Source organism: Dendrobates tinctorius, unplaced genomic scaffold (assembly GCF_039654945.1).
Source record: "Dendrobates tinctorius isolate UK_male_01 unplaced genomic scaffold, ASM3965494v1 ptg000342l, whole genome shotgun sequence".
Classification (NCBI taxonomy): Eukaryota; Metazoa; Chordata; class Amphibia; order Anura; family Dendrobatidae; genus Dendrobates; species Dendrobates tinctorius.
The window spans coordinates 4225607-4297695 of record NW_027362008.1 but is presented as its reverse complement, the minus strand read 5'-3'; the positions used below and the strand labels follow the sequence as shown (position 1 = coordinate 4297695).

Sequence of the window (72089 nt, the reverse complement as noted above, 5' to 3'; positions counted from 1 at the left end):
AAAGAGTGGTCGTAAATGGCTGCACATCCAGTTGGAAGAATGTCTCAAGTGGGGTACCACAGGGCTCTGTCCTGGGCCCTGTATTGTTCAACATCTTTATCAACGATTTAGATGAAGGAATTGAGGGTAAACTGATTAAATTTGCTGATGACACAAAGCTAGGAGGGATAGCTAATACTAGAGAAGAGAGAGAGAGGATTCAAAAAGATTTAAATAAACTGGAGAAGTGGGCAGCAACTAACAGAATGGTTTTTAACAGGGAGAAATGCAAAGTACTACATCTGGGCAATAAAAATGGAAAAAGCATATATAGAATGGGAGGAATAGGGCTAAGTGACAGCACATGTGAAAAAGACTTGGGTATACTAATAGATCACAGACTGAATATGAGTCAACAGTGTGATGCAGCAGCAAAAAAGGCAAATGCAATTCTAGGATGTATTAACAGAAGCATACAGTCTAGATCACGTGAAGTCATTATTTCCCTCTACTCCTCTTTGGTCAGACCTCATCTGGAATATTGTGTCCAGTTTTGGGCACCACATTTTAAAAAAGACATCAACAAACTGGAGCAAGTTCAGAAAAGAGCGACCAGAATGGTGACCGGTCTGCAAACCCTGTCTTATGAAGAAAGGTTGCAGGATTTGGGAATGTTTAGTTTGCAAAAGAGAAGACTGAGAGGAGACTTAATAGCTGTCTACAAATATCTAAAGGGCTGTCACATTGTAGAAGGATCAACTTTATTCTCATTTGCACAAGGAAAGACTAGAAGCAATGGGATGAAACTGAATGGGAGGAGACACAGATTAGATATTAGAAAAAACTTTTTGACAGTTAGAGTGATCAATGAGTGGAACAGGCTGCCACGAGAAGTGGTGAGTTCTCCTTCAATGGAAGTCTTCAAACAGAGGCTGGACAGACATCTGACTGGGATGATTTAGCGAATCCTGCTTTGAGCAGGGGGTTGGACCAGATGGCCCAGGAGGTCCCTTCCAACTCTACAATTCTATGATTCTATGATTCTATGATTCTATGATCAGGTTAGTTTGACAGAGCGATCCTTCATAAATCCATGTTGATATGGAGTTAAACATTTATTAACATTGAGATATTTCATAATGGTATCCCTTAAAAACCCTTCAAAAATTTTACCCACAACAGATGTTAAGCTTACTGGCCTATAGTAGATGTCACTGAGAGGAGGGCAGGGGTTTTATCTGGGAAGCCCAGGGGGTTGTTAATTAGTGGGATATTGTCATTGGCCAAGACTTACTGTCTCCATTTACATATGAATGCTGGGTGATTACATATGAATGGGGCCGGTGGGTGCAGCTCCATCAATGTAGGTGGGAAACACCTGAAAATGTGCATCAGATCCTATCTTAATCATAAAGGTATCATATGTGAAAGAAGTCTCTGAGAAAAGTTTACCAAGTTGGCATGCTAGCTTTATAGTTGGCTTTGGCTACATTTGTATAGGAATGGTGAATGAGAACCATAGAGTCCTCTGTGTATTGCTGGGCTGGGAAAACACTAAGGGATGGAAATTTCCTGTGGTGCCCTGTGATACCATCCACCATTGTGCTGATAATTAGGTAAACTAAAGAATGATAAGTTATTTAATATATTATTTCATGAGAGTTTCTTCTTCAGCTGCAGAGGTTCCTGCTCAGCAGAGATGTTGGTCCCAGCATCTTGCTCAGGCTAATGCTATGCGTCTGGTTGCTGCTGCTGCCCAAGGTTGAGCTATAGCATCCAGCATTAGTCAGCGGTGAGCAGATGCTCCTGGGACTAAGTCCTGCTTTTATCCATCTGAGCATGCCCATGAGACGACTGCTCATTGGTGGTCGGAGGTCACATGCTCAGGTCCTCAAACAGCTCGGATTGGGACATCAGCAAGGTCCTGGAAGGCTGCACGGATCGCACGGTCATGCTAGTATAGACGATGTGAAGGGAGTGTTGTATGCATGTATGAATGTCTCTGGTGAATGAATCATTATGAAACTCCTACCCTTGGTATACTATATCTACAGCATTTCCCTGATCCACCCAATCAGTGATTCTGTCATTGAAGGAAATTAAGTTAGTCTGACATGACTTATTAGTTACAAACCCATGCTGACTCTGTTTAATCACGTCAATCTTATCCAGGTACACACATACATGTTGTTTAATAATTTGTTCAAAGATCTTTCCTGGTATAGAAGTCAGACTCACTGCCCTATAGTTGCTTGGGTCCACCTTCCAACATTTGATCTTCTCCAGTCTTCTGAGACTCTTCCTGTTCTCCAAGAATTTTCAAAGCTTATGGAGATGGGTTTAAAAATTTCTTCTGCTATCTCCTTCAGTACTCTCAGGTGTAATTCATCTGGACCTGGAGACTTGAATTCATTTAGGTTAGCAAAGTGTTTCCTCACTATCTTTCTGTTGATAGATATCCTGGATTCTTCTATTCCCTTAATAGGACAGTGAAGAACAGTTTATGTTACATTTCCTTTCTGAGAGAAAACAGATGCAAAATAGGAAATTAAATGTTCAGCCTTCTCAACATCCTGTCTTACTATTTCATCATTTTCATCTTGTAAAAATCCTATAGCATTCTAAATTTCTAAATTTACATTGATATTTTTTTAAAACACCATTCACTGTTAGATAATTTTGAAGTTATCTTTTTTCTGTGAGTCATTATGACCATGACATTTCCTTTTCTATATAGCTTTAAAAGTTTTGTTACTTTTATGAAAAAATCTGACTTAAAAATGTTTTGGGAGTGTCCCATATTCGTATACCCATAACTTATATATTTTTCTGTTTTACTCAAGACAGACACCTTTCATTAGTAAGATACAAGTCTGTTTTATTCATTTATTGAGGTATTTACAATAGTTCACAGCCTGCTTTGTAGACATTATTGATTAAAAAAATAAATATAATATTGCAGTTTTTATGTCATAGATTCAACATATCAGGTTGCTTCGGTCTCTGAAGATTCCTCGGCTTTCCACGGCAAGTGCATATATTTTAGAATGTCAATGGCCGAGCCTCTCTTAGAGGCATTTATTTCCAGCAGCTCCCAGAACATTACTCTGACCTCCACTGAAATGTTCTTCCACTTTTTTGGAGCTTATGACAGATCCCTTCCAACCTGCCACCAGGCAAACTCTATATAATCTCGATCACTGCGTTTTGCTCCATGCCTAGGAAAGAGTCCAGAAAGAGCATAATAAATGACTACACCAAAAGCCCAGACATCAAGACTAGGATGTAGCAACAACTGATCTCTTGGTCTAAGGCAGCAGAGCTCTAGAGCAGTGTAGGGTTTATACCAGGGCACAAAAGGAACAAATGTGCCCTGGAGCCTGGTGAGTCCAAAGTCTGCCAGCTTTATCCAGCGACATTCTGCATCCATCAAAAGAATATTATTCGGCTTGATATCCCGATGCACCATTCCTCTGTTGTGCATAAAGTCCAGAGCACTGGCGATCTGAGGAACACAACACTTCAACATGTCCTCCTGCATGCCGACCTAATAAAAAGACAACACAGAAGATCACACAGCTGAAGAGCAGAAAGGAAAACATATCTGAGGAAAACATATCTGATAAAAAGGGACAGAAGACTTGTAGATATCTTCTACTAGTAGATATAATTCCTCCAGACATCAGTTCTACTCTGCTTTTAATCAGATATCTTCTATAATGTGAGATTTCCACTAAAAATGGACTATCACTCACATAGAGGATGTTACCAGCTCACACATACTCATACAACCTAAACCTGCCTAATTATGGGGGTCCCATACTGCTACATACAGAAATATGAGTTTATTAACTCTGGGGAAATAGGGTAATGTTAGATATCAGATCTACAATAAAGACCACTAATCTTTTTTTCATAAACAGTATGAATAATGCTTAGAATATGTAAAAGTGGAGAACAGCTTAAGATCTTACTTTAGGTACAAGGATGGACTGGAGATTTCCGGCCGGTGCCACATCCTGAACAAACACAAAATCCCTACTGGTATGGAAGAAGATGTTGTGAGTAAATATGATGTTCTGATGGATGCTGAGGGTTTGTGAAATGCAATATTCCAGGAAGAAGTTGTCTTCTGGAGTCTTCTTCTTTGCCATCATTTTAATTGCCACGGTCTGTCCTGTTGAATAAACATTATAATTGTTAATATTCATCATCATCATCATATTCCATAACACTTTCACAATTATACAAAAAACCTGATCAATCACTTTACACAGGAGCATTCATAAGACTAGAAGATAGAGGTGCAGAATACTAATCATGCGTTGTAGATAGGATACAACTAGGGTGATACTTAATGATTGTTAACAAGTACAGTTTGTCAGGGTATAAGAAGATTTCACTTTCATGTTTCACATTCATCTAAAACCACCCTGATGGCTCAGTCATCTTCATAGTCATCATCCATCATTGTCATCTCACCTGAATGCCTGTGTTTTCTCATGTGTACATTTCCAAAAGATTCAGTCCCAAGTTCTAGCAAAAGTTCAAAGTGGTCAGTCACTTCCATCATCTTCAGGTTCTTGGAAGTTTCTGATATCAGATGAAGAAGGTGTTTTGCCGTGTTCTTGTTTGCTTCCTTGATGTTGGTGGACATTCTGAATAAAATGAAATGAGATATGGCATTGAATAAAGCATGAAACATCTTCGAGACCCATAATAACATACTGTAATCACCACATGTAACTGCGACTAGAAATGCACAATTGTATAATAGTGTGCAGTCACTGTAATAATGTTCCAGCATTGCATAATTCCCCAGGGATCTGCAGTAATACCATCTACTATATCCTGTGCTATGCTTATCACTTAAATACCTTTGTAGATGGAGATTGAAGATTTCTAATGCTACTGAAAGAGATGATAGTCAATGCTGTACTCCATCTATACACCAACAAGTCTACAGCTTGATGCTCCTCAGAGGCAAGTTCTGACCACTAATAATACCTTGAGTGGAGTAGATGTAACTGAAAGAAGGTCACAGGTTATATCTGGGAAGAGCACGGGGTTGAAAATTAGTGGGATATTGTCATTGGCCAAGACTTACTGTCTCCATTTACATATGAACTGACCTTTATAAGTCTCTGGAGGGAGAATGCTTGGTGATTACATATGAATGGGGCCTGTGGGTGCGGCTCAGGCAATGTCTGTGGGAAACACCTGAAAATGTGCATCAGATCCTATCTTAATCATAAAGATATCATATGTGAGAGAAGTCTCTGTGAAAAGTTTACCATGTTGGCATGCTAGCTTTATAGTTGACTTTGGCTACATTTGTATATGAATGGTGAATGAGAACCATAGAGTCCTCTTTGTATGCTGGGCTGTGACTAACAAAGGGATGGAAATTTCCTGTGGTGCCATGTGATACTATCCACCATTGTGCTGATAATTAGGTAAACTAAAAAATGAAATGTTATTCAATGTATTATTCCATGAGAGTTTCATGAAGTCAGGAGACAAAATTTCTAAATTATGCAATGATCATGGGATTGAATCTGTTAGGGCCACGGCTATGATTACCTGATTAACAGCTGCTGAGTGCAGTGCTTGGTTCAAAGTGCTCAACTGTATTATTTATTAATATTCTAAGGTGTTCCATGCATCATACATCTTGTACACTCACTGGCCACTTTATTAGGTACACCTGTCCAACTGTGTGTTAAGACTTAATTTCTAATCAGCCAATCACATGGCGGCAACTCAGTGCATTTAGGCATGTAGACATGGTCAAGACAACCTCCTGCAGTTCAAACCGAGCATCAGTATGGGGAAGAAAGGTGATTTGAGTGCCTTTGAACGTGGCATGATTGTTGGTGCCAGAAGGGCTGGTCTGAGTATTTCAGAAACTGCTGATCTACTGGGATTTTCATGCACAACCATCTCTAGGGTTTACAGAGAATGGTCCGAAAAAGAAAAAAAATCCAGTGAGCGGCAGTTCTGTGGGCGGAAATGCCTTGTTGATGCCAGAGGTCAGAGAAGAATGGGCATACTGGTTCGAGCTGATAGAAAGGCAACAGTGACTCAAATTGCCACCCGTTACAACCAAGGTAGGCAGAAGAGCATCTCTGAACGCACAGTGCGTCGAACTTTGAGGCAGATGGGCTACAGCAGCAGAAGACCACACTGGGTACCACTCCTCTCAGCTAAGAACAGGAAACTGAGGCTACAATTTGCACAAGCTCATCGAAATTGGACAGTAGAAGATTGGAAAAACGTTGCCTGGTCTGATGAGTCTCGATTTCTGCTGCGACATTCGGATGGTAGGGTCAGAATTTGGCGTAAACAACATGAAATCATGGATCCATCCAGCCTTGTATCAACGGTTCAGGCTGGTGGTGGTGGTGTCATGGTGTGGGGAATTTTTTCTTGGCACTCTTTGGGCCCCTTGGTACCAATTGAGCATCGTTGCAATGCCACAGCCTACCTGAGTATTGTTGCTGACCATGTCCATCCCTTTATGACCACAATGTACCCAACATCTGATGGCTACTTTCAGCAGGATAATGCGCCATGTCATAAAGCTCGAATCATCTCAGATTGGTTTCTTGACCATGACAATGAGTTCACTGTACTCAAATGGCCTCCTCAGTCACCAGATCTCAATCCAATAGAGCATCTTTGGGATGTGGTGGAACGGGAGATTCGCATCAGGGATGTGCAGCCGACAAATCTGCGCCAACTGTGTGATGCCATCATGTCAATATGGTCCAAAATCTCTGAGGAATGCTTCCAGCACCTTGTTGAATCTCTGCCACGAAGAATTGAGGCAGTTCTGAAGGCAAAAGGGGGTCCAACCCGTTACTAGCATGGTGTACCTAATAAAGTGGCCAGTGAGTGTATATACATGTGTAATTCATGTAAATGGGGGCTATAACAGCCTTCATTTACATGTTATTAGACATCTAGTAGCAGTGGCTTTCTATATTTTAAACAATATTAAAGATGTACAAAATTGCACTGAGATATTGGGTTGATCCTTATATGGCGCGAATGCCACCCCATGGCCATCCCATCCAAGTGTACAACATATTGAAAAATGTAATACATGTGTTAGCTTTTTATAGCTAATTGATGTTCTTTTTTTATGATCTTCAGTAATTTACAATTTTTACATCTACTGGAAATGAATTTGCCATGTTACCTTCACAGCAGTATAGCATCTCCATAGCTGGTAACCCCTTCTATTCTTTTTTATTTACATTTCATTATTGAAGCATCCAGTGACTTTAGACTTAAACTGGTGAATGAGCAAATATTAGATAAAGACATTTCTTTAAAAAGTGTGAGTATGTCAGCAGAAGACATAATCAAGAAGTTTCTATAAAGTATAATTGCATCAACATCTCACTGTTTGGTCAAATGAAATGAAGATATGGAGGTAAGTAGATTGTTTTAATTAAATTGGGTAAAGAACATTTACCTGTAGTCACAAGAGATCTAATATAACTGTATTCATATCATGTAACAATGTAAATTCAGCTAAATAAATTTCATTTGTATCACTGTTACCCTCTCCCACCCATGTACTGACGAGAGATGAGCTGATCTGTTTTTTAGCCACAAAACAGATTTGTTCTAAAATATTATTGGAATTTTAATTGACTCAAATGATTTTATTTTTCATTTAATTTCTTTCACCAAGTTAATGGCACCGCTATGGGTACAGGTCATGTACCAGTTTCTGCAAATGTATTTTTATTGTAATAGGAGAATTTCCTTATTTGATCAGCTGATTTTGCACACCAATCTCATTTTATTTTTGGGAAGGTTTATAAATTTAGTTTTATGAGATAGTGAAAAAAGTTTTTTACATTATTTCATTTTTATCATTACATACTGGAGCCAGTTTTGACCTTTACTATGGAACATTGTTATACTTGTTGTGTTACATTAGCCATATAAAAGAATCCAGCTCACTACTTTAAGTGATCATGAGACTCGGAGCACGGGGAACAAACCACAATTGCCAAAAATAATTTACATCTCAATCATATAGTGGATGGTGATAAATTTTCCTAGATGACAAAGAAAAGACATTTACATTCAAAACAGGATGAATAACGCATGGAAAAACACACATAACCAAATGTAAAATACAACGATGCACGTAAATTGGCAGGGAACAAGCTGCAATTGCAAAGAAAGATTTTCATCTTGGTCATATAGTGTAAAGCTTGACAATTTTACTTGTTAATTTGGTGATGAGCTGGTGCGGAGTCTTGTATATTTATACAGTAAATAATCCATTTAAAAATCGTGTCTATTGGTAAGGCAGATACATAGATGATGTCATTATCATCTGGAATTCTGATGTATCTGCCATACGGGATTTAAATTTTTATCTTAATTGCAATCCCTTGAATTTAAAATTTGTGGTCCGGCATGAAATTTCATGCATTGATTTTCTTGATTTTCGTTTACAAGGAATTTCAGGTAAACCTGTAGTAACACAAACATTTAGAAAGAACACAGCAGGCAATGCTATACTCCATGGAAAAAGCCATCATCCTAAATATAAAATTAAAAGTATACCTGTTAGGGAGATGACGAGAGCTAAATGCAATTGTAGCACAAATACAGATTATAAACAGGAAGTTTCTAACATTAAGCAGTGATTGACCCAAAGGGGTTATACCCAATGGAGTTTAAGCAAAGCTGAAAACATTGTGGCTCAAAAACCACGAATTAAACCTCAGTGTAACACACATGAACATTCAGTCACTCCTGTAACATTGGTCTCGCAGTGTAGTAACCAATTTGCCTCTATTAAAAGAATTATTCAAAATAATTTATCTGTATTAAAAGAGGATCCAGATATAGATAGTATTATAGGGAAAGGATTTAGAATCGTCTCTAGGAGAGCACCATCTTTAGGTCAGAGCCTTTCACTAAGTTTTTTGAATATGTCTCAAATTCAATCCACAAATTGGCAGAAAACCAAGGGTTTTATAAGTGTGGAGCTAAGTCCTGTAAATACACTAAAGAGAGCTCTAGCTTTGGAGATTCTAGTGAAAGCAAGAATTTTGCTATTAAAGCCTTTATGAATTGCAGCACTAAAACCGTGGTATATATTATGGAGTGCACCTTCTGCCATCTAAAACATGTTGGAAGCACAAAACACATGCTGAAGAAAAGAATTAGGGAACACATCTATGACAAAGAGAATATTAACAAGGAGAGGAACACAACTCAGGTGTCAAAACATTTTATTGAATGTCATAAAGGTGACCTGAAATCACTTGTGGTGTATGCAATTGAAAAAATACACACACCCATCAGAGGGGGTGATACGGAGGTTACATTACAAAATAGGGAAGCCTGGTGGATTTTCAAATTTAACACCAGAGAACATCTTGGCGTAAATAGAAGAAAAGATATTATGTTATTTTATTAAATATTACTCTCTGAATATTAAGTTGTTTCCAACAATACAAATATTTACAATAGGATGGGTAAAAAATTTAGCAAAAAATAAAGAAGAAAATCTTGTTGCAGGTATTACAATTATTCATATAATCTACACCGCTAGAAGAAAATGTTTTCATATTGATCCTTTTCTGTTGCATTTTGTGATTATTACTCATATGAGTATATGAGATCCTTTTGTAATTGTTGGGAACATCTATCTAAATAATGTTATCAATAACTTGAATATACACCCTGTTGAAACTGCATAATTTCTCTGGATTATCCATATCATAATCAAAGGGTCTTTGTCATCACTGTGTTATAGTGAAAATATGCAACAGATTAATCACATGTGCTTGTATCCCTGTTTCACAGGCATGCTGAGAATGTATAATTTTCACTTGAATTTATGTGAAGTTCTCTGCACTGACATTTATATATCAATATCTCCTTCATTCTAGATAAATACTGCCTTTGCCATTATAGATCTCATCGCCAATTTTATGGACTGATAGAAACACATAAGTTGTCAAGCGATCCACTATATGACCAAGATGAAAATCTTTCTTTGCACTTGCGGCTTCTTCCCTGCCAACTTACGGGCATCGTTATATTGTTATATTTTACATATGGTTATGTGTGTTTTTCCATGCGTTATTCATCCTGTTTTGAATGTAAATGTTTTTTCTTTGTCATCTAGGAATATTTAACACCATCTACTATATGATTAAGATATAAAGTATTTTTCGCAATTGCGGTTTGTTCCCCGCTAGTTTATGTGGATTGTTATGCTGGAGCATATTGCTATCTGTGTTTGTTATGCGATATCGATCCGGTTTTGAATGAAATTGTTTTCTTTTTTGCTGTCACCTAGGTAATTTTACCCTCCTCCCCTGGAATTGTGTTAGTGCGGTATTAGCCTATGTAGATTTTTAGATCTGTGTCTCTTACTATTACTCTATGGCCCTCAGTGTATGATAGAGAGAAATGTTTTTTCTCTTCTTTCCATGATTGTTATTGAGAATAATATAATAGAAAAAACGTCTGTGTAAAAGCGGCTTTTCTTTCCTCTAGTCTGACTGGATGGCTGTAATTTTTCATTCTGACTATTGATGTATCATATGATTTTCACTCTGTTCCAGAGGGAAATTGTGTTTTACTCTTTGGTTGTTTTGTAAAAACTCAATATCAATTTTTACAATTATGGTTCTTTCATTTGCTCCCTTATATAAATGTATATTTCTCTACTTCTGTACTGTGGCTGCTAAGAAGAATTTACAATATACTGCGTTTGTTCTGCGCAATTAAAATACATTCTCGCCTTTATGCCATGTGGAATTCACATTCTTGATCTTAACCATGTATGTCTTCACTTGTAATTCACTTGTGATATTTAGATATGTTAATTGTCTTTCACCGGTCTGATCTTCAGACTTCAGCATATAAGTGCTTTGTTGAACAAATTTGTATGAATAAAGAATTATTTGTATTTTCTCTTCATCGTTGAGCTGGATCATCTCTTTTTTGTTACATTAGCCATACCTTTCTTTTTTGGGCAATATAGATGGAAAAGGGATTTTTCAATTATAAGTTATAGTTGTTAATTGTGACACTTTTTAAGTGTAACTTATTAGCATGATTTTATAAGCACTTTGTTGCAAGAGAAATAAAGAAAACAGTAATTTTAACATTTATTTGTATTTTAAAGTTTGTGTTATCTGATGTGCTGAAATAATAACACAGTAACTGCAGTCAGTAGGTCAGTACTAATATGGTGCTGGTAAATTTGTATAATCTTAATTGTTTTTTATGTTTCGTACAATTTACACTTAAAAAAAACCACATTTTTATACTGTTTTACAATTTTCTGTTAGTGGCGTGGTATGAAGATTTATTTTTGCCTGAAAATCTGCAGTTTTTGTTGGTAACAGTTTGTTGTACATGCAACTTTTTGATCACTTTTACATTATTTAGGAGGTAAAATGAAAGAAAAAGACATAAATTCTGAATTTGTTTTAATATTTTTGTAAACCCCAGTCACTGTTGGGTATAACTGTCATGTTACCTTTATTCGGTGGACGATATCATGACCAAATTCTGATAACCTTCACTTATTTATTTTTCGGTTTATTGTAGGTGACGCTGATTGAGGCTTTGTTTTTGGTTATATATGCCTTTCTAGTTATTATTTATCTCATTATTTTGTTGGGAAGCAGAAACAAACATCTATGAATTGGAAATAGTTTTGTTATTTTTATGGAGTTCGTCCAGCAGTATAATTGACATGATTACTTTATTCTGTGTGCTGATATGATTATGTTCATACCTAAGAAAATCACAATATGTTTTTTATAGCTGTCATATTGTGAGTCAATGCTTTGCATTTTTCTGACACAGATCTGTATGAGGACATGTTTTTGGGTAACAATCTAGTTGTTTTGGTATAGCATCGGGATATATGACTTTTTCAATTCAATTTTTTAGCGACGTAAGGAACAAGAATAGCAAGCTTAGCAGTTTCTCACTTTTCCCTTCATACGGCATTCATCGTGCACAAGAAAAGATAAGGTTGTTTTATAGCATGGGTCAGACCAGCAAAATTCAAAATCACTTAACCGTGTGGATTTTCCCAATTAATTTGATTTTCAGAGAAGTTGTTCTCCATGAATTGAGTATCGCTGATTATGTACTCGGATCTCTCCAGATGCAAAAACATAATGAATGTAAGATGCTGCAAAACAAACAAGCATATATTTGGAGACACCTTGTTTGTATCAACTGGAGATGAATGAATATAATTGAGTGCAATTCAGGAAACCATAATGATAATATCAGCATACTGATCAATTAGTCATTAACTGTCCCTTTTATTTTCCTGCTGTCTCAGATAACTATGACCACTTGTTCTACCCATAACTCATCTCTGCAGATTGTAACATACAGACATCTTTGACTTATCACTTTTCCGGCACTTCGCTCATATTCCTCACCTTTATACAAACCATATAATTCTACCGTCACAGAATGAGAACTGCTCCTGCCAATTTTCAGCAATTAGTCAACTTGCCACTCCAGGATCTTGATTGGTTTGTTATTGGTTACCTGGATGACAATGTCGCCTTCATTATCGATTGGGGCAGGTGCTGAGGTGGATCCAGGGAGCTGGTTTGCTATAAAGCCAGTAAAAGGTCAGATAGGCATGATGGAGGTGCAGTACCTCGGTCATGGAGCTTCCTACTATTGCAGTGCTCACTGCTCTACTGCAGCATTAGTATATACATTCTTCCACTTGCAATCTGCTATACTGATGAAGGTCACTTGACAGAAACGTCTTCACTTTTTGGATTCCCTACATGTTGTTAAAGAAGTGGTTAGTTTCTGTTCTCTAAAATTGTGTAAAATTCAAGAAAATAGTATGATGGCCTATGATCCAGTTGTCATCTGTCTAGGTGGTCACATTCCTATGGCTAATAGTCCGTTCCTACAATTCCCAGAAACTCTGAAGGACATGCATTCTCTTCCCTTTTTAGGTGAAATGTTCTAACATCTTTTTAGCCAAATTTCTTTTGAATATGAACTCATGACTATTAACTTAGAGCACATTGACATTTGGAAAGCACCCCCGTATTCCTGTCATTTTTTCATTTAATTTTATCATGTGTCCGAGGATGTGGTTGACAAGTCATTGTATAACCTATCATTTTATGCCAACAATTGTGTAACCTCCCTTTTTATTTTGCCAATTCTTATACACTGGGTGCAGAATTATTAGGCAAATGAGTATTTTGATCACAACATCTTTTTTATACATGTTGTCCTACTCCAAGCTGTATAGGCTTGAAAGCCAACTGCTAATTATGGAAATCAGGTGATTTGCATCTCTGTAATGAGGAGGGGTGTGGTCTAATGACATCAACAACTTATATAAGGTGTGCTTAATTATTAGGCAACTTCCTTTCCTTTGGCAAAATGGGTCCGAAGAAAGATTTGATGGACTCTGAAAAGTCAAAAATTGTGAGATGTCTTGCAGAGGGATGCAGCAGTCTTGAAATTGCCAAACTTTTGAAGCAAGATAACCAAACAATCAAGCGCTTCATGGCAAATACCCAACAGGGTCGCAAGAAGCGTGTTGATAAAAAAGGCGCAAAATAACTGCCCATGAATTGAGGAAAATCAACCGTGAAGCTGCCAAGATGCCATTTGCCACCAGTTTTGCCATATTTCAGAGCTGCAACGTTACTGGAGTATCAAAAAGCTCAAGGTGTGCCATACCCAGAGACACGGCCAAGGTAAGGAAGGCTGAAAAACAACAACCTTTCAACAAGAAACATAAGATAAAATGTCAAGACTGGGCCAAGAAATATCTGAAGACTGATTTTTCTAAGGTTTTAAGGACTGATGAAATGAGAGTGATTCTTGATGGGCCTGATGGATGGGCCCAAGGCTGGATCAGTAAAGGGCAGAGAGCTCTACTCCAACTCTGACGCCAGCAAGGTGGAGGTGGGGTACTGTTATGGGCTGGTATCATCAAAGATGAACTTGTGGGACCTTTTCGGGTTGAGGATTGAGTGAAGCTCAACTCCCAAACCTACTGCCAGTTTCTGGAAGACACCTTCTTCAAGCAGTGGTACAGGAAGAAGTCGGTATCGCTCAAGAAAAACATGATTTTTATGCAGGACAATGCTCCATCACATGCATCCAAATACTCCACAGCATGGCTGGCCAGAAAAGGTCTAAAAGAAGAAAAAATAATGACGTGGCCCCCTTGTTCACCTGATCTGAACCCCATAGAGAACCTGTGGTCCCTCATAAAATGTGAGATCTACAGGGAGTGAAAACATTACACTCTCTGAACAGTGTCTGGGAGGCTGTGGTGGCTGCTGCACGCAATGTTGATCGTAAACAGATCAAGCAACTGACAGAATCTTTGGATGGAAGGAAGGTGAGTGTAATTGTAAAGAAAGGTGGCTGTATTGGTCACTGATTTTTTTGTTGTTTTTGAATGTCAGAAATGTTTATTTCTAAATTTTGTGTTGCTCTATTGGTTTACCTGGTGAAAACAAACAAGTGAGATGGGTGTATATTTGTTTTTTATTAAGTTGCCTAATAATTCTGCACTGTAATAGTTACCTGCACAATCAGATATCCTCCTAAGATAGCAGAATCAAAAAAAAACCCACTCCAACTTCCAAAATATATTAAGCTTTGATTTCTATGAGTCTTTTGGGTTGATTGAGAACATAGTTGCTGTTCAATAATAAAAAGAATCCTCTCAAATACAACTTGCCTAATAATTCTGCACACGGTGTATAATCTTCATTTCTTTTTGATGTTGTTCTATAAAAGATCACACTGTCAATAAACTTTAGAGACTATTTGGAAAGAAAATGAGCAGTCTGTCTCTCTCATTATGCTTCATTGCATGGGTACCCATAAGATAAAAACTACATGAGGAGAAATAGAAATCTCTTCTCCGACAATGTTAAATAAATTCCAATATAAAAGTCTCTGATTTTACTATGAGTCCCAAGTTTTTTCCCCACAAAGGCACAGTGAAGTCAGAGGTCTGGTGATGCTGGAAGTCCTGGCCACCCACAAGAATGATAGTGAGACTTTACATTGAGACATTTTATACCAGAATCTGTTATGAATTGGGAACTCAGGCAGTAAAATATTTTTGAGCATAAAGGGCAATCATATTCAGTCACTCAAGAGTTTTGTTTTCAAACTATTAGAATTTGTGCTGACTCATAATGATTTTATTTTTTACTGCATGATTTCCAAAAAGTAAAAGACACATCTCTTCTTACTATAAGAATATTGTCTTTAAATTGTAAGAATAATTTGATATGTAACAGAAATGGATTGTTCAAATTAAGTATCTTTCTCCAAAAAATATATTTACAAGTCACGGCAACTGGTGAATCCATTGCTGTATCAGCTGCCTGGTTATACCAGGGTCCTGCAAATTGAAAGGAATTGTGTGCAAAGCAAAAGCACAAGGATTGTCACCAGCTGCAATAATTCTTGTCAATCAAAATCATCCTGTATTTGTAAAAAATCTTGTGTCCTGTATAACCAAGGGAGTTTTCTCAACCAATGGGCATAATATCCAGTGCAAATAGCAAGATGGAGGCTCAGCATATTTATCGAATTTGGGAATAAAGTACCAGTATTATTTTTTTAGTGACAAAAAGACTGGCACTTCCAAGCTAATGTGAACAGGAGCCAACTAGCTGCAGTTACCTTCATTTTCAATAAACAAAATGTTGCACTCTGTAGTGCTAAAGCATGTCAATGTGAAATATGTAGAATGTGAATAGCAATACGTCTTCTGGATAGTAGGAAACAATGAGACGCTTAGCACATAATTTTGCCTATTCATGCATGCCCACAACCAATGACAAGTTGGTCTGAAAACTGATGGGTCCTAGCGTATCTAATGTGAATACCTCTCCAAGACTGAAGTCTGAATTTCTGGGCATGAAGTGTGTTCTTTGTGAACGCTAACTCCACTGCTCTGCCATTACTCACTAGCAGCAGGTTATCATCTCTGCACAGTGGACCCGTGTTGTGATCACCCTTTATTAATTATTTTATTTAGTTTCACAACTTTCTGTCAGTGTAGCTTTCTGAAAGCTAATTTTTTGCATTACAATGTGTGGTTTTGGTAACAATTTATTATGTTGACAACTTTTTGATCCCTTTTACAGCATTCTGGGGTCAAAATTAACCAAAAGACTTCAAATTCTGAATTTACATTGTTAATTTTTTAAACACCATTCACTGTGAGTTAATTTTGATGTTGTCTTTATTCTGTGAGTCATTATGACCATGACAATTCCTTTTCTATATCGCTTTTTATGTTTTGTTACTTTTATGAAAAAACTGACTTGAAAATGTTTTGGGAGTGTCCCATGTTCGTAGACCCGTAACTTCTATATTTTTCTGTTTTACTCGAGACAAACTTTAGTAAGATACAAGTCTGTTTTATTCATTTATTGAGCTATTTACAATAGTTCACAGTCTGCTTTGTAGACATTATTGATTAAAAAAATAAATATCATATTGCAGTTTGTCATAGATTCAACATATCAGGTTGCTTCGGTCTCTGAACATTCCTCGGCTTTCCATGGCAAGTGCATAAATTTTAGAATGTCAATGGCCGAGCCTCTCTTAGAGGCATTTATTTGAAGCAGTTCCCAGAACATTGCTCTGGCCTCCACTGAAATTTTCTTCCACTTTTTTGGAGCTTTTGACAGATCCCTTCCAACCTGCCACCAGGCAAACTCTTTATAATCTCGATCACCGCGTTTTGCCCCATGCCAAGGAAAGAGTCCAGAAAGAGCATAATAAATGACTACACCAAAAGCCCAGACATCAAGACTAGGATGTAGCAACAACTGTTCTCCTGGTCTAAGGCAGCAGAGCTCTGGAGCAGTGTAGGGTTTATACCAGGGCACAAAAGGAACAAATGTGCCCTGGAGCCTGGTGAGTCCAAAGTCTGCCAGCTTTATCCAGTGACATTGTGCATCCATCAGAAGAATATTATTCGGCTTGATATCCCGATGAACCATTCCTCTGTTGTGCATAAAGTCCAGAGCACTGGCGATCTGAGGAACACAGCACTTCAACATGTCCTCCTGCATGCCGACCTAAGAAAAAGACAACACAGAAGATCACACAGCTGAACAGCAGAAAGGAAAACATATCTGATATAAAAGAACAGAAGACTTATAGATATCTTCTACTAGTAGATATAATTCCTGCAGACATCAGTTCTACTCTGCTCTTAATCAGATAGATCCTCTATAATGTGAGATTTCCACTAAAAATTAAATATCAGTCACATAGAGGATGTTACCAGCTCACACATACTCATACAACCTAAACCTGCCTAATTATGGGGGTCCCATACTGCTACATACATAAATATGAGTTTATTAACTCTGGGGAAATAGGGTAATGTTAGATATCAGATCTACAATAAAGACCACTAATTTTTTTTCTTTAGCAGCATGAATAATGCTTAGAATATATAAAAGTGGAGAACAGCTTAAGATCTTACTTTAGGTACAAGGATGGACTGGAGATTTCCGGCCGGTGCCACTTCCTGAACAAATACAAAATCCCTACTGGTATGGAAGAAGATGTTGTGAGTAAATATGATGTTCCGATGGATGCTGAGGGTTTGTGAAATGCAATATTCCAGAAAGAAGTTGTCTTCTGGAGTCTTCTTCTTTGCCATCATTTTAATTGCCACGGTCTGTCCTGTTGAATAAACATTATAATTGTTAATATTCATCATCATCCTCATCGTCATCATCATCATATTCCATAACACTTTTAAAACCATATAAACAACCTGATCAATCACTTTACACAGGAGCATTCATAAGACTAGAGGGTAGTGGTGCAGAATACTAATGACGCGTTGTAGATAGGATACAACTAGGGTCATACTTAATGATTGTTAACAAGTACAGTTTGTCAGGGAACAAGCAGATTTCACTTTCATCTTTCACATTCATCTAAAACCACCCTGATGGCTCAGTCATCTTCATAGTCATCATCCATCATCATCATCTCACCTGAATGCTTGTGTTTTCCCATGTGTACATTCCCAAAAGATCCAGTCCCAAGTTCTAGCAAAAGTTCAAAGTGGTCAGTCACTTCCATCATCTTCAGGTTCTTGGATGTTTCTGATATCAGATGAAGAAGGTGTTTTGCCGTGTTCTTGCTTGCTTCCTTGATGTTCGTGGCCATTCTGAATAAAATGAAATAAGATATGGCATTGAATAAAGCATGAAACATCTTCGAGACCCATAATAACATACTGTAATCACCACATGTAACTGCGACTAGAAATGCACAATTGTATAATAGTGTGCAGTCACTGTAATAATGTTCCAGCATTGCATAATTCCCCAGGGATCTGCAGTAATACCATCTACTATATGCTGTGCTATACTCATCAAATATTCACCTTTGTAGATGGAGATTGAAGAGGTCTACTGCTACTGAAAGAGATGATAGTCGGTGCTGAACTCCTCCTGTACACCAACAAGTCTACAGCTTGATGCTCCTCAGAGGCAAGTTCTGACCACAAATAATACCTGGAGTGAAGTAGATGTCACTGAGAGGAGGAAACAGTTTATATCTGGGAAGAGCAGGGGGTTGTTAATTAGTGGGATATTGTCATTGGCCAAGACTTACTGTCTCCATTTACATATAAACTGACATTTATAAATCTCTTGAGGGAGAATGCTGGTTTGGGACAACACAAAGGGGTGGAAATTTCTTGTGGGGCCCTGTGATACTATTCACCATTGTGCTGATAATTAGGTAAACTAAAGAGAGAAATGTTATTCATTGTATTATTTCATGATAGTTTCATGAAGTCAAGAGACAACATTTCTAAATTATGCAGTGACCATGGTATTGAAATTGTTAGGGCCACGGCTATGATTAGCTGATTAACAGCTGCTGAGTGCAGTGTTTGCTTCAAATTGCTCAATTTTATTATTTATTAATATAGTAAGGTGTTCCATGCTTCATACATCTTGTATATACATGTGTAATTCATGTAAATAACAGTCTTCATTTACTTGCTATTAGACATGTAGTAGCAGTGGCTTTCTATATTTTAAACAATGTTGAACTGAGATATTGGGTTGATCCTTATTTGGCGTGAATGCCACCCCCATGACTATCCCATCCAAGTGTACAACATATTGAAGAATGTAATACATGTGTTAGCTTTTTATAGCTGATTGATGTTTATTTTTTTATGATCTTCAGTAATTTATTGTTTTTACATCTACTGTAAATGCATTTGCCATGTTACCTTCACAGCAGCATAGCATCTTCATAGCTGGTAACCCCTTCTTTTTTTTTTGTTTACATTTAATTATAGAAGCATCCAGTGACTTTAGATTAAGACGGGTGAACGAGCCAATATTGAATAAAAACATTTCTTTAAAAAGTGTGAGTATGTCAGCAGAAGACATAATCAAGAGGTTTCTGTAAAGGATAATTGCATCAACATCTCACTATTTGGTCAAGTGAAATGAAGATTTGGATGTAAGTAGATTTTTTTATTAAATTGGGTAAAGAACATTTACCTGTAGTCACAAGACATCTAACATAACTGTATTCATATCATGTAACAATGTAAATGCATCTAAATAAATTTCTATTGTTTCACTGCTAACCACTACCACCCATGTACTGATGAGAGATGAGCAGATCTGTTTTTAGTCACAAAACAGGTTTGTTTTAAAATATTATTGGATGTTTAGTTGACTCAAATGATTTTATTTTTAATTTCATCCCTTCCACCAAGTAAATGGCACCGCTATGGGTACAGGTCATGTACCAGTTTCTGCAAATTTATTTTTAGTGTAATGGGAGAATTTCCTTATTTGATGAGCTGATTTTGTACGCCAATCTCATTTTATTTTTGGAAAGGTTTATAAATTTAGCTTTATGAGATAGTGAAAAAAGTTTTCACATTATTTCATTTTTATTGTTACATACTGGAGCCAGTTTTGACCTTCACTATAGAACATTTTTATACTTGTTGCGTTACATTAGACATATAAAACAATCCATCTCACAGCGTTAATAGATCATGAAGCTCTGAGCACAGAACTGCCATGTCTTGGCATAAAAAAATCCAAAAAAGAGATGACCTAGCTTAACGATGAAGTGAAAAAACAAATTCTTTGTTCACTCAGATTTGAAAAGACGATAAAATATCAGCATGGAGAGATTCCAGTACATAATCAGCGATACTCAATTCATGGAGAATAACTTCTCTGAAAATCAAATTAATTGGGAAAATCCAAACAGTTAAGCGATTTTGAATTTTGCTCATCTGACCCATGTTATAAAACAATCTTATCATTTATTGTGCATGATCAATGCCGTATGAGGGGAAAAGTGAGAAACTGCTAAACTTGCTATTCTTGTTCATCTTACCTCACTAAAAAACTGAATTAAAAAATCATGTATCCCGATGCTATACCAAAATAACTAGTTTGTTACCCAAAAACATGTCCTCATACAGATCTGCAGTCAGAAAAATACAAAGCATTGACTCACAATGTGACAGCTATAAAAAATGTATTGTGATTTTCTTAGATATGAACATAATCATATCAGCACACAGAATAAAGTGATCATGTCAATTATACTGCTGGACGAACTCCATAAAAATAACAACTATTTCCAATTCATAGCTGTTTGTTTCTGCTTCCCAGCAAAACAATGAGATAAATAATAACTAGAAAGGCATATATAACCAAAAACAAAGCTTCAATCAGCGTCACCTACAATAAACCGAAAAATAAATAAGTGAAGTTTATGAGAATATGGTGATGATATCGTCCACCAAATAAAGATACCATGACAGTTATACCCAACAGTGACTGGGGTTTAAAAAAATATTAAAACAAATTCAGAATTTACGTGTTTTTCTTTCATTTTGCCTCCTAAATAATGTAAAAGTGATCAAAAAGTTGCATGTACAACAAACTGTTAACAACAAAAGCTACAGATTTTCAGGCAAAAATAAATCTTCATACCACGCCACTAACAAAAAATTGTAAAACAGTATAAAAATGGTTTTTTTTTAAAGTGTATATTGTACAAAACATAAAAAACAATTAAGATTATACAAATTTACCAGCACCATATTAGTACTGACCTACTGAATGCAGTTACTGTGTTATTATTTCAGCACATCAGATAACACAAACTTTAAAATACAAATAAATGTTAAAATTACTGTTTTCTTTATTTCTCTTGCAACAAAGTGCTTATAAAATCATGCTAATAAGTTCCACTTAAAAAGTGTATTGACAAATATAACTGATACTTAAAAAACACTTTTACATCTATATTGCCCAAAAAAGAAAGGTATGGCTAATGTAACAAAAAAGCCATGATCCAGAAGTGAAAACACAAATTCTTTATTCACTCAGATGTGAATAGATAAAATATCAGCATGAATGGTACAAAAGATTGTGTTATCAACGCGTTTCAGGTGTCCCAGCACCCTTAGTCATGATAACAGGCATTGTTCAAGAAAGCACTAATATGCTGAACACTAGTGAAAGCCAATGAACATATCTAATTAACGTAAATGAATTACAAGTGAAGACATACATGGCTAAAATCAAGAATGTGAATTCCACATGGCATAAAGGCGAGAATATATTTCAATTGCGCAGAACAAACGCAGTATATTGTAAATTCTTCTTAGCAGCCACAGTACAGAAGTAGAGAAATATACATTTATATAAGGGAGCAAATGAAAGAACCATAATTGTAAAAATTGATGTTGAGTTTTTACAAAACAACCAAAGAGGAAAATACAATTTCACTCTGGAACAGAGTGAATATCATATGATGGATCAAACGTCAGAATGAAAAATTACAGCCATCCACTCAGACTAGAGGATAGAAAAGCCGCTTTCAGGCTATGTGCCCACATTGCAGTTTTGAAGTAGAATATTCCTGAGGAGAAACGCACACCCTTAGCTGGAAAAACGCATGCAGTTTTGAAGATTTTAGCAATTTTGATGCATTTGTCATATGTTTTAACATGCGATTTCCTATGCGCTTTTGCAATACAAGTGTATGTATGCATAATCGCATGCGATTCCACAAAATTAATGAACATGCTGTGTTTTTTACCGCTAAGCAATTCCGCAGCGGTAAAATACGCACCATTAGCACAACATGTGCGGAATCAATTATGATAACATGGAATGATTTTCTTAAGCATTTCAGCGGCAGAATCACGTGTTTAAAATCACCACGGAAACTCTGAAAAAGCGCAATGTGGGCACACAGCCTTACAAAGACATTTTTTCTATTATATTATTCTCAATAACAATCATAGAAAGAAGAAAAATACATTTCTCTCTATCATACACTGAGTGTCATAGAGTAATAGTAAGAGACACAGATCTAAAAACACAATTTCAGCGGAGGAGGGTAAAAGTACCTAGGTGAAAGCAAAAATGAAAACAATTTGATTCAAAACCGGATCTACATCGCATAAAAAAACACAGATAGCAATATGCTCCTGCATAACAATCCACATAAACTAGCGAGGAATAAGCCGCAATTGCGAAAAATACTTTATATCTTAATCATATAGTGGATGGTGTTAAATATTCCTAGATGACAAAGAAAAAACATTCACATTCAAAACAGGATGAATAACGCATGGAAAAACACACATAACCAAAAGTAAAATATAACGATGCACGTAAGTTGACTGGGAACAAGCCGCAATTGCAAAGAAAGATTTTCATCTTGGTCATATAGTGGATCGCTTGACAACTTCACTTGCTAATTTCACTTGGTAATGAGCTGGTGGGAAGAGCTGTATATTTATACTGTAAATAATCCATTTAAAGATTGTGTCTATTGGGACGGCAGATACATAGATGATATCATTATCATCTGGAATTCTGATGTATCTGCCATACGGGATTTTAATTTTTATATTAATTGCAATCCCTTGAATTTAAAATTTGTGGTCCGCCATAAAATTTCATGCATTGATTTTTTTTATTTGATTTTACAAGGAATTTCAGGTAAACCTGTAGTAACACAAAAATTTAGAAAGAACACAGCAGGCAATGCTATACTCCATGGAAAAAGCCATCATCCTAAACATACAATTAAAAGTACTGGCTACGTCGATGGTGCCGTCAGCAACGATTTGAATTTCTGGATCACGGAGTGAACTACTTATACGATGGACTACTTGCTAGAGATGGGGTGCACCTTACGAAGACTGGAAAGCATGTATTTGGAAGTCGCCTTGCTACACTTGTAAGGAGAGCTTTAAACTAGAACAACATGGGAAGGGAAGCAAAAGACCAGAAAAAGCCATACACCTGACAAATGCTATTGAGAACTCTGCTATTAGAAGTGGAAAGGAAGAACAAAGACGAAAGAATCTAATTAATAAAAATATTGGAGAAAGAGAAACCAATCACAAACTAAAATGCTTCTATACTAATGCACAAAGCATGGGCAACAAACAAGGAGAATTGGAACTACTAACACAGGAAAAGAAATATGATGTCATTGGAATCACTGAAACTTGGTGGGACAATACACATGATTGGAATACAAGACTAGAAGGATACAACTTATTTGCAAGAAACAGACTTGATAAACGAGGAGGGGGTGTCGCATTGTATGTTAGAAACACATATATCTGCACAGAGATTGAAGCTTCAGAGACTGGGAGTTCTGTGGAAACTGTTTGGGTAAGAATACAAGGACAGAACAATGGAAAGGACACCATTGTAGGCATTTACTACAGGCCGCCTGTGCAAGCTGAAGATATGGATGAACTCTTTATGCATCAAATGGCCAAGTTCTCCAAAAAATATGACATAGTTGTCATGGGAGATTTCAACTATCCAGACATTTGTTGGGAATCTCTCTCAGGCAAAACTAACAGGTCAAGGAAATTCTTATCCTCTCTTGCTGACAACTTTATCTTCCAAAAGGTAAGGGAGAAAACAAGGGGAACTGCTACCTTGGATCTAATCCTTATAAACAGGGAGGAAATGGTTGAGGAGGTAAAAGTGGCTGGGACCCTAGGAGGTAGTGACCATGCTATTTTAGAATTTTGGATTACTAGAGGTGGAAGACCTGTGAAGACTCAGACGTCAAGGTTAGATTTCAGAAAGGCAGATTTTAAGGGATTCAGAAAGAGAATTGGAGGGGTCCAATGGCTGGATATCCTAAAAGACAAAAATGTCCAGGAGGGATTGGAAATCTTGAAAAATGAAATTCTCAAAGCACAGTTGTTAACAATTCCGAAAAGAGGGAAGAATAGGAAGCATTTAAGGAAAACAGGATGGATGAACACAGAACTTAAGCACATGCTAAAAAGGAAGAAAAAAATGTTTATAAAATGGAAAGAGGGAGGCATATCTAAAGAAGAATATAATGCTGTCTGCAGAACCTGCAGGGCACAAATCAGATTATCTAAAGCTGAAAATGAATTGAGGCTTGCAAGAGATGTCAAAAACAATAATAAAGGATTTTGGGGATATGTCAAAAGTAAAAGAAAAGTCAAAGATGCTATAGGATTTTTACAGGATGAAAATGATGAAATGGTAAGACAGGATGTTGAGAAGGCTGAACTTTTAAATTCCTATTTTGCATCTGTTTTCTCTCAGAAAGGAAATGTAACATCAACTGTTATTCACTGTCCTATTAAGGGAATAGAAGAATCCAGGATATCTATAAACAGAAAGATAGTGAGGAAACACTTAGCTAACCTAAATGAATTCAAGTCTCCAGGTCCAGATGAATTACACCCCAGAGTACTGAAGGAGATAGCAGAAGAAATTTTTGAACCCCTCTCCATAATCTTTGAAAATTCTTGGAGAACAGGAGAAGTGCCAGAAGACTGGAGAAGAGCAAATGTTGTTCCTATCTTCAAAAAGGGGAAGAAGGTGGACCCAGGGAACTATAGGCCGGTGAGTCTGACTTCTATACCAGGAAAGATCTTTGAACAAATTATTAAACAACATGTATGTCAATACCTGGATAAGAATGAAGTGATTAAACAGAGTCAGCATGGGTTTGTAACTAATAAGTCATGTCAGACTAACTTAATTTCCTTCTATGACGGTATCACTGATTGGGTGGATCAAGGAAATGCTGTAGATATAGTATATCTTGACTTCAGCAAAGCATTTGACAAAGTCTCTCATACAATCCTTATTGAAAAAATGACTAAGTATGGAATGGACAAGGCAACTGTTAGGTGGATTCATAACTGGCTTAGTGATCGGACCCAAAGAGTGGTCGTAAATGGCTGCACATCCAGTTGGAAGAATGTCTCAAGTGGGGTACCACAGGGCTCTGTCCTGGGCCCTGTATTGTTCAACATCTTTATCAACGATTTAGATGAAGGAATTGAGGGTAAACTGATTAAATTTGCTGATGACACAAAGCTAGGAGGGATAGCTAATACTAGAGAAGAGAGTGAGAGGATTCAAAAAGATTTAAATAAACTGGAGAAGTGGGCAGCAACTAACAGAATGGTTTTTAACGGGGAGAAATGCAAAGTACTACATCTGGGCAATAAAAATGAAAAAAGCATATATAGAATGGGAGGAATAGGGCTAAGTGACAGCACATGTGAAAAAGACTTGGGTATACTAATAGATCACAGACTGAATATGAGTCAACAGTGTGATGCTGCAGCAAAAAAGGCAAATGCAATTCTAGGATGTATTAACAGAAGCATACAGTCTAGATCACGTGAAGTCATTATTTCCCTCTACTCCTCTCTGGTCAGACCTCATCTGGAATATTGTGTCCAGTTTTGGGCACCACATTTTAAAAAAGACATCAACAAACTGGAGCAAGTTCAGAAAAGAGCGACCAGAATGGTGACCGGTCTGCAAACCCTGTCTTATGAGGAAAGGTTGCAGGATTTGGGAATGTTTAGTTTGCAAAAGAGAAGACTGAGAGGAGACTTAATAGCTGTCTACAAATATCTAAAGGGCTGTCACATTGTAGAAGGATCAACTTTATTCTCAATTGCACAAGGAAAGACTAGAAGCAATGGGATGAAACTGAATGGGAAGAGACACAGATTAGATATTAGAAAAAACTTTTTGACAGTTAGAGTGATCAATGAGTGGAACAGGCTGCCACGAGAAGTGGTGAGTTCTCCTTCAATGGAAGTCTTCAAACAGAGGCTGGACAGACATCTGACTGGGATGATTTAGCGAATCCTGCTTTGAGCAGGGGGTTGGACCAGATGGCCCAGGAGGTCCCTTCCAACTCTACGATTCTATGATTCTATGATTCTATGATTCTATGATTCTAAGTATACCTGTTGGGGAGATGACAAGAGCTAAATGCAATTGTAGCACAAATACAGATTATCAACAGGAAGTTTCTAACATTAAGCAGTGATTGACCCAAAGGGGTTATACCCAATGGAGTTTAAGCAAAGCTGAAAACATTGTGGCTCAAAAACCGCGATTCAAAGCTAAGTGTAACACACATGAACATTCAGTCACTCCTGTAACATTGGTCTCGCAGTATAGTAACCAGTTTGCCTCTATTGAACGAATTATTCAAAATAATTTATCTGTATTAAAAGAGGATCCAGATATAGATAGTATTATAGGGAAAGGATTTAGAATAGTCTCTAGGAGAGCACCATCTTTAGGTCAGAGCCTTTTGCCAAGTTTTTTGAATATGTCTCAAATTCAATCCACAAATTGGCAGAAAACCAAGGGTTTTTATAAGTGTGGCGCTAAGTCCTGTAAATACACTAAAGAGAGCTCTAGCTTTGGAGATTCTAGTGAAAGCAAGAATTTTGCTACTAAAACCTTTATCAATTGTAGCACTAAAACCTTGGTATATATTATGGAGTGCACCTTCTGCCATCTAAAACATGTTGGAAGCACAAAACGCAAGCTGAAGAAAAGAATTGGGGAACACATCTATGACACAGAGAATATTAACATGGAAAGGAACACATCTCAGGTGTCAAAACATTTTATTGAATGTCATAAAGATGACCTGAAAACACTTCTGGTGTATGCAATTGAAAAAATACACACACCCATCAGAGGGGGTGATACGGAGGTTACATTACAAAATAGGGAAGCCTGGTGGATTTTCAAACTTAAGCAGTATAATTGACTTGTTCACTTTATTCTGTGTGCTGACATGATTATGTTCATACCCAAGAAAATCACAATATGTTTTTTATAGCTGTCATATTCAGAGTCATTGCTTTTTATTTTTCTGAATGCAGATCTGTATGAGGACATGTTTTTGGGTACAAAACTAGTTGTTTTGGTACAGCGTTGGGATACATGATTTTTTTAATTCAATTTTTTAGTGAGGTAAGATGAACAAGAATAGCAAGTTTAGCAGTTTTTCACTTTTCCCTTCATGCAGCATTCATCGTGCACAATATATGATAAGATTGTTTTATAACATGGGTCAGATCAGCAAAATTCAAAATCGCTTAACCGTTTGGATTTTCCCAATTAATTTGAATTTCAGAGAAGTTATTCTCCATGAATTGGGTATCGCTTTTTAAGTACTGGGATTAGTGATGAGCGAGCACTAAAATGCTTGGGCACTCGTTGTTCGGGTCGAGCAAATTGTAATACTTGGGTACTCGGACAGAGCAACGAGCCCAATATAAGTCTATGGGAAACCCGAGCATTTTTGCTGTGATCCCCCAAGGGGGTCATTTTAAGGTCTAGAAACATCTGAAAATGATTTAAACACTGCTCAAATGACATGGGGAAATCATGGGGATCGCCCCTGGAAGCATTCCTGACTCCTAGTTCACAGCTTTAAATATTTTTTTCCGAGATTCATACCATAGTCATATGCACCCCATTAAACACTTGGAACCCACATACTGGATGGGCCCAGGAAAATACACTTCACCATATTCATACGGTTCTCCCCTACTCTTTTGTTTACAGAGTGACAGCAATGTCTGCCCTGCTGCATAGTCCTATGCACCCCATTACACCTTGGTACCCACATACTGGTTGGGCCCAGGAAAATACACTTCAACATATTCATTTCGTACTCCTGTACAGCAGCTCTGTTGATGTATGGAGACTAAATGATGTGTGCTCAGTGTATAAACAGCCTTTTTGTTGCTCAAAGCAGCGATTAAGATAAAACTCTCTGGTTAGTTGCTCCTTGGAAAAACCTAATGGAAGGAACCGGGTGGGAGTTTGTAATGAAGTGGGAAAATCACGTGAAGACAATATGTGAATATAATTGCTCAATTTTTTTGTATGCAACCGGGTACTCAGATAGGACACTAATTAGAGGATATAGTGAACCAACCAAGAGTTTCTATAAATAGATAAGATTTATGTTTTTGTCCATTGGCATTAGAGCTTTTTGATAAAATACGGGTAGCGGGAGAATACAGAAGTACTGCGTGTATGGATGTGATTGAAATGTCAGACAATGCCTGCCATTTTCTGAAGTCTGTTTGTGGTCGGTGTCTAATATTCTCCTGGTGACCCTTTGCTACCCCTGAGGACTGAGGAAGAGGCCGCCCTAGTATACCCATGCCAGACAACCCTGGACTGCTCAACCCGTAATGACCTCCTGCCTTTCTTCTGTTATCCTGAGACATGTACCCTTCCCTGATGTGCGGAACCGGGAGCCTTGCATAACTGTTTCGTTTATGTACCATGTCTTGTTCAAGTAAACTTTATGTCTATACCTGAAGTGTGCGGTGTCATGTCATTCTGCCTCCTCGCCCACATGCTCAGCTGCCACAGACCCCGGTCGCTACTCTTCCCTAGTCTGGGTAGGCCTGGGTCCCCCCTGTGGTCCAGTGGGTCCACATTCCATCCCCACTTGGGACGCTCACCCCACATCGTCGTGGTCGTCGACGTGGAGGTGTTGGCTCGGCAGCGAACTCGTCACTAGTCATGACATCCAGTTATCATCTGTCTATGTGGTCACAGTCCTATGGCTAATGGTCAGTTCCTACAATTCCCAGAAAATCTGAAGGACATGCATTCTCTTCCATTTTGAGGTGAAATGTTCTAACATCTTTTTAGAAAAATATCTTTTGAATATGAACTCATGACTATTAACTTAGAGCACATTGACTTTTGGAAAGCACCACCGTATTCCTGTCATTTTTCACTTAATTTTATCTTGTGTCCGAGGATGTGGTTGACAACTCATTGTATAACCTATCTTTTTATGTCAACGATTGTGTAACCTCCCTTTCTATTTTGCCAATTCTTATGTATTCTTCATTTCTTTTTGATCTTGTTCTATAAAAGTTCACACTGTCAATAAACCTTAGAGACTATTTGGAAAGACAGCGAGCAGTCTGTCTCTCTCATTATGCTTCATTGCATGGGTACCCATAATACAGAAACTACCCAAGTAGAAATAGAAATCTATTCTCCGACAATGTTAAATAAATTCAAATATAAAATCCTCTGATTTTACTATGAGTGCCAAGTTTTTTCCCCACAAAGGCACAGTGAAGTCAGAGGTCTGGTGATGCTGGAAGTCCTGGCCACCCACAAGAATGATAGTGAGACTTTACATTGAGACATTTTATACCAGAATCTGTTATGAATTGGGAACTCAGGCAGTAAAATATTTTTGAGCACAAAGGGCAATCATATTCAGTCACACATGAGTTTTGTTTTCAAATTATTAGAATTTGTGCTGACTCATAATGATTTTATTTTTTACTGCATGCTTTCCAAAAAGTAAAAGACACATCTCTTCTTACTATAAGAATATTGTCTTTAAATTGTAAGAATAATTTGATATGTAATAGAAATGGATTGTTCAAATTAAGTATCTTTCTCCAAAAAATATATACAGTATACAAGTCACGGCAACTGGTGAATCCATTGCTGTATCAGCTGCCTGGTTATACCAGGGTCCTGCAAATTGAAAGGAATTGTGTGCAAAGCAAAAGCACAAGGATTGTCACCAGCTGCAATAATTCTTGTCAATCAAAATCATCCTGTATTTGTAAAAAATCTTGAGTCCTGTATAACCAAGGGAGTTTTCTTAACCAATGGGCATAATATCCAGTGCAAATAGCAAGATGGAGGCTCAGCATATTTATCAAATTTGGGAATAAAGTACCAGTATTATTTTTTTTGTGACAAAAAGACTGGCACTTCCAAGCTAATGTGAACAGGAGCCAACTAGCTGAAGTTACCTTCATTTTCAATAAACAAAAAAGATGCATTCTGTAGTGCTAAAGCATGTCAATGTGAAATATGTAGAATGTGAATAGCAATACCATGACAATTCCTTTTCTATATCACTTTTTATGTTTTGTTACTTTTATGAAAAAAACTGACTTAAAAAATGTTTTGGGAGTGTCCCTTGTTCGTATACCCGTAACTTCTATATTTTTTTCTGTTTTTCTCGAGACAAACTTTAGTAAGATTCAAGTCTGTTTTATTCATTTATTGAGCTATTTACAATAGTTCACAGTCTGCTTTGTAGACATTATTGATTAAAAAAATAAATATCATATTGCAGTTTGTCATAGATTCAACATATCAGGTTGCTTCGGTCTCTGAACATTCCTCGGCTTTCCATGGCAAGTGCATAAATTTTAGAATGTCAATGGCCGAGCCTCTCTTACAGGCATTTATTTGAAGCAGTTCCCAGAACATTGCTCTGGCCTCCACTGAAATTTTCTTCCACTTTTTTGGAGCTTTTGACGGATCCCTTCCAACCTGCCACCAGGCAAACTCTGTATAATCTCGATCACCGCGTTTTGCCCCATGCCAAGGAAAGAGTCCAGAAAGAGCATAATAAATGACTACACCAAAAGCCCAGACATCAAGACTAGGATGTAGCAACAACTGTTCTCCTGGTCTAAGGCAGCAGAGCTCTGGAGCAGTGTAGGGTTTATACCAGGGCACAAAAGGAACAAATGTGCCCTGGAGCCTGGTGAGTCCAAAGTCTGCCAGCTTTATCCAGTGACATTCTGCATCCATCAGAAGAATATTATTCGTCTTGATATCCCGATGAACCATTCCTCTGTTATGCATAAAGTCCAGAGCACTGGCGATCTGAGGAACACAACGCTTCAACATGTCCTCCTGCATGCCGACCTAAGAAAAAGACAACACAGAAGATTACACAGCTGAACAGCAGAAGGGAAAACATATCTGATATAAAAGAACAGAAGACTTATAGATATCTTCTACTAGTAGATATAATTCCTGCAGACATCAGTTCTACTCTGCTATTAATCAGATATCCTCTATAATGTGAGATTTCCACTAAAAATTAAATATCTCTCACATAGAGGATGTTACCAGCTCACACATACTCATACAACCTAAACCTGCCTAATTATGGGGGTCCCATACTGCTACTTACAGAAATATGAGTTTATTAAATCTGAGGAAATAGGGTAATGTTAGATGTCAGATCTACAATAAAGACCACTAATTTTTTTCTTCAGCAGTATGAATAATGCTTGAATATGTAAAAGTGGAGAACAGCTTAAGATCTTACTTTAGGTACAAGGATGGACTGGAGATTTCTGGCCGGTGCCACTTCCTGAACAAACACAAAATCCCTACTGGTATGGAAGAAGATGTCGTGAGTAAATATGATGTTCCGATGAATGCTGAGGGTTTGTGAAATGCAATATTCCAGAAAGAAGTTGTCTTCTGGAGTCTTCTTCTTTGCCATCATTTTAATTGCCACGGTCTGTCCTGTTGAATAAACATTATAATTGTTAATGTTCATCCTCATCATATTCCATAACACTTTTAAAACCATATAAACAACCTGATCAATCACTTTACACAGGAGCATTCATAAGACTAGAGGGTAGTGGTGCAGAATACTAATGACACGTTGTAGATAGGATACAACTAGGGTCATACTTAATGATTGTTAACAAGTACAGTTTGTCAGGGTACAAGCAGATTTCAATTTCATCTTTCACATTCATCTAAAACCACCCTGATGGCTCAGTCATCTTCATAGTCATCATCCATCATCATCATCTCACCTGAATGTTTGTGTTTTCCCATGTGTACATTTCCAAAAGATCCAGTCCCAAGTTCTAGCAAAAGTTCAAAGTGGTCAGTCACTTCCATCATCTTCAGGTTCTTGGAAGTTTCTGATATCAGATGAAGAAGGTGTTTTGCCGTGTTCTTGCTTGCTACCTTGATGTTGGTGGCCATTCTGAATAAAATGAAATGAGATATGGCATTGAATAAAGCATGAAACATCTTTGAGACCCATAATAACATACTGTAATCACCTCGTGTAAACTGCGACTATAAATGCACAATTGTATAATAGTGTGCAGTCACTGTAATAATGTTCCATACTTATCATATATTCACCTTTGTAGATGGAGATTGAAGATGTCTACTGCTACTGAAAGAGATGATAGTCGGTGCTGAACTCCTCCTGTACACCAACAAGTCTACAGCTTGATGCTCCTCAGAGGCCAGTTCTGACCACAAATAATACCTGGAGTGAAGTAGATGTCACTGAGAGGAGGAAACAGTTTATATCTGGGAAGAGCAGGGGGTTGTTAATTAGTGGGATATTGTCATTGGCCAAGACTTACTGTCTCCATTTACATATAAACTGACATTTATAAATCTCTCCAGGGAGAATGATGGATTGGGACAACACAAAGGGATAGAAATTTCCTGTGGTGCTCTGTGATACTATTCACCATTGTGCTGATAATTAGGTAAACTAAAGAGAGAAATGTTATTCATTGTATTATTTCATGATAGTTTCATGAAGTCAAGAGACAAAATTTCTAAAATATGCAATGACCATGGTATTGAAATTGTTAGGGCCACTGCTATGATTACCTGATTAATAGCTGCTGAGTGCAGTGTTTGCTTCAAATTGCTCAATTGTATTATTTATTAATATAGTAAGGTGTTCCATGCTTCATACATCTTGTATATACGTGTGTAATTCATGTAAATGGGAGCTATAACAGTCTTCATTTACATGCTATTAGACATCTAGTAGAAGTGGCTTTCTATATTTTATACAATATTAAAGATGTGCAAAATTGTACTGAGATATTGTGTTGATACTTATTTGGCGTGAATGCCACCCCCATGGCCATCCCGTCCAAGTGTACAACATATTGAAGAATGTAATACATGTGTTAGCTTTTTATAGCTGATTGATGTTTATTTTTTTATGATCTTCAGAAATTTACTGTTTTTACATCTACTGGAAATGCATTTGCCACGTTACCTTCACAGTAGCATAGCATCTTCATATCTGGTAACCCCTTCTTTTTTTTTATTTACATTTAATTATAGAAGCATCCAGTGACTTTAGATTAAGACGGGTAAACGAGCCAATATTGAATAAAAACATTTCTTTAAAAAGTGTGAGTATGTCAGCAGAAGACATAATCAAGAGGTTTCTGTAAAGGATAATTACATCAACATCTCACTATTTGGTCAAGTGAAATGAAGATTTGGATGTAAGTAGATTTTTTTATTAAATTGGGTAAAGAACATTTACCTGTAGTCACAAGAGATCTAACATAACTGTATTCATATCATGTAACAATGTAAATGCATCTAAATAAATTTCTATTGTTTCACTGCTAACCTCTACCACCCATGTACTGATGAGAGATGAGCAGATCTGTTTTTAGTCACAAAACAGGTTTGTTTTAAAATATTATTGGATGTTTAGTTGACTCAAATGATTTTATTTTTAATTTCATCCCTTCCACCAAGTAAATGGCACCGCTATGGGTACAGGTCATGTACCAGTTTCTGCAAATTTATTTTTAGTGTAATGGGAGAATTTCCTTATTTGATGAGCTGATTTTGTACGCCAATCTCATTTTATTTTTGGAAAGGTTTATAAATTTAGCTTTATGAGATAGTGAAAAAAGTTTTCACATTATTTCATTTTTATTGTTACATACTGGAGCCAGTTTTGACCTTCACTATAGAACATTTTTATACTTGTTGCGTTACATTAGACATATAAAACAATCCATCTCACAGCGTTAATAGATCATGAAGCTCTGAGCACAGAACTGCCATGTCTTGGCATAAAAAAATCCAAAAAAGAGATGACCTAGCTTAACGATGAAGTGAAAAAACAAATTCTTTGTTCACTCAGATTTGAAAAGATGATAAAATATCAGCATGGAGAGATTCCAGTACATAATCAGCGATACTCAATTCATGGAGAATAACTTCTCTGAAAATCAAATTAATTGGGAAAATCCAAACAGTTAAGCGATTTTGAATTTTGCTGATCTGACCCATGTTATAAAACAATCTTATCATTTATTGTGCATGATCAATGCCGTATGAGGGGAAAAGTGAGAAACTGCTAAACTTGCTATTCTTGTTCATCTTACCTCACTAAAAAACTGAATTAAAAAATCATGTATCCCGATGCTATACCAAAATAACTAGTTTGTTACCCAAAAACATGTCCTCATACAGATCTGCAGTCAGAAAAATACAAAGCATTGACTCACAATGTGACAGCTATAAAAAATGTATTGTGATTTTCTTAGATATGAACATAATCATATCAGCACACAGAATAAAGTGATCATGTCAATTATACTGCTGGACGAACTCTATAAAAATAACAACTATTTCCAATTCATAGCTGTTTGTTTCTGCTTCCCAGCAAAACAATGAGATAAATAATAACTAGAAAGGCATATATAACCAAAAACAAAGCCTCAATCAGCGTCACCTACAATAAACCAAAAAATAAATAAGTGAAGTTTATGAGAATATGGTGATGATATCGTCCACCAAATAAAGATACCACGACAGTTATACCCAACAGTGACTGGGGTTTAAAAAAATATTAAAACAAATTCAGAATTTACGTGTTTTTCTTTCATTTTGCCTCCTAAATAATGTAAAAGTGATCAAAAAGTTGCATGTACAACAAACTGTTAACAACAAAAGCTACAGATTTTCAGGCAAAAATAAATCTTCATACCACGCCACTAACAAAAAATTGTAAAACAGTATAAAAATGGTTTTTTTTTAAAGTGTATATTGTACAAAACATAAAAAACAATTAAGATGATACAAATTTACCAGCACCATATTAGTACTGACCTACTGAATGCAGTTACTGCTTTATTTTTTCAGCACATCAGATAACACAAACTTTAAACTACAAATAAATGTTAAAATTACTGTTTTCTTTATTTCTCTTGCAAAAAAGTGCTTATAAAATCATGCTAATAAGTTCCACTTAAAAAGTGTATTGACAAATATAACTGATACTTAAAAAACACTTTTACATCTATATTGCCCAAAAAAGAAAGGTATGGCTAATGTAACAAAAAAGCCATGATCCAGAAGTGAAAACACAAATTCTTTATTCACTCAGATGTGAATAGATAAAATATCAGCATGAATGGTACAAAAGATTGTGCTATCAACGCGTTTCAGGTGTCCCAGCACCCTTAGTCATGATAACAGGCATTGTTCGAGAAAGCACTAATATGCTGAACACTAGTGAAAGACAATTAACATATCTAATTAACGTAAATGAATTACAAGTGAAGACATACATGGCTAAAATCAGGAATGTGATTTCCACATGGCATAAAGGCGAGAATGTATTTCAATTGCGCAGAACAAACGCAGTATATTGTAAATTCTTCTTAGCAGCCACAGTACAGAAGTAGAGAAATATACATTTATATAAGGGAGCAAATGAAAGAACCATAATTGTAAAAATTGATGTTGAGTTTTTACAAAACAACCAAAGAGGAAAATACAATTTCACTCTGGAACAGAGTGAAAATCATATGATGGATCAAACGTCAGAATGAAAAATTACAGCCATCTACTCAGACTAGAGGATAGAAAAGCCACTTTCAGGCTATGTGCCCACATTGCAGTTTTGAAGTAGAATATTCCTGAGGAGAAACGCACACCCTTAGCTGGAAAAACGCATGCAGTTTTGAAGATTTTAGCAATTTTGATGCATTTGTCATATGTTTTAACATGCGATTTCCTATGCGCTTTTGCAATACAAGTGTATGTATGCATAATCGCATGCGATTCCACAAAATTAATGAACATGCTGTGTTTTTTACCGCTAAGCAATTCCGCAGCAGTAAAATACGCACCATTAGCACAACATGTGCGGAATCAATTATGATAACATGGAATGATTTTCTTAAGCATTTCAGCGGCAGAATCACTTGTTTAAAATCACCACGGAAACTCTGAAAAAGCGCAATGTGGGCATACAGCCTTACAAAGACATTTTTTCTATTATATTATTCTCAATTTCTCAAGAACAACATGGGAAGGGAAGCAAAAGACCAGAAAAAGCCATACACCTGACAAATGCTATTGAGAACTCTTCTATTAGAAGTGGAAAGGAAGAACAAAGACGAAAGAATCTAATTAATAAAAATATTGGAGAAAGAGAAACCAATCACAAACTAAAATGTTTCTATACTAATGCACAAAGCATGGGCAACAAACAAGGAGAATTGGAACTACTAACACAGGAACAGAAATATGATGTAATTGGAATCACTGAAACTTGGTGGGACAATACACATGATTGGAATACAAGACTAGAAGGATACAACTTATTTGCAAGAAACAGACTTGATAAACGAGGAGGGGGTGTCGCATTGTATGTTCGAAACGCGTATATCTGCACAGAGATTGAAGCTTCAGAGACTGGGAGTTCTGTGGAAACTGTTTGGGTAAGAATACAAGGACAGAACAATGGAAAGGACACCATTGTAGGCATTTACTACAGGCCGCCTGTGCAAGCCGAAGATATAGATGAACTCTTTATGCATCAGATGGCCAAGTTCTCCAAAAAATATGACATAGTTGTCATGGGAGATTTCAACTATCCAGACATTTGTTGGGAATCTCTCTCAGGCAAAACTAACAGGTCAAGGAAATTCTTATCCTCTCTTGCTGACAACTTTATCTTCCAAAAGGTAAGGGAGAAAACAAGGGGAACTGCTACCTTGGATCTAATCCTTATAAACAGGGAGGAAATGGTTGAGGAGGTAAAAGTGGCTGGGACCCTAGGAGGTAGCGACCATGCTATTTTAGAATTTTGGATTACTAGAGGTGGAAGACCTGTGAGACTCAGACGTCAAGGTTAGATTTCAGAAAGGCAGATTTTAAGGGATTCAGAAAGAGAATTGGAGGGATCCAATGGCTGGATATCCTTAAAGACAAAAATGTCCAGGAAGGATGGGAAATCTTGAAAAATGAAATTCTCAAAGCACAGTTGTTAACAATTCCGAAAAGAGGGAAGAATAGGAAGCATTTAAGGAAACCAGGATGGATGAACACAGAACTTAAGCACATGCTAAAAAGGAAGAAAAAAATGTTTATAAAATGGAAAGAGGGAGGCATATCTAAAGAAGAATATAATGCTGTCTGCAGAACCTGCAGGGCACAAATCAGATTAGCTAAAGCTGAAAATGAACTGAGGCTTGCAAGAGATGTCAAAAGCAATAATAAAGGATTTTGGGGATATGTCAAAAGTAAAAGAAAAGTCAAAGATGCTATAGGATTTTTACAGGATGAAAATGATGAAATGGTAAGACAGGATGTTGAGAAGGCTGAACTTTTAAATTCCTATTTTGCATCTGTTTTCTCTCAGAAAGGAAATGCAACATCAACTGTTATTCACTGTCCTATTAAGGGAATAGAAGAATCCAGGATATCTATAAACAGAAAGATAGTGAGGAAACACTTAGCTAACCTAAATGAATTCAAGTCTCCAGGTCCAGATGAATTACACCCCAGAGTACTGAAGGAGATAGCAGAAGAAATTTTTGAACCCCTCTCCATAATCTTTGAAAATTCTTGGAGAACAGGAGAAGTGCCAGAAGACTGGAGAAGAGCAAATGTTGTTCCTATCTTCAAAAAGGGGAAGAAGGTGGACCCAGGCAACTATAGGCCGGTGAGTCTGACTTCTATACCAGGAAAGATCTTTGAACAAATTATTAAACAACTTGTATGTCAATACCTGGATAAGAATGAAGTGATTAAACAGAGTCAGCATGGGTTTCTAACTAATAAGTCATGTCAGACTAACTTAATTTCCTTCTATGACGGTATCACTGATTGGGTGGATCAAGGAAATGCTGTAGATATAGTATGTCTTGACTTCAGCAAAGCATTTGACAAAGTCTCTCATACAATCCTTATTGAAAAAATGACTAAGTATGGAATGGACAAGGCAACTGATAGGTGGATTCATAACTGGCTTAGTGATCGGACCCAAAGAGTGGTCGTAAATGGCTGCACATCCAGTTGGAAGAATGTCTCATGTGGGGTACCACAGGGCTCTGTCCTGGGCCCTGTATTGTTCAACATCTTTATCAACGATTTAGATGAAGGAATTGAGGGTAAACTGATTAAATTTGCTGATGACACAAAGCTAGGAGGGATAGCTAATACTAGAGAAGAGAGAGAGAGGATTCAAAAAGATTTAAATAAACTGGAGAAGTGGGCAGCAACTAACAGAATGGTTTTTAACAGGGAGAAATGCAAAGTACTACATCTGGGCAATAAAAATGAAAAAAGCATATATAGAATGGGAGGAATAGGTCTAAGTGACAGCACATGTGAAAAAGACTTGGGTATACTAATAGATCACAGACTGAAAATGAGTCAACAGTGTGATGCAGCAGCAAAAAAGGCAAATGCAATTCTAGGATGTATTAACAGAAGCATACAGTCTAGATCACGTGAAGTCATTATTTCCCTCTACTCCTCTTTGGTCAGACCTCATCTGGAATATTGTGTCCAGTTTTGGGCACCACATTTTAAAAAAGACATCAACAAACTGGAGCAAGTTCAGAAAAGAGCGACCAGAATGGTGACCGGTCTGCAAACCCTGTCTTATGAGGAAAGGTTGCAGGATTTGGGAATGTTTAGTTTGCAAAAGAGAAGACTGAGAGGAGACTTAATAGCTGTCTACAAATATCTAAAGGGCTGTCACATTGTAGAAGGATCAACTTTATTCTCATTTGCACAAGGAAAGACTAGAAGCAATGGGATGAAACTGAATGGGAAGAGACACAGATTAGATATTAGAAAAATCTTTTTGACAGTTAGAGTGATCAATGAGTGGAACAGGCTGCCACGAGAAGTGGTGAGTTCTCCTTCAATGGAAGTCTTCAAACAGAGGCTGGACAGACATCTGACTGGGATGATTTAGCGAATCCTGCTTTGAGCAGGGGGTTGGACCAGATGGCCCAGGAGGTCCCTTCCAACTCTACGATTCTATGATTCTATGATTCTATGATTCAATAACAATCATAGAAAGAAGAAAAATACATTTCTCTCTATCATACACTGAGTGTCATAGAGTAATAGTAAGAGACACAGATCTAAAAACACAATTTCAGCAGAGGAGGGTAAAAGTACCTAGGTGAAAGCAAAAATGAAAACAATTTGATTCAAAACCAGATCTACATCGCATAAAAAAACACAGATAGCAATATGCTCCTGCATAACAATCCACATAAACTAGCGAGGAACAAGCCGCAATTGCGAAAAATACTTTATATCTTAATCATATAGTGGATGGTGTTAAATATTCCTAGATGACAAAGAAAAAACATTCACATTCAAAACAGGATGAATAACGCATGGAAAAACACACATAACCAAAAGGAAAATATAACGATGCACGTAAGTTGACTGGGAACAAGCCGCAATTGCAAAGAAAGATTTTCATCTTGGTCATATAGTGGATCGCTTGACAACTTCACTTGCTAATTTCACTTGGTAATGAGCTGGTGGGAAGAGCTGTATATTTATACTGTAAATAATCCATTTAAAGATTGTGTCTATTGGTAAGGCAGATACATAGATGATATCATTATCATCTGGAATTCTGATGTATCTGCCGTACAGGATTTTAATTTTTATATTAATTGCAATCCCTTGAATTTAAAATTTGTGGTCCGCCATAAAATTTCATGCATTGATTTTTTTTATTTGATTTTACAAGGAATTTCAGGTAAACCTGTAGTAACACAAAAATTTAGAAAGAACACAGCAGGCAATGCTATACTCCATGGAAAAAGCCATCATCCTAAACATACAATTAAAAGTATACCTGTTGGGGAGATGACGAGAGCTAAATGCAATTGTAGCACAAATACAGATTATCAACAGGAAGTTTCTAACATTAAGCAGTGATTGACCCAAAGGGGTTATACCCAATGGAGTTTAAGCAAAGCTGAAAACATTGTGGCTCAAAAACCGCGATTCAAACCTCAGTGTAACACACATGAACATTCAGTCACTCCTGTAACATTGGTCTCGCAGTGTAGTAACCAGTTTGCCTCTATTGAACGAATTATTCAAAATAATTTATCTGTATTAAAAGAGGATCCAGATATAGATAGTATTATAGGGAAAGGATTTAGAATAGACTCTAGGAGAGCACCATCTTTAGGTCAGAGCCTTTTGCCAAGTTTTTTGAATATGTCTCAAATTCAATCCACAAATTGGCAGAAAACCAAGGGTTTTTATAAGTGTGGCGCTAAGTCCTGTAAATACACTAAAGAGAGCTCTAGCTTTGGAGATTCTAGTGAAAGCAAGAATTTTGCTACTAAAACCTTTATCAATTGTAGCACTAAAACCTTGGTATATATTATGGAGTGCACCTTCTGCCATCTAAAACATGTTGGAAGCACAAAACGCAAGCTGAAGAAAAGAATTGGGGAACACATCTATGACACAGAGAATATTAACATGGAGAGGAACACATCTCAGGTGTCAAAACATTTTATTGAATGTCATAAAGATGACCTGAAAACACTTCTGGTGTATGCAATTGAAAAAATACACACACCCATCAGAGGGGGTGATACGGAGGTTACATTACAAAATAGGGAAGCCTGGTGGATTTTCAAACTTAAGCATTTTAATAGACATGTTCACTTTATTCTGTGTGCTGACATGATTATGTTCATACCCAAGAAAATCACAATATGTTTTTTATAGCTGTCATATTCAGAGTCAATGCTTTTTATTTTTCTGAATGCAGATCTGCATGAGGACATGTTTTTGGGTACAAAACTAGTTGTTTTGGTACAGCGTTGGGATACATGATTTTTTTAATTCAATTTTTTAGTGAGGTAAGATGAACAAGAATAGCAAGTTTAGCAGTTTTTCACTTTTCCCTTCATGCGGCATTCATCGTGCACAATATATGATAAGATTGTTTTATAACATGGGTCAGATCAGCAAAATTCAAAATCGCTTAACCGTTTGGATTTTCCCAATTAATTTGAATTTCAGAGAAGTTATTCTCCATGAATTGAGTATCGCTTTTTAAGTACTGGGATTAGTGATGAGCGAGCACTAAAATGCTTGGGCACTCGTTGTTCGGGTCGAGCAAATTGTAATACTTGGGTACTCGGACAGAACAGCGAGCCCAATATAAGTCTATGGGAAACCCGAGCATTTTTGCTGTGATCCCCCAAGGGGGTCATTTTAAGGTCTAGAAACATCTGAAAATGAAATGGGGAATTCATGGGGATCGCCCCTGGAAGCATTCCTGACTCCTAGTTCACAGCTTTAAATATTTTTTTCCGAGATTCATACCATAGTCATATGCACCCCATTAAACACTTGGAACCCACATACTGGATGGGCCCAGGAAAAAAATACACTTCACCATATTCATACGGTTCTCCCCTACTCTTTTGTTTACAGAGTGACAGCAATGTCTGCCCTGCTGCATAGTCCTATGCACCCCATTACACCTTGGTACCCACATACTGGTTGGGCCCAGGAAAATACACTTCAACATATTCATTTCGTACTACTGTAAAGCAGCTCTGTTGATGTATGGAGACTAAATGATGTGTGCTCAGTGTATAAACAGCCTTTTTGTTGCTCAAAGCAGCGATTAAGATAAAACTCTCTGGTTAGTTGCTCCTTGGAAAAACCTAATGGAAGGAACCGGGTGGGAGTTTGTAATGAAGTGGGAAAATCACGTGAAGACAATATGTGAATATAATTGCTCAATTTTTTTGTATGCAACCGGGTACTCAGATAGGACACTAATTAGAGGATATAGTGAACCAACCAAGAGTTTCTATAAATAGATAAGATTTATGTTTTTGTCCATTGGCATTAGAGCTTTTTTGATAAAATACGGGTAGCGGGAGAATACAGAAGTACTGCGTGTATGGATGTGATTGAAATGTCAGACAATGCCTGCCATTTTCTGAAGTCTGTTTGTGGTCGGTGTCTGATATTCTCCTGGTGACCCTTTGCTACCCCTGAGGACTGAGGAAGAGGCCGCCCTAGTATACCCATGCCAGACAACCCTGGACTGCTCAACCCGTAATGACCTCCTGCCTTTCTTCTGTTATCCTGAGACATGTACCCTTCCCTGATGTGCGGAACCGGGAGCCTTGCATAACTGTTTCATTTATGTACCATGTCTTGTTCAAGTAAACTTTATGTCTATACCTGAAGTGTGCGGTGTCATGTCATTCTGCCTCCTCGTCCACATGCTCAGCTGCCACAGACCCCGGTCGCTACTCTTCCCTAGTCTGGGTAGGCCTGGGTCCCCCCTGTGGTCCAGTGGGTCCACATTCCATCCCCACTTGGGACGCTCACCCCACATCGTCGTGGTCGTCGACGTGGAGGTGTTGGCTCGGCAGCAAACTCGTCACTAGTCGTGACATCCAGTTATCATCTGTCTATGTGGTCACAGTCCTATGGCTAATGGTCAGTTCCTACAATTCCCAGAAAATCTGAAGGACATGCATTCTCTTCCCTTTTGAGGTGAAATGTTCTAACATCTTTTTAGAAAAATATCTTTTGAATATGAACTCATGACTATTAACTTAGAGCACATTGACTTTTGGAAAGCACCCCCGTATTCCTGTCATTTTTCATTTAATTTTATCTTGTGTCCGAGGATGTGGTTGACAACTCATTGTATAACCTATCTTTTTATGTCAACGATTGTGTAACCTCCCTTTCTATTTTGCCAATTCTTATGTATTCTTCATTTCTTTTTGATCTTGTTCTATAAAAGTTCACACTGTCAATAAACCTTAGAGACTATTTGGAAAGACAGCGAGCAGTCTGTCTCTCTCATTATGCTTCATTGCATAGGTACCCATAAGACAGAAACTACCCAAGTAGAAATAGAAATCTCTTCTCCAACAATGTTAAATAAATTCAAATATAAAATCCTCTGATTTTACTATGAGTGTCAAGTTTTTTCCCCACAAAGGCACAGTGAAGTCAGAGGTCTGGTGATGCTGGAAGTCCTGGCCACCCACAAGAATGATAGTGAGACTTTACATTGAGACATTTTATACCAGAATCTGTTATGAATTGGGAACTCAGGCAGTAAAATATTTTTGAGCACAAAGGGCAATCATATTCAGTCACTCAAGAGTTTTGTTTTCAAATTATTAGAATTTGTGCTGACTCATAATGATTTTATTTTTTACTGCATGCTTTCCAAAAAGTAAAAGACACATCTCTTCTTACTATAAGAATATTGTCTTTAAATTGTAAGAATAATTTGATATGTAATAGAAATGGATTGTTCAAATTAAGTATCTTTCTCCAAAAAATATATTTACAAGTCACGGCAACTGGTGTATCCATTGCTGTATCAGCTGCCTGGTTATACCAGGGTCCTGCAAATTGAAAGGAATTGTGTGCAAAGCAAAAGCTCAAGGATTGTCACCAGCTGCAATAATTCTTGTCAATCAAACTCATCTTGTATTTGTAAAAAATCTTGAGTCCTGTATAACCAAGGGAGTTTTCCTAACCCATGGGCATAATATCCAGTCCAAATAGCAAGATGGAGGCTCAGCATATTTATTGAAATTGGGAATAAAGTACCAGTATTATTTTTTTGTGACAAAAAGACTGGCACTTCCAAGCTAATGTGAACAGGAGCCAACTAGCTGCAGTTACCTTCATTTTCAATAAACAAAAAAGTTGCACTCTGTAGTGCTAAAGCATGTCAATGTGAAATATGTAGAATGTGAATAGCAATACCATGACAATTCCTTTTCTATATCGCTTTTTATGTTTTGTTACTTTTATGAAAAAAACTGACTTAAAAAATGTTTTGGGAGTGTCCCATGTTCGTATACCTGCAAATTATATATTTTTCTGTTTTACTCGAGACAAACTATAGTAAGATACAAGTCTGTTTTATTCTTTTATTGAGCTACTTACAATAGTTCACAGTCTGCTTTGTAGACATTATTGATTAAAAAAATAAATATCATGTTGCAGTTTTTATGTCATAGATTCAACATATCAGGTTGCTTCGGTTTCTGAAGATTCCTTGGCTTTCCATGGCAAGTGCATAAATTTTAGAATGTCAATGGCCGAGCCTCTCTTACAGGCATTTATTTGAAGCAGTTCCCAGAACATTACTCTGGCCTCCACTGAAATTGTCTTCCACTTTTTTGGAGCTTTTGACAGATCCCTTCCAACCTGCCACCAGGCAAACTCTTTATAATCTTGATCACCGCGTTTTGCCCCATGCCAAGGATAGAGTCCAGAAAGAGCATAGTAAATGACTACACCAAAAGCCCAGACATCAAGACTAGGATGTAGCAACAACTGTTCTCCTGGTCTAAGGCAGCAGAGCTCTGGAGCAGTGTAGGGTTTATACCAGGGCACAAAAGGAACAAATGTGCCCTGGAGCCTGGTGAGTCCAAAGTCTGCCAGCTTTATCCAGTGACATTCTGCATCCATCAAAAGAATATTATTCGGCTTGATATCCTGATGAACCATTCCTCTGTTATGCATAAAGTCCAGAGCACTGGCGATCTGAGGAACACAGCGCTTCAACATGTCCTCCTGCATGCCGACCTAAGAAAAAGACAACACAGAAGATTACACAGCTGAACAGCAGAAAGGAAAACATATCTGATATAAAAGAACAGAAGACTTATAGATATCTTCTACTATTAGATATAATTCCTGCAGACATCAGTTCTACTCTGCTCTTAATCAGATAGATCCTCTATAATGTGAGATTTCCACTAAAAATTAAATATCAGTCACACAGAGGATGTTACCAGCTCACACATACTCATACAACCTAAACCTGCCTAATTATGGGTTCCCATACTGCTACATACAGAAATATGAGTTTATTAAATCTGGGGAAATAGGGTAATGTTAGATGTCAGATCTACAATAAAGACCACTATTTTATTTTCTTTAGCAGTATGAATAATGCTTAGAATATGTAAAAGTGGAGAACAGCTTAAGATCTTACTTTAGGTACAAGGATGGACTGGAGATTTCCGGCCGGTGCCACTTCCTGAACAAACACAAAATCCCTACTGGTATGGAAGAAGATGTCGTGAGTAAATATGATGTTCCGATGGATGCTGAGGGTTTGCGAAATGCAATATTCCAGAAAGAAGTTGTCTTCTGGAGTCTTCTTCTTTGCCATCATTTTAATTGCCACAGTCTGTCCTGTTGAATAAACATTATAATTGTTAATATTCATCATCATCCTCGTAGTCATCATCATCATATTCCATAACACTTTCGCAACCATACAAAAACCTGATCAATCACTTTACACAGGAGCATTCATAAGACTAGAGGGTAGTGGTGCAGAATACTAATGACGCGTTTTAGATAGGATACAACTAGGGTTATACTTAATGATTGTTAACAAGTACAGTTTGTCAGGGTACAAGCAGATTTCACTTTCATCTTTCACATTCATCTAAAACCACCCTGATGGCTCAGTCATCTTCATAGTCATCATCCATCATCATCATCTCACCTGAATGTTTGTGTTTTCCCATGTGTACATTTCCAAAAGATCCAGTCCCAAGTTCTAGCAAAAGTTCAAAGTGGTCAGTCACTTCCATCATCTTCAGGTTCTTGGATGTTTCTGATATCAGATGAAGAAGGTGTTTTGCCGTGTTCTTGCTTGCTTCCTTGATGTTGGTTGCCATTCTGAATAAAATGAAATGAGATATGGTATTGAATAAAGCATGAAACATCTTTGAGACCCATAATAACATACTGTAATCACCTCGTGTAAACTGCGACTACAAATGCACAATTGTATAATAGTGTGCAGTCACTGTAATAATGTTCCAGCATTGCATAATTCCCCAGGGATCTGCAGTAATACCATCTGCTATATGCTGTGCTATACTCATCACATATTCACCTTTGTAGATGGAGATTGAAGAGGTCTACTGCTACTGAAAGAGATGATAGTCAATGCTGAACTCCTCCTGTACACCAACAAGTCTACAGCTTGATGCTCCTCAGAGGCCAGTTCTGACCACAAATAATACCTGGAGTGAAGTAGATGTCACTGAGAGGAGGAAACAGTTTATATGTGGGAAGAGCAGGGGGTTGTTAATTAGTGGGATATTGTCATTGGCCAAGGCTTACTGTCTTCATTTACATATGAACTGACTTTTATAAGTTTCTGGAGGGAGAATGCTGGGCTGGGACAACACAAAGGGATGGAAATTTCCTGTGGTGCCCTGTGATACTATCCACCATTGTGCTGATAATTAGATAAACTAAAGAGAGAAATGTAATTCAATGTATTGTTTCATGAGAGTTTCATGAAGTCAAGAGACAAAATTTCGAAATTATGCAATGATCGTGGTATTGAATCTGTTATGATTACCTGATTAACAGCTGCTGAGTGCAGTGTTTGGTACAAAGTGCTCAACTGTATTATTTATTAATATAGTAAGGTGTTCCATGCTTCAAACATCTTGTATAAACATATGTAGTTCATGTAAATGGGGGCTATAACAGTCTTCATTTACATGCTATTAGACATCAAGGAGCAGTGGCTTTCTATATTTTATACAATATTAAAGATGTACAAAATTGCACTGAGATATTAGGTTGATCCTTATTTGGCATGAATGCCACCCCCATGGCCATCCCATCCAAGTGTACAACATATTGAAAAATATAATACATGTGTTAGCTTTTTATAGCTTATTGATGTTTTTTTCATTATGATCTTCAGTAATTTACTGTTTTTACATCTCCTGGAAATGAATTTGCCATGTTACCTTCACAGCAGCATAGCATCTTCATAGCTGGTAACCCATTCTTTTCTCACTATTTGGTCAAATGAAATGAAGATTTGGACCTAAGTAGATTTTTTTATTAAATTGGGTAAAGAACATTTACCTGTAGTCACAAGCGATCTAATATAACTGTATTCATATCATATAACAATGTAAATGCATATAAATATATTTCATTTGTATCACTGCTACCCTTTACCACCCATGTACTGACTAGAGATGAGCAGATATGTTTTTTCATCACAAAACAGGTTTGTTTTAAAATATTATTGGAATTTTAGTTGTCTCAAATGTTTTTATATTAATTTCATCTCTTCCACCAAATAAATGGCCCCGCTATGGGTCCAGGTCATGTACCAGCTTCGGCAAATTTATTTTTAGTGTATTGGGAGAATTTCCTTACTTGATGAGCTGATTTTGTACTCCAATCTCATTTTATTTTTGGAAAGATTTATAAATTTAGCTTTATGAGATAGTGAAAAATGTTTTTACATTATTTCATTTTTATTTTTACGTACTGGAGCCAGTTTTGACCTTCACTATAGAACATTTTTATACTTGTTGCATTACATTAGCCATATAAAACAATCCAGCTCACCGCTTTAAGAGATCATGAAGCTCTGAGTACGGAACTGCCATGTCTTGGCGTAAAAAAATCCAAAAAAGAGATGACCTAGCTTAACGATGAAGTGAAAAAACAAATTCTTTGTTCACTCAGATTTGAAAAGACGATAAAATATCAGCATGGAGAGATCCCAGAACATAATCAGCGATACTCAATTCATGGAGAATAACTTCTCTGAAAATCAAATTAATAGGGAAAATCCAAACAGTTAAGCGATTTTGAATTTTGTTGATCTGACCCATGTTATAAAAGAATCTTATCATTTATTGTGCTCGATGAATGCCGTATGAAGGGAAAAGTGAGAAACTGCTAAACTTGCTATTCTTGTTCATCTTACCTCACTAAAAATCTGAATTAAAAAAATCATGTATCCCGATGCTATGCCAAAATAACTAGTTTGTTACCCAAAAAACATGTCCTCATACAGATCTGCAGTCAGAAAAATACAAAGCATTGACTCACAATTAGAGTTGAGCGATACCGTCCGATACGTCAAAGTATCGGATCGGAATGGATCGGCCGATCTTTAAAAAAAGTATCGGTATCGCCGATTCCGATACCGGAAGTCCCATTCAAGTCTATGGGACTTCCGGTATCGGAATAAGAAAAACCCTGTTTTTGCTTTGTACAGCCTTTCTGGGGTCTGTACGGGCCTTTCGGGGGGCTGTGCCGGCCTGCCAGGGGGTCTGTGCAGGCTCCGGTGGTCTGTGCCGGCCTGCCGGGGGGCTGTGCCGGCCTGCCGGTGGTCTGTGCAGGCTCCGGTGGGCTGTGCCGGCCTGCCGGGGGGCTGTGCCGGCCTGCCGGTGGTCTGTGCAGGCTCCGGGGGGCTGTGCCGGCCTGCCGGGGGGCTGTGCCGGCCTGCCGGTGGTCTGTGCAGGCTCCGGGGGTCTGTGCAGGCATCGTCCAATGGGACTACAAGTCCCATCGGGCGATGCCTGCTACCATGACAGTGATTGACACATTAGCCAATGATGGGACAGTAGTAGTCCCATCATCCGGCTAATGTGTTAAATGTTAAAAAAAAAAAAAAAAATACTACATACATACTACATGCATGCTACATACATACTACATGCTACATACATACTACATGCTACATACATACTACATGCATGCTACATGCATGCTACATACATACTGCATGCTACATACATACTACATACATACTACATACATACTACATGCATGCTACATGCATGCTACATACATGCTACATACATACCACATACATACTACATACATACTACATACATACTACATGCATGCTACATACATACTACATACATACTACATGCATGCTACATACATACTACATGCTACATACATACCACATACATACTACATGCTACATACATACTACATATATACTACATGCATGCTACATACATACTACATGCTACATACATACCACATACATACTACATACATGCTACATGCTACATACATACTACATGCATGCTACATACATACTGCATGCTACATGCATACTACATACATACTACATGCTACATACATACCACATATATACTACATACATACAATACATTCATACAATACATACATAGACATACAGTACATATAACATAGAGTATCATACTTACCAATACTTGTCACATTGTTCCCCGAAGCCATTGTCTTTTCCGGAATAAATATTAACATAACAAACCACAAAAATACTCACCCACGATCCGAAGCAGTCCACGAGTGTGTCCCACGACGATCTTGGGTAGAGAACTGCAGCATCAGCTGTTGCTGCCGTTCTCTACGGGCTGCAGGAATCCAATGACGGAAGGTAGGTATCCTTCCGCACTGTATTCCTCCGCCACTTAAAAAAAAAAAGTCCCTAGTCTCACTTTATGCCATTGCTGTGTGGGAAATTCCCACGCAGCAATGGCATAAAGTGAGACTAGGGACTTTTTGTTTTTTTAAGTGGCGGAGGAATACAGTGCGGAAGGATACCTACCTTCCGTCATTGGAATCCTGCAGCCCGTAGAGAACGGCAGCATCATCTGATGCTGCAGTTCTCTACCCAAGATCGTCGTGGGACACACTCGTGGACTGCTTCGGATCGTGGGTGAGTATTTTTGTGGTTTGTTATGTTAATATTTATTCCGGAAAAGACAATGGCTTCGGGGAATAATGTGACAAGTATTGGTAAGTATGTTACTCTATGTTATATGTACTGTATGTCTATGTATGTATTGTATGGATGTATTGTATGTATGTAGTATATATGTGGTATGTATGTAGCATGTAGTATGTATGTAGTATGTATGTAGTATGTATGTAGTATGTATGTGGTATGTATGTAGCATGTAGTATGTATGTAGCATGCATGTAGTATATATGTTGTATGTATGTAGCATGTAGCATGTATGTAGTATGTATGTGGTATGTATGTAGCATGTAGTATGTATGTAGCATGCATGTAGCATGCATGTAGTATGTATGTAGCATGCATGTAGTATGTATGTAGCATGCATGTAGTATGTACGTAGTATGTATGTAGCATGCATGTAGTATATATGTAGTATGTATGTAGTATGTATGTAGCATGTAGCATGTATGTAGTATGTATGTGGTATGTATGTGGTATGTATGTAGCATGTAGTATGTATGTAGCATGCATGTAGCATGCATGTAGTATGTATGTAGCATGCATGTAGTATGTATGTAGTATGTATGTAGCATGCATGTAGTATGTATGTAGTATGTATGTAGTATGTATGTAGCATGTATGTAGTATGTATGTGGTATGTATGTAGCATGTAGTATGTATGTAGCATGCATGTAGCATGCATGTAGTATGTATGTAGCATGCATGTAGTATGTATGTATGTAGTATGTATGTAGCATGCATGTAGTATGTATGTAGTATGTATGTAGTATGTATGTAGCATGCAGTATGTATGTAGCATGTATGTAGCATGTATGTAGTATGTATGTAGCATGTAGTATGTATGTAGCATGCATGTAGTATATATGTAGTATGTATGTAGCATGTAGTATGTATGTAGCATGCATGTAGTATATATGTAGTATGTATGTAGCATGTAGTATGTATGTAGTATGTATGTAGTATTTTTTTTTTTTTTTTTTTAACATTTAACACATTAGCCGGATGATGGGACTACTACTGTCCCATCATTGGCTAATGTGTCAATCACTGTCATGGTAGCAGGCATCGCCAGATGGGACTTGTAGTCCCATCGGACGATGCTTGCACAGACCCCCGGACATCAGCACAGCCCCCCGGCAGGCCGGCACAGACCCCCACAGGGTGCACAGACCACCGGCAGGCCGGCACAGCCCCCTGGCAGGCCGGTACAGACCCCCACAGGGTGCACAGACCACCGGCAGGCCGGCACAGCCCCCCGGCAGGCCGGTACAGAGCCCCACAGGGTGCACAGACCACCGGCAGGCCGGCACAGCCCCCCGGCAGGCCGGTACCGACCCCGGGCAGTCCACACAGCCCCCCGGCAGGCCGGCAGAGACCCCCGGAAGGCCCGAAATAACGGCGCATCATGATGCGCACACACCGCGCATCATGATGACGTCAGGCCGTCAATCAACTTTGAACTTCCGATTCCGATGCCGAATTCCGATATTGAAAAAATATCGGAAGTCGGTATCGGAATTCCGATACAGCAAGTATCGGCCGATACCCGATACTTGCGGTATCGGAATGCTCAACACTACTCACAATATGACAGCTATAAAAAATGTATTGTGATTTTCTTAGATGTGAACATAATCATATCAGCACACAGAATAAAGTGATCATGTCAATTATACTGCTGGACGAACTCCATAAAAATAACAACTATTTCCAATTCATAGCTGTTTGTTTCTGCTTCCCAACAAAACAATGAGATAAATAATAACTAGAAAGGCATATATAACCAAAAACAAAGCCTCAATCAGCGTCACCTACAATAAACCGAAAAATAAATAAGTGAAGGTTATCAGAATATGGTCATGATATCATCCACCGAATAAAGGTAACATGACATCTATACCCAACATTGACTGGGGTTTAAAAAAATATTAAAACAAATTCAGAATTTATGTGTTTTTCTTTCATTTTGCCTCCTAAATAATGTAAAAGTGATCGAAAAGTTGCATGTACAACAAACTGTTAACAACAAAAGCTACAGATTTTCAGGCAAAAATAAATCTTCATACCACGCCAGTAACAGAAAATTGTAAAACAGTATAAAAATGGGGTTTTTTTAAGTATATATTGTACAAAACATAAAAAACAATTAAGATTATACAAATTTACCAGCACCATATTAGTACTGACCTACTGAAAGCAGTTACTGCGCTATTTTTTCAGCACATCAGATAACACAAACTTTAAACTACAAATAAATGTTAACATTACTGTTTTCTTTATTTCTCTTGCAACAAAGTGCTTATAAAATCATGCTAATAAGTTACACTTAAAAAGTGTTACAATTGGCAAATATAACTGACACTTAAAAAACCCTTTTACATCTATATTGCCCAAAAAAGAAAGGTATGGCTAATGTATCAAAAAAGAGATGATCCAGAAGATTGTGTTATGAACGCGTTTCAGGTGTCCCAGCACCCTTAGTCATGATAACAGGCATTGTTCAAGAAAGCACTAATATGCTGAACACTAGTGAAAGACAATTAACATATCTAATTAACGCAAATGAATTACACGTGAAGACATACATGGTTAAAATCAAGAATGTGGATTCCACATGGCATAAAGGCGAGAATATATTTCAATTGCGCAGAACAAACGCAGTATATTGTAAATTCTTCTTAGCAGCCACAGTACAGAAGTACAGAAATATACATTTATATAAGGGAGCAAATGAAAGAACCATAATTGTAAAAATTGATGTTGAGTTTTTACAAACCAACCAAAGCGGAAAACACAATTTCCCTCTGGAACAGAGTGAAAATCATATGATACATCAATAGTCAGAATGAAAAATTACAGCCATCCACTCAGACTAGAGGAAAGAAAAGCCGCTTTTAGGCTATGTGCCCACATTACAGTTTTGAAGTAGAATATTCCTGAGCAGAAACGCACACCCTTTGCTGGAAAAACGCATGCGGTTTTGGCAATTTTAGCGATTTTGACGCGATGGAGGGTAAAAGTACCTAGATGAAAGCAAAAATGAAAACAATTTCATTCAAAACCGGATCGATATCGCATAAAAAAACGCACATAGCAATATGGTCCAGCATAACAATCAACATAAACTAGCGAGGAACAAACCGCAATTGCGAAACATACTTTATATCTTAATCATATAGTGGATGGTGTTAAGTTTTCCTAGATGACAAAGAAAAAACATTTACATTTAAAACAGGATGAATAACGCATGGAAAAACACACATAACCATAGAATGAAAAATTACAGCCATCCACTCAGACTAGAGGAAAGAAAAGCCGCTTTTAGGCTGTGTGCCCACATTGCAGTTTTGAAGTAGAATATTCCTAAGCAGAAATGCACATCCTTTTTTGCTGGAAAAACGCATGCGGTTTTGAGGTTTTTAGCGATTTTGATGCATTTGTCATACATTTTAACATGCGATTTCCTATGCATTTTTGCAATACAAGTGTATGTATGCATAATCGCACGCGATTCCACAAAATTAATGAACATGCTGTGTTTTTTTACTGCTAAGCAGTTCCACAGCGGTAAAATATGCACCATTAGCACAACATGTGCGGAATCAATTATGATAATATGGAATGCTTTTCTTAATCGTTTCCGCGGCTGAATCACGTGTTTAAAATTGCCACGGAAACTCCAAAAAGCGCAACGTGGGCACACAGCCTAACAAAAACATTTTTCTATTATATTATTCTCGATAACAATCATAGAAAGAAGAAAAAAACATTTCTCTCTATCATGCACTGAGTGTCATAGAGTAATAGTAAGAGACACAGATCTAAAAGCACAATTTTAGCGGAGGAGGGTAAAAGTACCTAGGTGAAAGCAAAAATGAAAACAATTTCATTCAGAACTGGATCGATATCGCATAAAAAAAACACACATAGCAATATTCTCCAGCATAACAATCCACATAAACTTGCGAGGAACAAGCCGCAATTGTGAAAAATACTTTATATCTTAATCATATAGTGGATGGTGTTAAATTTTCCTAGATGACAAAGAAAAAACATTTACATTCAAAACAGGATGAATAACGCATGGAAACCACACATAACCAAAAGTAAAATATAACGATACACGTAAGTTGGCAGGGAACAAGCCGCAATTGCAAAGAAAGATTTTCATCTTGGTCATATAGTGGATCGCTTGACAACTTCACTTGCTAATTTCACTTGGTAATGAGCTGGTGGGAAGAGCTGTATATTTATACTGTAAATAATCCATTTAAAGATTGTGTCTATTGGTATGGCAGATACGTAGATGATATCATTATCATCTGGAATTCTGATGTATCTGCCGTACGGGATTTTAATTTTTATATTAATTGCAATCCCTTGAATTTAAAATTTGTGGTTCGGCATAAAATTTCATGCATTGATTTTTTTTATTTGATTTTACAAGGAATTTCAGGTAAACCTGTAGTAACACAAAAATTTAGAAAGAACACAGCAGGCAATGCTATACTCCATGGAAAAAGCCATCATTCTAAACATACAATTAAAAGTATACCTGTTGGGGAGATGACGACAGCTAAATGCAATTGTAGCACAAATACAGATTATAAACAAGAGGTTTCTAACATTAAGCAGCGATTGACCCAAAGGGGTTATACCCAATGGAGTTTAAGCAAAGCTGAAAACATTGTGGCTGAAAAACCGCGAATCAAAGCTAAGTGTAACACACATGAATATTCAGTCACTCCTGTAACATTGGTCTTGCAGAATAGTAACCAATTTGCCTCTGTTAAAAGAATTATTCAAAATAATTTATCTATATTAAAAGAGGATCTAGATATAGATAGTATTATAGGGAAAGGATTTAGAATCGTCTCTAGAAGAGCACCATCTTAGGTCAGAGCCTTTCACCAAGTTTTTTGAATATGTCTCAAATTCAATTCACAGATTGGCTGAAAACCAAGGGTTTTTATAAGTGTGGCGCTAAGTCCTGTAAATACACTAAAGAGAGCTCTAGCTTTAGAGATTCTAGAGAAATCAAGAATTTTGCTATTAAAGCCTTTATCAATTGCAGCACTAAAACCTTGGTATATATTATGGAGTGCACCTTCTGCCATCTAAAACATGTTGGAAGCACAAAACGCAAGCTGAAGAATAAAATTAGGGAACACATCTATGACAAAGAGAATATTAACATGGAGAGGAACACATCTCAGGTGTCAAAACATTTTATTGAATGTCATAAAGTTGACCTGAAATCACTTGTAACATAGTAACATAGTAACATAGTTATTAAGGTTGAAGGGAGACTTTAAGTCCATCTAGTTCAACCCATATCCTATCCTAACTTGCCCTAACATGTTGATCCAGAGGAAGGCAAAAAAAACCCATGTGGCAACAAGTAAGCTTCACATTGGGGAAAAAAATTCCTTCCTGACTCCACATACGGCAATCAGACTTGCTCCCTGGATCAACGCAATATTAAGGAAACTAGTGTATATACCCTGTAATATTATACTTTTCAAGAAAGGCATCCAGTCCATTCTTACATTTTAGTAGGGAATCACTCATTACAACATCATATGGCAGAGAGTTCCATAGTCTCACTGCTCTTACAGTAAAGAATCCGCGTCTGTGAGTATGCTTAAACCTTCTTTCCTCCAGACGTAGAGGATGCCCCCTTGTCCCCATCACAGGTCTAAGAGTAAAAAGATCATTAGAAAGCTCTTGGTATTGTCCCCGCATATATTTATACATTGTAATAAGATCACCCCTAAGCCTTCGATTCTCCAAACTAAATAACCCCAAATGTAATAACCTGTCTTGGTATTGCAGACCCCCTAGTTCCCTAATAACCTTGGTCGCTCTTCTCTGCACCCGCTCCAGTTCAGCTATGTCTTTCTTATACACCGGAGACCAGAACTGTACACAGTATTCTAAGTGTGGTCGCACTAGTGACTTATATAGAGGTAAAATTATGTTCTCCTCATGAGCATCTATGCCTCTTTTAATGCATCCCACTATTTTATTTGCCTTTGCAGCAGCTGCCTGACACTGGCCGCTAAATGTGAGTTTGTCGTCCACCCATACACCCAGGTCTTTTTCAGTGACTGTTTTGCCCAGTGTTTTACAATTAAGCACATAATTATACATCTTGTTCGTTCTACCCAAGTGCATGACCTTACATTTATCCCCATTAAAGCTCATTTGCCATTTATCAGCCCAAGCTTCTAGTTTACATAAATCCGTCTGTAATATAAAATTGTCCTCCTCTGTATTGATTACCCTGCAGAGTTTAGTGTCATCTGCAAATATTGAAATTCTACTCTCTATGCCCCCTACAAGGTCATTAATAAATATGTTAAAAAGATGCGGGCCCAAAACTGACCCCTGTGGTACCCCACTGCTAACCGTGACCCAGTCTGAGTGTGCTCCATTAATAACCACCCTTTGTTTCCTATCCCTGAGCCAGCTCTTAACCCACCTACACATATTTTCCCCTATCCCCATTGTTCTCATTTTATGTATCAACCTTTTGTGTGGCACCGTATCAAAAGCTTTTGAAAAGTCCATGTACACCACATCCACTGCATTCCCTTGGTCCAGTCCGGAACTTACCTCTTCATAAAAGCTTATCAGATTAGTCTGACAGGAACGGTCCCTTGTAAACCCATGTTGATATTGGGTCATGAGGTTATTCTTCTCCAGATACTCCAGTATAGTATCTTTTAGAAAACCCTCCAGGATTTTACCCACAGTTGAGGTTAAACTTACTGGCCTATAATTTCCAAGTTCAGTTTTTGTCCCCTTTTTGAATATTGGCCCCACATTTGCTATACGCCAGTCCTGTGGTACAGACCCTGTTATTATGGAATCTTTAAAGATTAAAAATAATGGTCTATCTATGACAGAGCTTAATTCCTGCAGTACTGACCTGAAATCACTTGTGGTGTATGCAATTGAAAAAATACACACACCCATCAGAGGGGGTGATACGGAGGTTACATTAAAAAATAGGGAAGCCTGGTGGATTTTCAAACTTAAGCAGTATAATTGACATGTTCACTTTATTCTGTGTGCTGACATGATTATGTTCATACCAAATAAAATCACAATATGTTTTTATAGCTGTCATATTGAGAGTCATTGCTTTTTATTTTTCTGAATGCAGATCTGCATGAGGACATGGTTTTGGGTAACAAACTAGTTGTTTTGGTATAGCATCGGGATACATGATTTTTTTAATTCAATTTTTTAGTGAGTTAAGATGAACAAGAATAGCAAGTTTTGCAGTTTTTCACTTTTTCCTTCATACGGCATTCATCGTGCACAATAAATGATAAGATTGTTTTATAACATGGGTCAGAGCAGCAAAATTCAAAATCGCTTAAGTGTTTGGATTTTCCCAATTAATTTGAATTTCAGAGAAGTTATTCTCCATGAATTGGGTATCGCTTTTTATGTACTGGGATTAGTGATGAGCGAGCACTAAAATGCTTGGGCACTCGTTGTTCGGGTCGAGCAAATTGTAATACTTGGGTACTCGGACAGAACAATGAGCCCAATATAAGTCTATGGGAGACCCGAGCATTTTTGCCCCGATCCCCCAAGGGGGTCATTTTAAGGTCTAGAAACATCTGAAAATTATGGAAACACTGCTCAAATGACACAGGGAATTCATGGGGATCGCCCCTGGAAGCATTCCTGACTCCTAGTTCATAGCTTTAAATATTTTTTTCTGACATTCATACCATAGTCATATGCACCCCATTACACACTTGGAACCCACATACTGGATGGGCCCAGGAAAATACACTTCACCATATTCATACGGTACTCCCCTACTCTTTTGTTTACACAGTGACAGCAATGTCTGCCCTGCTGCATAGTCCTATGCACCCCATTACACCTTGGTACCCACATACTGGTTGGGCCCAGGAAAATACACTTCACCATATTCATTTCGTACTCCTGTACAGCAGCCCTGTTGATGTATGGAGACTAAATGATGTGTGCTCAGTTTCTAAACAGCCCTTTTGCTGTTCAAAGCAGTGAGTAAGATAAAACTCTCTGGTTAGTTGCTCCTTGGAAAAACCTAATGGAAGGAACCGGGTGGAAGTTTGTAATGAAGTGGGAAAATCACGTGAAGACAATATGTGAATATAAATGCTCAATTTTTTTGTATGCAACCGGGTACTCAGATAGGACACTAATTAGAGGATATAGTGAACCAACCAAGACTTTCTACAAATAGATAAGATTTATGTTTTTGTCCATTGGCATTATAGCTTTTTTGATAAAATACAGGTAGCGGGAGAATACAGAAGTACTGCGCGTATGGATGTGATTGAATCACTGAAACTTGGTGGGACAATACACATGATTGGAATACAAGACTAGAAGGATACAACTTATTTGCAAGAAACAGACTTGATAAACGAGGAGGAGGTGTCGCATTGTATGTTAGAAACGCGTATATCTGCACAGAGATTGAAGCTTCAGAGACTGGGAGTTCTGTGGAAACTGTTTGGGTAAGAATACAAGGACAGAACAATGGAAAGGACACCATTGTAGGCATTTACTACAGGCCACCTGTGCAAGCTGAAGATATGGATGAACTCTTTATGCATCAAATGGCCAAGTTCTCCCAAAAATATGACATAGTTGTCATGGGAGATTTCAACTATCCAGACATTTGTTGGGAATCTCTCTCAGGCAAAACTAACAGGTCAAGGAAATTCTTATCCTCTCTTGCTGACAACTTTATCTTCCAAAAGGTAGGGGAGAAAACAAGGGGAACTGCTACCTTGGATCTAATCCTTATAAACAGGGAGGAAATGGTTGAGGAGGTAAAAGTGGCTGGGACCCTAGGAGGTAGCGACCATGCTATTTTAGAATTTTGGATAACTAGAGGAGGAAGACCTGTGAAGACTCAGACGTCAAGGTTAGATTTCAGAAAGGCAGATTTTAAGGGATTCAGAACGAGAATTGGAGGGATCCAATGGCTGGATATCCTTAAAGACAAAAATGTCCAGGAAGGATGGGAAATCTTGAAAAATGAAATTCTCAAAGCACAATTGTTAACAATTCCGAAAAGAGGGAAGAATAGGAAGCATTTAAGGAAGCCAGGATGGATGAACACAAAACTTAAGCACATGCTAAAATGGAAGAAAAAAATGTTTATAAAATGGAAAGAGGGAGGCATATCTAAAGAAGAATATAATGCTGTCTGCAGAACCTGCAGGTCACAAATCAGATTATCTAAAGCTGACAATGAATTGAGGCTTGCAAGAGATGTCAAAAGCAATAATAAAGGATTTTGGGGATATGTCAAAAGTAAAAGAAAAGTCAAAGATGCTATAGGATTTTTACAGGATGAAAATGATGAAATGGTAAGACAGGATGTTGAGAAGGCCGAACTTTTAAATTCCTATTTTGCATCTGTTTTCTCTCAGAAAGGAAATGTGACATCAACTGTTCTTCACTGTCCTATTAAGGGAATAGAAGAATCCAGGATATCTATAAACAGAAAGATAGTGAGGAAACACTTAGCTAACCTAAATGAATTCAAGTCTCCAGGTCCAGATGAATTACACCCCAGAGTACTGAAGGAGATAGCAGAAGAAATTTTTGAACCCCTCTCCATAATATTTGAAAATTCTTGGAGAACAGGAGAAGTCCCGGAAGACTGGAGAAGAGCAAATGTTGTTCCTATCTTCAAAAAGGGGAAGAAGGTGGACCCAGGCAACTATAGGCCGGTGAGTCTGACTTCTATACCAGGAAAGATCTTTGAACAAATTATAAAACAACATGTATGTCAGTACCTGGATAAGAATGAAGTGATTAAACAGAGTCAGCATGGGTTTGTAACTAATAAGTCATGTCAGACTAACTTAATTTCCTTCTATGACAGAATCACTGATTGGGTGGATCAAAGAAATGCTGTAGATATAGTATATCTTGACTTCAGCAAAGCATTTGACAAAGTATCTCATACAATCCTTATTGAAAAAATGACTAAGTATGGAATGGACAAGGCAACTGTTAGGTGGATTCATAACTGGCTTAGTGATCGGACCCAAAGAGTGGTCGTAAATTTCAGCATATCCAGTTGGAAGAATGTCTCAAGTGGGGTACCACAGGTCTCTGTCCTGGGCCCTTTATTGTTCAACATCTTTATCAACAATTTAGATGAAGGAATTGAGGGTAAACTGATTAAATTTGCTGATGACACAAAGCTAGGAGGGATAGCTAATACTAGAGAAGAGAGAGAGAGGATTCAAAAAGATATAAATAAACTGGAGAAGTGGGCACAAACTAACAGAATGGTTTTTAACAGGGAAAAATGCAAAGTACTACATCTGGGCAATAAAAATGAAAAAAGCATATACAGAATGGGAGGAATAGGCCTAAGCAACAGCACATGTGAAAAAGACTTGGGTATACTAATAGATCACAAACTGAATATGAGTCAACAGTGTGATGCAGCAGCAAAAAAAGCAAATGCAATTCTAGGATGTATTAACAGAAGCATACAGTCTAGATCACGTGAAGTCATTATTTCCCTCTACTCCTCTCTGGTCAGACCTCATCTGGAATATTGTGTCCAGTTTTGGGCACCACATTTTAAAAAAGACATCAACAAACTGGAGCAAGTTCAGAAAAGAGCAACCAGAATGGTGACCGGTCTGCAAACCCTGTCTTATGAGGAAAGGTTGCAGGATTTGGGATTGTTTAGTTTGCAAAAGAGAAGACTGAGAGGAGACTTAATAGCTGTCTACAAATATCTCAAGGGCTGTCACATTGTAGAAGGATCATCTTTATTCTCATTTGCACAAGGAAAGACTAGAAGCAATGGGATGAAACTGAATGGGAGGAGACACAGATTAGATATTAGAAAAAACTTTTTGACAGTTAGAGTGATCAATGAGTGGAACAAGCTGCCACGAGAAGTGGTGAGTTCTCCTTCAATGGATGTCTTCAAACAGAGGCTGGACAGACATCTGACTGGGATGATTTAGCAAATCCTGCTTTGAGCAGGGGGTTGGACCAGATGGCCCAGGAGGTCCCTTCCAACTCTACGATTCTATGATTCTATGAAATGTCAGACAATGCCTGCCATTTTCTGAAGTCTGTTTGTGGTCGGTGTCTGATATTCTCCTGGTGACCCTTTGCTGCCACTGAGGACTGAGGAAGAGGCCGCTCTAGTATACCCATGCCAGACAAACCTGGACTGCATCAACCCGTAATGACCTCCTGCATTTCTTCTGTTCTCTTGAGACATGTACCCTTCCCTGATGTGCGGAACCGGGAGCCTTGCATAACTGTTTCGTTTATGTACCATGTCTTGTTCAAGTAAACTTTATGTCTATACCTGAAGTGTGCTGTGTCATGTCATTCTGCCTCCTCGTCCACATGCTCAGCTGCCAAAGACCCCGGTCGCTACTCTTCCCTAGTCTGGGTAGGCCTGGATTCCCCCTGTGGTCCAGTGGGTCCACATTCCATCCCTACTTGGGACGCTCACCCCACGTCGTCGTGGTCGGTCGACGTGGAGGTGTCAGCTCGGCAGCGAACTCGTCGCTAGTCGTGACATCCAGTTATCATCTGTCTATGTGGTCACAGTCCTATGGCTAATGGTCAGTTCCTACAATTCCCAGAAAATCTGAAGGACATGCATTCTCTTCCCTTTTGAGGTGAAATGTTCTAACATCTTTTTAGAAAAATATCTTTTGAATATAAACTCATGACTATTAACTTAGAGCACATTGACTTTTGGAAAGCACCACCGTATTCCTGTCATTTTTCATTTAATTTTATCTTGTGTCCGAGGATGTGGTTGAAAACTCATTGTGCAACCTATCTTTTTATGTCAACGATTGTGTAACCTCCGTTTCTATTTTGCCAATTCTTATGTATTTTTCATTTCTTTTTGATCTTGTTCTATAAAAGTTCACACTGTCAATAAACCTTAGAGACTATTTGGAAAGACAGCGAGCAGTCTGTCTCTCTCATTATGCTTCATTGCATGGGTACCCATAAGACAGAAACTACCCAAGTAGAAATAGAAATCTCTTCTCCGACAATGTTAAATAAATTCAAATATAAAATTCTTTGATTTTACTATGAGCGCCAAGTTTTTTCCCCACAAAGGCACAGTGAAGTCAGAGGTCTGGTGATGCTGGAAGTCCTGGCCACCCACAAGAATGATAGTGAGACTTTACATTGAGACATTTTATACCAGAATCTGTTATGAATTGGGAACTCAGGCAGTAAAATATTTTTGAGCACAAAGGGCAATCATATTCAGTCACACAAGAGTTATGTTTTCAAATTATTAGAATTTGTGCTGACTCATAATGATTTTATTTTTTACTGCATGCTTTCCAAAAAGTAAAAGACACATCTCTTCTTACTATAAGAATATTGTCTTTAAATTGTAAGAATAATTTGATATGTAATAGAAATGGATTGTTCAAATTAAGTATCTTTCTCCAAAAAATATATTTACAAGTCACGGCAACTTATGAATCCATTGCTGTATCAGCTGCCTGGTTATACCAGGGTCCTGCAAATTGAAAGGAATTGTGTGCAAAGCAAAAGCTCAAGGATTGTCACCAGCTGCAATAATTCTTCTCAATCAAAATCATCCTGTATTTGTAAAAAATCTTGAGTCTTGTATAACCAAGGGAGTTTTCTTAACCAATGGACAAAATATCCAGTGCAAATAGCAAGATGGAGGCTCAGCATATTTATCAAATTTGGGAATAAAGTACCAGTATTATTTTTTTACTGACAAAAAGACTGGCACTTCCAAGCTAATGTGAACAGGAGCCAACTAGCTGCAGTTACCTTCATTTTCAATAAACAAAAAAGTTGCACTCTGTAGTGCTAAAGCATGTCAATGTGAAATATGTAGAATGTGAATAGCAATACCATGACAATTCCTTTTCTATATCACTTTTTATGTTTTGTTACTTTTATGAAAAAAACTGACTTAAAAAATGTTTTGGGAGTGTCCCATGTTCGTATACCCGTAACTTCTATATTTTATTCTGTTTTACTCGAGACAAACTTTAGTAAGATTCAAGTCTGTTTTATTCATTTATTGAGCTATTTACAATAGTTCACAGTCTGCTTTGTAGACATTATTGATAAAAAAACAAATATCATATTGCAGTTTGTCATGGATTCAACATATCAGGTTGCTTCGGTCTCTGAACATTCCTCGGCTTTCCATGGCAAGTGCATAAATTTTAGAATGTCAATGGCAGAGCCTCTCTTACAGGCATTTATTTGAAGCAGTTCCCAGAACATTACTCTGGCCTCCACTGAAATTTTCTTCCGCTTTTTTGGAGCTTTTGACAGATCCCTTCCAACCTGCCACCAGGCAAACTCTTTATAATCTCGATCACCGCGTTTTGCCCCATGCCAAGGAAAGAGTCCAGAAAGAGTATAATAAATGACTACACCAAAAGCCCAGACATCAAGACTAGGATGTAGCAACAACTGTTCTCCTGGTCTAAGGCAGCAGAGCTCTGGAGCAGTGTAGGGTTTATACCAGGGCACAAAAGGAACAAATGTGCCCTGGAGCCTGGTGAGTCCAAAGTCTGCCAGCTTTATCCAGTGACATTCTGCATCCATCAGAAGAATATTATTCGTCTTGATATCCCGATGAACCATTCCTCTGTTATGCATAAAGTCCAGAGCACTGGCGATCTGAGGAACACAGCACTTCAACATGTCCTCCTGCATGCCGACCTAAGAAAAAGACAACACAGAAGATTACACAGCTGAACAGCAGAAAGGAAAACATATCTGATATAAAAGAACAGAAGACTTATAGATATCTTCTACTAGTAGATATAATTCCTGCAGACATCAGTTCTACTCTGCTATTAATCAGATATCCTCTATAATGTGAGATTTCCACTAAAAATTAAATATCTCTCACATAGAGGATTTTACTAGCTCACACATACTCATACAACCTAATCCGGCCTAATTATGGGGGTCCCATACTGCTACTTACAGAAATATGAGTTTATTAACTCTGGGGAAATAGGGTAATGTTAGATGTCAGATCTACAATAAAGACCACTAATTTTTTTTTCTTTAGCAGCATGAATAATGCTTAGAATATATAAAAGTGGAGAACAGCTTAAGATCTTACTTTAGGTACAAGGATGGACTGGAGATTTCCGGCCGGTGCCACTTCCTGAACAAACACAAAATCCCTACTGGTATGGAAGAAGATGTCGTGAGTAAATATGATGTTCCGATGAATGCTGAGGGTTTGTGAAATGCAATATTCCAGAAAGAAGTTGTCTTCTGGAGTCTTCTTCTTTGCCATCATTTTAATTGCCACGGTCTGTCCTGTTGAATAAACATTATAATTGTTAATATTCATCGTCATCATCATCATATTCCATAACACTTTTAAAACCATATAAATAACCTGATCAATCACCTTACACAGGAGCATTCATAAGACTAGAGGGTAGTGGTGCAGAATACTAATGACGCGTTGTAGATAGGATACAACTAGGGTGATACTTAATGATTGTTAACAAGTACAGTTTGTCAGGGTACAAGCAGATTTCAATTTCATCTTTCACATTCATCTAAAACCACCCTGATGGCTCAGTCATCTTCATAGTCATCATCCATCATCATCATCTCACCTGAATGTTTGTGTTTTCACATGTGTACATTTCCAAAAGATCCAGTCCCAAGTTCTAGCAAAAGTTCAAAGTGGTCAGTCACTTCCATCATCTTCAGGTTCTTGGATGTTTCTGATATCAGATGAAGAAGGTGTTTTGCCGTGTTCTTGCTTGCTTCCTTGATGTTGGTGGACATTCTGAATAAAATGAAATGAGATATGGTATTGAATAAAGCATGAAACATCTTTGAGATCCATAATAACAAACTGTAATCACCTCGTGTAAACTGCGACTAGAAATGCACAATTGTATAATAGTGTGCAGTCACTGTAATAATGTTCCAGCATTGCATAATTCCCCAGGGATCTGCAGTAATACCATCTACTATATGCTGTGCTATACTTATCATATATTCACCTTTGTAGATGGAGATTGAAGAGGTCTACTGCTACTGAAAGAGATGATAGTCGGTGCTGAACTCCTCCTGTACACCAACAAGTCTACAGCTTGATGCTCCTCAGAGGCCAGTTCTGACCACAAATAATACCTGGAGTGAAGTAGATGTCACTGAGAGGAGGAAACAGTTTATATCTGGGAAGAGCAGGGGGTTGTTAATTAGTGGGATATTGTCATTGGCCAAGACTTACTGTCTCCATTTACATATAAACTGACATTTATAAATCTCTCCAGGGAGAATGCTGGTTTGGGACAACACAAAGGGATAGAAATTTCCTGTGGTGCCCTGTGATACTATTCACCATTGTGCTGATAATTAGGTAAACTAAAGAGAGAAATGTTATTCATTGTATTATTTCATGATAGTTTCATGAAGTCAAGAGACAAAATTTCTAAAATATGCAATGACCATGGTATTGAAATTGTTAGGGCCACTGCTATGATTACCTGATTAATAGCTGCTGAGTGCAGTGTTTGCTTCAAATTGCTCAATTGTATTATTTATTAACCCCTTCACTACCAAGGGTGGTTTGCACGTTAACTACCGGGCCAATTTTTACAATTCTGACCACTGTACCTTTATGAGGTCATAACTCTGGAACGCTTCTATGGATCCCGGTTATTCTGACATTGTTTTCTCGTGACATATTGTACTTCATGTTAGTGGTAAAATTGCATTCAAATAACTTGCGGTTATTTGTGAAAAAAATGGAAATTTGGCGAAAATTTTGAAAATTTCGCAATTTTCCAAATTTGAATTTTTATGCCCTTAAATCACAGCGATACGGCACACAAAAAACTTAATACATAACATTTCCCACATGTTTACTTTACATCAGCACAGTTTTGGAACCAAAATTTTTTTTTGTTAGGAAGTTATAAGGGTTAAAAATTGACCAGCGATTTCTCATTTTTGCAACACCATTTTATTTTTAGGGACCACTTCACATTTGAAGCCACTTTGAGGGGTCTATATGATAGAAAATACCCAAAAGTGACACCATTCTAAAAACTGCACCCCTTAAGGTGCTTAAAACCACATTCAAGAAGTTTATTAACCCTTTAGGTGCGTCACAGGAATTTTTTGAATATTAAAAAAAAATGAACATTTAACTTTTTTTCACAAAAAAAATACTTCAGGTTCAATTTTCTTTATTTTACCAAGGGTAACAGGAGAAATTGGACTGCAAGACTTATTGTGCAATTTGTCCTGAGTACGCTGATACCTGATATGTGGGGGGGAACCACTGTTTCGGCGCATGGCAGAGCTCAGAATGGAAGGAGCGCCGTTTGACTTTTTCAATGCAAAATTGGCTGGAATTCAGATCGGACGCCATGTCACGTTTGGCGAGCCCCTGATGTACCTAAACAGTGGAAACCCCCCCAAGTGACCCCATTTTGGAAACTAGACCCCCCAAGGAACTTATCTAGATATGTGGTGAGAACTTTGAACCCACAAGGGCTTCACAGAAGTTTATAACGTACAGCGGTACAATTAAAAAATCATATTTTTTCCACAAAAATGATCTTTTCACCCCCAATTTTTAATTTTCCAAGGGTAACAGGACCCTAAAAGTTATTGTGCAATTTGTCCTGAGTACGCTGATACCCCATATGTGGGTGTAAATGACTATTTGGGCGCATAGCAGAGCTCGGAAGGGAAGCAGCGCCATTTGACGTTTTTGGCTAGAATTGAGATCGGACACCATGTCGCGATTGGAAAACCCCTGATGTACCAAAACAGTGGAAACCCCCCACAAATGACACCATTTTGGAATCTAGACCCCCCAAGGAACTTATCTAGATGTGTGGTGAGAACTTTGAACCCCCAAGGGCTTCACAGAAGTTTATAACGTACAGCAGTACAATTAAAAAATCATATTTTTTCCACAAAAATGATCTTTTCACCCTCAATTCTTATTTTTCCAAAAGTAACAGGACCCTAAAAGATATTGTGCAATTTATCCTGAGTACGCTGATACCCCACATGTGGGGGTAAACCACTATTTGGGCGTATGGCAGAGCTCGGAAGGGAAGCAGCGCCATTTGACGTTTTTGGCTGGAATTGAGATCGGACACCATGTCGCGTTAGGAAAGCCCCTGATGTACCAAAACAGTAGAAACCCCCCACAAATGACACCATTTTGGAAACTAGACCCCCCAAGGAACTTATCTAGATGTGTGGTGAGCACTTTGAACCCCCCAGTGCTTCACTGAAGTTTATAACGACCGGGCGTGAAAATAAAAATATCGTATTTTTTCAACAAACATCATCTTTTAGTCCCCATTTTTTTATTTTCCCAAGGGTAACAGGAGAAATTGGACCCCAAAAGTTGTTGTCCAATTTGTCCTGAGTACGCTGATACCTCATATGTGGGAGAAAACTACTGTATGGGCACACGTCGGGACTCGGAAGGGAAGTAGTGACGTTTTGGAATGCAGACTTTGATGGAATGGTCTGCGGGTGTCATGTTGCGTTTGGAGAGCCCCTGATGTACCTAAACAGTGGAAACCCCCCACAAGTGACCCCATTTTGGAAACTAGACCCCCTAATGAACTTATCTAGATGTGTGGTGAGCACTTTGAACCCCCCAGTGCTTCATAGAAGTTTATAACGACCGGGCGTGAAAATAAAAATATCGTATTTTTTCAACAAACATCATCTTTTAGTCCACATTTTTTTTATTTTCCCAAGGGTAACAGGAGAAATTGGACCCCAAAAGTTGTTGTCCAATTTGTCCTGAGTACGCTGATACCTCATATGTGGGAGAAAACTACTGTATGGGCACACGTCGGGGCTCGGAAGGGAAGTAGTGACGTTTTGGAATGCAGACTTTGATGGATTGGTATGCGGGTGTCATATGCGTTTGGAGAGCCCCTAATGTACCTAAACTATTGAAACTCCCCACAAGTGACCCCATTTTGGAGACTAGACCCCCCACCGAGCTTATCTAGATGTGTGGAGAGCACTTTGAACCCCCAAGTGCTTCACAGAAGTTTATAACGCCTGGGCGTGAAAATAAAAAAAACATTTTTTTCCGCAAAATTATATTTTTGCCCCCAATTTTTTATTTTCCTAAGGGTAACAGGAGAAATTGGACCCCAAAAGTTGTTTTGTAATTTGTCCTGAGTAGGCTGATACCCTACATGTGGGGGTAAAACACTGTTTGGGCACATGGCAGAGCTTGGAAGGGAAGGAGCACCATTTGACTTTTTCAACGCAGAATTGGCTGGAATTGAGATCAGACGCCATGTTGCCTTTGGAGAGCACCTGATGTGCCCAAACAGTGGAAACCCCCAATTATAACTCCAACCCGAACCTCAACACACCCCTAACCCTAATCTGAGCCCTAGCCCTAACCCTAGCCCTAACCCTAGCCCTAACCCTAACCCTAGCCCTAACCCTAGCCCTAACCCTAGCCCTAACCCTACCCCTACCCTAACCCTAACCCTAGCGGGAAAATGGAAATAAATACATTTTCTTTTAGTTTTATTATTTTTCCCTAACTAAGGGGGTGATAACGGGGGGTTTGATTTACGATTTATGGCGGTTTTTATGTTTGGCGGCTGTCGCACGCTAAAAGACGCTTTTTATTGTAAAAATAGTTTTTGCATCACCACATATTGTGAGCTATAATTTTTCCGTATTTTGACCCACCGAGTCATGTGAGGTCTTATTTTTTGCGGGACGAGTTGACGTTTTTATTGGTACCATTTTCGGGCACGTGACATTTTTTGATCGCTTTTTATTCCGATTTTTGGGACGCAGAATGAACAAAAACCAGCGTTTCATGAATTTCTTTTGGGGGGGTGCGTTTACACCGTTCCGCGTGCGGTAAAATTGATAAAGCGGTTTTATTCTTCGGGTCAGTACGGTTACAGCGATACCTCATTTAGGTCGTTTTTTTATGTTTTGTCGGTTTTTTGCAATGAAAACTATTTTATATAAAAAATAATTATTTTTGTATCGCTTTATTCTGCGAGCTATAACTTTTTTATTTTTTTGCGGATGATGCTGTATGGTGGATCGTTTTTGCGGGACAAGATGACGTTTTCAGCGGTATTGGTATGATAATAAATCATTATTTTTTGCTTCGTTTTTTATTTTTATTTTTTAAGGGGTTCGCTAAAGGGGTTAACTAATGGGACAGTTTTAGAATCATAGAATCGTAGAGTTGGAAGGGACCTCCTGGGCCATCTGGTCCAACCCCCTGCTCAAAGCAGGATTCGCTAAATCATCCCAGTTAGATGTCTGTCCAGCCTCTGTTTGAAGACTTCCATTGAAGGAGAACTCACCACTTCTCGTGGCAGCCTGTTCCACTCATTGATCACTCTAACTGTCAAAAAGTTTTTTCTAATATCTAATCTGTGTCTCCTCCCATTCAGCTTCATCCCATTGCTTCTAGTCTTTCCTTGTGCAAATGAGAATAAAGTTGATCCTTCTACAATGTGACAGCCCTTTAGATATTTGTAGACAGCTATTAAGTCTCCTCTCAGTCTTCTCTTTTGCAAACTAAACATTCCCAAATCCTGCAACCTTTCCTCATAAGACAGGGTTTGCAGACCGGTCACCATTCTGGTCGCTCTTTTCTGAACTTGCTCCAGTTTGTTGATGTCTTTTTTAAAATGTGGTGCCCAAAATTGGACACAATATTCCAGATGAGGTCTGACCAAAGAGGAGTAGAGGGAAATAATGACTTCACGTGATCTAGACTGTATGCTTCTGTTAATACATCCTAGAATTGCATTTGCCTTTTTTGCTGCTGCATCACACTGTTGACTCATATTCAGTCTGTGATCTATTAGTATACCCAAGTCTTTTTCACATGTGCTGTCACTTAGCCCTATTCCTCCCATTCTATATATGCTTTTTTCATTTTTATTGCCCAGATGTAGTACTTTGCATTTCTCCCTGTTAAAAACCATTCTGTTAGTTGCTGCCCACTTCTCCAGTTTATTTAAATCTTTTTGAATCCTCTCTCTCTCTTCTCTAGTATTAGCTATCCCTCCTAGCTTTGTGTCATCAGCAAATTTAATCAGTTTACCCTCAATTCCTTCATCTAAATCGTTGATAAAGATGTTGAACAATACAGGGCCCAGGACAGAGCCCTGTGGTACCCCACTTGAGACATTCTTCCAACTGGATGTGCAGCCATTTACGACCACTCTTTGGGTCCGATCACTAAGCCAGTTATGAATCCACCTAACAGTTGCCTTGTCCATTCCATACTTAGTCATTTTTTCAATAAGGATTGTATGAGAGACTTTGTCAAATGCTTTGCTGAAGTCAAGATATACTATATCTACAGCATTTCCTTGATTTCCTTGTTTTATAGGGCAGGTCATTACGGACGCGGCGATACCAAATATGTGTACTTTTATTGTTTTTGGTTTTTTTTATTTTGAAAAAATGGATTTATTGGGGAATATTTTTTTTTTTTTTACTGATTTATTTAGCGATTTTTTTTTAATTATTTTTAACACTTTTTTTTTTTTTTTTTTTACTTTATTACCTTGTCCCAGGTGGGACATCACTGTCCTGTGACAGATCGCTGATCTGTCACATCACAGATCACTGTGACAGATCAGCGATCTGTCACAGGCACTGCTGCAGACTTCCTCATGCCTGCGCTTTGCAGGCAGTGAGGAAGTCAGCTCCCTGCAGGCCCCCGTCGCCATCTTGGATCCGGGGGCCTGTAGGGAAAGAGCCCCCCGCAGCAGCGCTGCACATTGCGCTGCCGTGGGGGGCTCAGGGAAGCACGGAGGGAGCCCCCTCCCTGCCGATGCTTCCCTTTAACCCCCGGTACACCGCGATCGCGTTTGATCGCGGTGTGCAAGGGGTTAACGTTTCGGGGGCGGTCCGTGACCGCCCCTGACACATTGTGCCAGGTGTCAGCTATGATAATTAGCTGACACTCGGCCGCGATCAGCGGCGCTCACCACGTGGGCGCCGCTGATCGCGATGACGTAATATTCCATCCATGGTAATTAGGTCCATGGTCACATGGACGGAATATTACGTCAATTGTAGGTAAGGGGTTAATATAGTAAGGTGTTCCATGCTTCATACATCTTGTATATACGTGTGTAATTCATGTAAATGGGAGCTATAACAGTCTTCATTTACATGCTATTAGACATCTAGTAGAAGTGGCTTTCTATATTTTATACAATATTAAAGATGTGCAAAATTGCACTGAGATATTGTGTTGATACTTATTTGGTGTGAATGCCACCCCCATGGCCATCCCGTCCAAGTGTACAACATATTGAAGAATGTAATACATGTGTTAGCTTTTTATAGCTGATTGATGTTTATTTTTTTATGATCTTCAGAAATTTACTGTTTTTACATCTACTGGAAATGCATTTGCCATGTTACCTTCACAGTAGCATAGCATCTTCATATCTGGAAACCCCTTCTTTTTTTTTATTTACATTTAATTATAGAAGCATCCAGTGACTTTAGATTAAGACGGGTGAACGTGCCAATATTGAATAAAAACATTTCTTTAAAAAGTGTGAGTATGTCAGCAGAAGACATAATCAAGAGGTTTCTGTAAAGGATAATTACATCAACATCTCACTATTTGGTCAAGTGAAATGAAGATTTGGATGTAAGTAGATTTTTTTATTAAATTGGGTAAAGAACATTTACCTGTAGTCACAAGAGATCTAAGATAACTGTATTCATATCATGTAACAATGTAAATGCATCTAAATAAATTTCTATTGTTTCACTGCTAACCTCTACCACCCATGTACTGATGAGAGATGAGCAGATCTGTTTTTAGTCACAAAACAGGTTTGTTTTAAAATATTATTGGATGTTTAGTTGACTCAAATGATTTTATTTTTAATTTCATCCCTTCCACCAAGTAAATGGCACCGCTATGGGTACAGGTCATGTACCAGTTTCTGCAAATTTATTTTTAGTGTAATGGGAGAATTTCCTTATTTGATGAGCTGATTTTGTACGCCAATCTCATTTTATTTTTGGAAAGGTTTATAAATTTAGCTTTATGAGATAGTGAAAAAAGTTTTTACATTATTTCATTTTTATTGTTACATACTGGAGCCAGTTTTGACCTTCACTATAGAACATTTTTATAC

At 37.8% G+C, this 72089-nt stretch overlaps 3 protein-coding genes across 3 annotated transcripts; all 3 read right to left on the bottom strand.

The window, feature by feature from the left end:
* Positions 1-16544: 16544 nt before the first annotated feature.
* On the bottom strand, positions 16545-18216 carry LOC141074914 (serine/threonine-protein kinase SBK1-like). Its single transcript, XM_073562222.1, has 3 exons — positions 18042-18216; positions 17519-17721; positions 16545-17105 (listed from the first exon to the last, which is right to left on the bottom strand). The coding sequence occupies exons 1-3, from the start codon at positions 18214-18216 to the stop codon at positions 16545-16547; spliced, it is 939 nt and encodes a 312-aa protein (XP_073418323.1).
* Positions 18217-30560: 12344 nt separating this feature from the next.
* Positions 30561-32210, bottom strand: LOC141074913 (serine/threonine-protein kinase SBK1-like). Its single transcript, XM_073562221.1, has 3 exons — positions 32036-32210; positions 31531-31733; positions 30561-31121 (listed from the first exon to the last, which is right to left on the bottom strand). Exons 1-3 carry the CDS (start codon positions 32208-32210, stop codon positions 30561-30563), a joined length of 939 nt encoding a protein of 312 aa, XP_073418322.1.
* A 12123-nt stretch (positions 32211-44333) lies between these two features.
* LOC141074912 (serine/threonine-protein kinase SBK1-like) lies at positions 44334-46003 on the bottom strand. The gene is made up of 3 exons (XM_073562220.1): positions 45829-46003; positions 45307-45509; positions 44334-44894 (listed from the first exon to the last, which is right to left on the bottom strand). The coding sequence occupies exons 1-3, from the start codon at positions 46001-46003 to the stop codon at positions 44334-44336; spliced, it is 939 nt and encodes a 312-aa protein (XP_073418321.1).
* Between the last annotated feature and the right edge of the window lie 26086 nt (positions 46004-72089).

Excerpts from the sequence above, each read along its gene's own strand:
- LOC141074913 (XM_073562221.1), bottom strand. The coding sequence starts at position 32,210 with ATGGCCACCAACATCAAGGTAGCAAGCAAGAACACGGCAAAACACCTT. Across the intron at positions 31,734-32,035 it reads GGGAAAACACAAACATTCAG|GACAGACCGTGGCAATTAAA; the intron begins GTGAGATGATGA and ends TTTATTCAACAG. Across the intron at positions 31,122-31,530 it reads AGTCCATCCTTGTACCTAAA|GTCGGCATGCAGGAGGACAT; the intron begins GTAAGATCTTAA and ends TCTTTTTCTTAG.
- LOC141074912 (XM_073562220.1), bottom strand. The coding sequence starts at position 46,003 with ATGGCAACCAACATCAAGGAAGCAAGCAAGAACACGGCAAAACACCTT. Across the intron at positions 45,510-45,828 it reads GGGAAAACACAAACATTCAG|GACAGACTGTGGCAATTAAA; the intron begins GTGAGATGATGA and ends TTTATTCAACAG. Across the intron at positions 44,895-45,306 it reads AGTCCATCCTTGTACCTAAA|GTCGGCATGCAGGAGGACAT; the intron begins GTAAGATCTTAA and ends TCTTTTTCTTAG.
- LOC141074914 (XM_073562222.1), bottom strand. The coding sequence starts at position 18,216 with ATGGCCACGAACATCAAGGAAGCAAGCAAGAACACGGCAAAACACCTT. Across the intron at positions 17,722-18,041 it reads GGGAAAACACAAGCATTCAG|GACAGACCGTGGCAATTAAA; the intron begins GTGAGATGATGA and ends TTTATTCAACAG. Across the intron at positions 17,106-17,518 it reads AGTCCATCCTTGTACCTAAA|GTCGGCATGCAGGAGGACAT; the intron begins GTAAGATCTTAA and ends TCTTTTTCTTAG.